Source organism: Lissotriton vulgaris, chromosome 11 (genome assembly GCF_964263255.1).
Source record: "Lissotriton vulgaris chromosome 11, aLisVul1.2, whole genome shotgun sequence".
Taxonomy (NCBI): Eukaryota; Metazoa; Chordata; class Amphibia; order Caudata; family Salamandridae; genus Lissotriton; species Lissotriton vulgaris.
The window spans coordinates 1,065,285,221-1,065,357,309 of NC_141699.1; the positions used below are offsets into that span (position 1 = coordinate 1,065,285,221).

At 42.5% G+C, this 72,089-nt stretch overlaps 1 protein-coding gene across 1 annotated transcript; it reads left to right on the forward strand.

The window, feature by feature from the left end:
• Positions 1–3,658: 3,658 nt before the first annotated feature.
• Positions 3,659–51,982, forward strand: LOC147684085 (uncharacterized). Its single transcript, XM_086944948.1, has 4 exons — positions 3,659–4,129; positions 26,579–26,684; positions 37,979–38,272; positions 51,323–51,982. The coding sequence occupies exons 1-4, from the start codon at positions 3,683–3,685 to the stop codon at positions 51,856–51,858; spliced, it is 1,383 nt and encodes a 460-aa protein (XP_086801074.1). The 5' UTR covers positions 3,659–3,682; the 3' UTR covers positions 51,859–51,982.
• Positions 51,983–72,089: the final 20,107 nt, after the last annotated feature.

The window sequence follows — 72,089 nt, forward strand, 5'->3', positions numbered from 1 at the left end:
ATTAGGTCTGACACTTTGGAAATCTGGGGCGAGGGTAAAATATTATTGCAAGCATATGCCACAAAAATGAAAAAGAGAAGAAAGACAGAAAACATTAAACTTAATCTTCCAATTAAAAAACGCATAACCACCAAACATCATTTTAATGCAACAGTAAGGGTGTCTTTAGACCAGGCATAGAAACCTCTCTTAGTTTTAATAAAGGCGATATTTAACAAACACAAATATTATTAAACAATGTAAAAAATTAGAAAGGATAGAATGAAAAAGATTGGTAAAGTTTGACTTCTGTGCATTTTCAGTCGTCGTGGAATGTGGCCCGGAATCAAAGGTAGTGTTGATGGTGCGTTGAAGTTCGGGTGAAATGGCGGGGCGGCTCTGTGGAAGATGTGCGACGGTCAGGGGTCAATGGGGGCTCCTGGGTGAATGCGCTTTATGGTCATGGCGGTGTTTTTTGGTAGTGACTGGGGTCCAGGCGGAGATGGTAGGCTGGTTGGCGTTGCTGGAGGTAGGTGTGGTTTCGGTGTCTGGAGTCTGTTCATTGAAGTTATCTGACAGGGACTTGATCTTGAGATGGAAGTAGGAGCCAAGTTTGTTGCAGAGGTCCCGGGAAGGTGTGATGTCTGAGGCTTTGCTGAGGAGTTTGGTGAATTTCTGTATGATGCCAAAGAGTTCCTTCGAGTTGCTGGAGTTGGCGAGGATTTTGTCCTGGATGAAGGACCTTTTGGTGGATCTGATGCGTTGGTGGTATTCTGTCATGACGTTCCTGTAAGTGGCCCGAGCTTCCGAGGTTTTGTTGTTTCTCCATACTTTCTCGAGACGTCTGCAGGTGCATCGGGATTCTTGGAGGTCTATAGTGAACCAGGTGGCTCTCCTGGGGTGCCGTCTGTCAGAGTGACGGAGGGGGCGAGCTTGTCTGCGCAGTTGCGGATCCATCTGCGTAGTTCACTGGCAGCAGAGTTGACATTGGTCGTGGTGGGCGGGGGATTGTAGTTTAGGGTGGAGTTGTGGTGCTACTCAGAGACCTTGTTCCAATTCCTTCGCAGAGTGCATGGTGTAGGTTTGTGACACTGATCAGGAAACATTTTTATCACTCACAGAGAAAGAGTGGGTTTAACTACTGCTCTATGACATGTGCTGTGGTGGGCAGAAGCAAAATGTGAATGACAGGCGAAAAGTCCACTGGATGAAGAGAGCTGTCCCAAAGTGATTTTGATTGAATAAGGTGACAAACATCTAAAGCTGTCTTTAGGCCAGACCCAAAATTCTCTTCCAAACCCTACCTTGTTTGAGTGCGTGTGAGATGGAGAATTTGAGAGTGTTAAACTGCAGATGCTAGATGGGTGACAACAAAATGAGGTTGGATCAGTGGGATAAGAGTGTGTGTGAGAGAAGGGCTAGTAAGTGGAAGGAAGGGAGGCTGTGGTAGGTGAGTATGTGTGAGACGGAGGGATTTAGTAAGAGGAAGGTGTTGAGAGTGTGGGTAAATGGAGGGTGTTAGAGGGGGTAGGTTTATCAGAAGGTTGGCACCTAGCTTGGCAAAGATGTTGCTCTTGAAAACGTTAAGTTGCATAAGGCAATCGAACACTTGATGCTCATGTACTTACAGATATAAGACTTTGCTAGCAGCCCAGGTGATGTCACAGAGCCTTTCACCCACCTGGTGAGCATCAATTGAAGCCTCACTTTATAGGTCTCACCTGCCACAGTGCATGCGCTGTTGCTGCAAACTCTATTTTTCATTAACTTTTTTAAAGGGATTAAAGCCCACCCATTATTTACCATGGTTAACTTTCTCATCACTCTCACTTTTGTTTTCATTGGTCAACAAAGGCGGCTGGTTTCATTTTGCCGGTCGCTCCAGCTGGCTCAGATGGCTTTGGGAGGATTTTTATTTTCACCTCGGTTTAGATTTTACACACATACGCTTGTGCCCTCTCATTTCATGACTTTAAAGTCAATAGTTCAGTTGAAGAGCCAACTAAATTATTTGACGCACTGGTATGTCATCAGAGAATCTTGATCTGTTCCTTACTTGGGCCCACCCTTAACCCCATAAATCACTTTTACCTCCCTTTACTCATACCCACCACTGAACCCTAAACTCACCCTTACCACACATAATCCTAAAATTACCCTTAGCATCCTTCACCTTTACCCACCTACAAACCATAAAATCAACCTTACCTCCCTTTACCAATAATTATAATATTGTTTGTAGAACTGTTAATAAGATTTTTAAATATAGTTTGCAATTGTAAATGATTTATAATTGAATTTCTAAAAGTAATTTATAGTGTAATAGCAGGTTGCTAGGTTTATAGGGTAGGAAGTTAATTAACTAGAATAAATGAACACTTATTTATTTTAAATTATTAATGTATGAATTTTTTTAAATTAATTATTAATATGCAAATTGTGTAATAGTGATATTTTACAAGATACATATTAGGTGCAGGCTGCTAGATTTCGTGGGATATAGGGTGGAAAGTTATGTAATAATCAATTCACTAATTAACAATGAATGCATTATTAATTATTTAATTGATTATTAATTATTCAAATTGTGTATTATTTATATATTTCGTTATATATAGGTGCAGGTTGTTGGTTTATAGGGGTATAAGGTGCAAAGTTAATTACGTTAAAATTAATTAACAATTGATTAACAGTTTATTATTAATTAAGATTCAGGATGAATGTAATGTTATGTGCATGGTGTTCACACAATGAGATGTGGGTCCTCAGCTCGGTGTGCCACATGCTACACATCACTAATGAGGCCCAACTAAGATGAAAGTGATCTTCAGTTGCTTGTACTGCCGTTCAGAGTGGACGTGGCCTATCCATTTAGACTGGAGTGGCCCTTGAGAGGCAGGGCCATGACTAATTTGCATATGGTTGGTCTCTATCTGTAATGGCTCTCACAAGCTAATGCAAGATGGCAAGGAATGCGTACAGAGTATGTGTATAGAGTAATGAATAGTAGTTCAGATTAATACAAGAATTACCATCACTCACTTTTTTGCTGTTATAATGTTAACCCCTTAAGCGCGTCGTGGAATCTGCCACGGTGCAGGCATTTCCGTGTGTGGGCAGGCCGCATGGCCAACGGACGTGCGCAGCACTACGGAGGTAGTGCTCGCGACGACCATCGGCTGACGCATGCAGCGAATAGGTTAATATAATATAAGATCTCATACCATCTCTGGCCCATCACGACTCTGTAGTCGGTTAGCTTTGTTATTGGTTAGAAGCCAATTGTGAGTTAGCAGAACATATACTACATTTGTCCTGCAGGTGGTGCTCATTAATTCACACCTCCAAAACTGCACCTCAGACTGCCCATTCGTAAGTATAACTTCATAAGACCAGAAAGTGCTCCATCAAGAGCGGAAGTGAACCACAGTCTCTTGCTATTCTTAACTCAACGCAATACCTACTTTTCTCTACCTCTTTCCTGTTGTGATATCCTTCATCCACTTGTTACATCTGTTTGAATGCTTTTAGTATGCTATGATGATGTTAGTTGTGGTAGAGGCGAAAAGGTGTCACCTTAAAAACAGTATGCTGCCAATGAGAATGATGGCAATTTCCCTCCATTGATCAAACTTGCACTTAATCAGAAATTCTGTTGTTTCTTTCTCTTTAGCCCTGGAAATGTAGACTTAAGAGCTCAAACATGGCTAGAGGGCTTGGAAGAATGTTCCAGGAAGATCTTATCTGCCCCTCTTGCCAGAAGCCTTACGACCTTCCACTACTTCTACCCTGCTCTGACAGCCTCTGTAGGACCTGTGTCCTCCAAGAGAAGAACTTGGTTTCCTCTAGGAGCATCTCCGAACATTCGCAGACCTCTAAAGCTCCTGGAGAGAGCTGCAGTATTTACTGCCCTGGCTGCCGGTGCAAGGTGGAACTACCCAGCCCTTCCTGGGAAGCAGTCATGACTTATCTCCCTGTGAACTGGACTCTGAAGCAGCTTTTGGAGAAGAGTGCATTGTCCGCAGGTGACTGTGTGCTGCGAAGCGTGGATCAAAATGGGGAGGACGGCTTGAACCAAGATTCCCAGGAACAGACACTCTTACCAAGAGGTCGCAGGAGGCTGGTTGACACACAGGTTACATCTGGAGAAGTAAGTTATCTCTTTACATCAACAAAGTAGGCTAAAAGCATGAAATAAGTAATGAAAAACGGAAAGACTTCCGTGTATGGTCTGATTGGCACTAGTTGTCATCATATCTTAAGTGAGAGCCTCGAACAGAGATGTTGGAATATGTTTTAGCTCAACAACATCAGGCTCACTCTCCTTCTACCTTCTTTCTGATGATCTGATAGTAGGCACCATGTCTATTCTCTTGATACTACGAGTTTTTGTTCATGGCGAATAGAGTGATACTCTATGCCTTGAACTAAACGTATTCAAAATTAGTCTATCTATCTATCTATCTATCTATCTATCTATCTATCTATCTATCTATCTATCTATCTATCTATCTATCTATCTATCTATCTATCTATCTATCTATCTATCTATCTATCTATCTATCTATCTATCTATCTATCTATCTATCTATCTATCTATCTATCTATCTATCTATCTATCTATCTATCTATCTGTCTGTCTGTCTGTCTGTCTGTCTGTCTATCTATCTATCTATCTATCTATCTATCTATCTATCTATCTATCTATCTATCTATCTATCTATCTATCTATCGATCTGTCTGTCTGTCTGTCTGTCTGTCTGTCTGTCTGTCTGTCTATCTATCTAGAATAAAAAAAACTTAGAAGTTCACTGAATAAACCAAAGGTTACAGGAATGCTATACTTAGGAAATAGAATTAAAACAACTTTAGAAATTCACTGAAAAAACAAAGGTTACAGGGGGGTTATTGTTAGGCTCAGATTTCACACACACTAACCATTAAAAATCAGCAGTTTTAGTTACCTGAGCTAACTATAACTTCTGTCCCTGCCATGCACTGCTTATAACCTCACATATTATATCACTCATGACATGGTTAATGACATCACTGATGACATCATCCACATAACCACTCACAATTCCATACAGCCACTCACACATCCATACAACCACTCACACACACTCACAGATCCATGCAGCCATGCACACATCCAGGCACACATCCATACAACCATTCACACACCCAATTATAGACCCATGCATCCACTCATGCACCTACTCGCACAGCCACACACCTACTCATACACCTACTCACATACCCACAAAACCACTCACACACCCACTCACTGAACCATGTAACCACTCACACACCCACTTACACATCCATACCCATTCACCCACCCACACACCACTCACACACCAATGCAACCACTCACACACCCTTACAACCACTCACACACCCATTCACATACCCTCACAGCTATTCCAACAGCTGTTCATTCATCCATTCAACCACTCACACAGCCATGATGCCACCTTCACCCACTCAAACACCCATACAATCACTCATACAGCCATAGAACCATACAACTACTCACACACCCAAACAACCGACCACACACCCATACAGCCACTCACATAGCCATTCACACACCCAGAAAACCACCCACAAACCTATTCACAGACCCATGCAACCACTCACATGCTTACTGACAGACGTATACAGCCACTCACACACCCTCTGACAGTTGCATACAGCTACTCACACACCCATAGAGCCACTCAGACACCCACTCACACACTGATGCAGTCATACAGCCACTCAGATGACATATGTTAGAAATAGTATCACTCATTAATAGTACAGAAAGATCAGTAATTTAACTTTTGCAGTTGCTTAGTATATATCTTTAAGTCTCAGAAAGGTTTACATCACACTTACACACACTGGATGATGTCATAAGTGATGTTATCAGTGATGTTGTTTGAGATGTCATCAGTGATACTACTGATCATGTCATGACTGATGTAACATGTGAGGTCATGAGCAGTTATATATTGGTCAGCTGTACCATAGAACAAGTGTTTATTGTGTTGTTCTTATGTTTAGCACCGGTTGATGAATCTCCACAAAACTGCTTAAAAAGGTGCTACTTTTTGACTAGTTTTTACATGGCTAGTTTTGTGTTGATCTGTCAAGCGGGGGCCAAGAAAAAAAGGGGAGACCCAAAATGCAAAATCCCCATGCATTTTCCATATACTTCTTTAGACAAGGCTACGGCAAAAACTTCTGAACAGAATTACACCAAATTTTGCCTCAGATTATGCTTTCTGTGATATGGTGTAAATCCATTAAGTAGTGTTTGAGAAATTAAGGTAAACATATAATTGTTTATCTGGACCGTTGCATCTGCTAGAGTCTCATGATTCTTGCAGGAGCACCAATTGAAAAATAGAGCATTCTGTTTGTCCCAGGTAGCTTCATTTCCCTTAAGCCATCTCACTCCCATGGGAGTCATACTCTTGCGAGAGTGAGTGCTCTGAATGGTTGCCAGAAACATGAGAAATATGTTGATGGCCACCCTTACAGGACTCTGGGACTTAGTCCCCAGTCCTGTACATACTTTAATGCTTTAAAAAATATAAATAACGGGGCAGGGTAGGGATACCCTGACCCCCTAAGTCCCATGGGGGGACCGAGAGGGACCCATACACTGGCAAAAACCAACAAAACTGCAAAAATTGCTAAAGGGGACATTGCGGTCAACTGGCTGGACATGGCTGCTCCCACTATGGCACGTTGGTGCAGGGGGCGGATTGGTGCACTGCACAGGAACGCCCCCTGTATGAGGCCAGAGGATGCCCGAAGAAGTTTTGCAGAATGTGGGGCAAATGGGTCGGAGTGATAGAGGACTGATACTTTCACTGAACAATCGAGAACTGGGTGGGTGTAATGATGTCCTCTCCTTGCTTGTCGACTCCTGTATGCTGGTGTACTATTATCTCATTTTGCTTTGCACCTCTAACTGTATTCACTGCTGGTGTTGTTCTCTCTTGTTGATCTCTCACAAAATCAATAAAATTGGTTATAAAAAAAAACCTGCAAAAATTGGATTAAAAAAATGTAGGCCGGGGCAGCTTACTTTTAATAATGGGAAGCCCACCCAACCAAAATTAATATATATTTTGGGAGGGGGGTTAGGTGGCCCCTCTCCCCGAGAAATCAAAGAGTCGGAAGCCCACTCCATATGCCAAAAACATTGTGTATGGGAAGGGGGGATGTGCAGCGCCCCTACACGAGCCAAGACAGGCCTTGGGAAGACAACCCTGGGGTTTCAATTTTGAAAAATTGGGGGGTATTCTGCCTCTAAAGACCCCCTCCCCCTCACTTTTTAGAAATGGCCTTGGGGTATGGGGTTCCCAGGGCCTAAAAAAGCCACGGAGAGAAAAACGGGCCCTGGGGGATGTGGACCCTAGGGTTTAATAAGGCTCTGGGAGGGTGGCCACATGACCCCTTTCATAAAAAAGGGCCCTTGAGGATGGGGTTCCCAGGGCCTAATAAGACTCAGGTAGCAGGTCCACGCAGCCCCCCACCTTTTAATTTGGAAAGCGGTGGGGCGCAGCGGCCACAGCGACTGACTCCGGAACCCGGGGGCTCACAGTTCGATCCCCGGTGACAGCGGCAGATCAGCCCAGCACCATGTGACTCTGGGCAATAGTTCGCTTAATCTTCCCGACGGCTCCCAGGACCTTGACACCCTCGGGTAATTGTTCACACTTTACAAATAATGGACATTTTACAATTAAAGAAAACGGCCCTAAGGATAGGGTTTTCAAGGCCTAATAATGCTCTGAAAAGGAGGGGGCATAAGCCGTACATGGCGGAGGCGTAAGTTATAGTTAGCTTTGCTAAGTATAACTGGTTAATTTCTGTGTTTTTTTAGTTCAAATCATTAATATTGTCACTTACAAATTCACCTAACTATAATGTTCATTAAAACTTTTTTTACATCAAATTTATACGTTTTTTTAATGACAAAAACAGATCTTTTTATCACGCCTAACTATAACATTAATTAAACCTTTGTTTTTTTCAGTGAATATATATATATATATGTATTTTATTATCCAGTGGTGGTGGTTGCCATAGTCAAGGCGTTTTATGATTTGCTAATAACTTTGGCGACATTTGACAAATCTTCCCAAAACTTCCCAAAATAAAAGCAAATTCACCTCAACTCTCTCCTAGAATGATTCATGGTGATCTGTCAAGTGGAGGCTGAGAAAACAGGGGGATCTTAACAGAAAATTTCCCAATGCATTTGCTATAGATTTGTTTGGGCAGCGGCAGCGCAAAAACTGCTGAACAGAATCACACCAAATTTGGCAGGAAGCTTGATCTTGGCCCACAGATTCTGCTTTTTGTGATTTGATGTAAAGCTGTTCAGCAGTTTTTGAGACATTGAGGTCTAAAAATAATTGTATACTTGGACATTTGGGCCCGAGAGACTCTCACAAGAGTCCCTTGAAGCCAATAAAAAAAATAGAACATTCAGATTGACCCAGGGAGCATTTTCCCTTGGAGCAATTTGCTCCCATGTGAGCCAGACTCCTCTGGGAGCGAGTGCTTTCAGTAGCTGTCAGCCGCATGAGAAAGATGTGGCTGGCAGCCTTTACAAGGCTCGGGGACTTAGTCCCCGTCCTGAAATTTAATTTAAAAAAATAATGTAAGGGATCAGGGTAGGTATACACTGCCCCTTTAGACCCTCCAGGGTACCCAGAGGGGCCACCCCATCCAAATAAAAAATAAATCTTACATTTTTGCTGCAATCCTGCAGGACTCCTTGTGCGGCTTGGGATTGTTAGTCTTCTGGGGGTTTGGCCCACATGGTATAGTTGCAGGCCTTGTCCTGTGGCTAGTCCCCCACACTGGGCATGGCTAAAGCCACTCGTAGATTGGGATTGTCTGCCTGCAGGTGTAGGACGCATGACCAGGCTGCAAACCAGGCCCGCAGCAAACCCCACGCCCGACCTCAGCCAAAGGCTGTGCTCTGCGGGGTTTGGCTTTACATTGAAAAAAACCTTGAAGTTCACAGGAAAAAACTAAGTATTGTTATAGTTCGGTAAAATGTTCAAGAACAAGGTAACATTTTAAGCTCTAAAATCCACTGAAATTCACCAGTTTCCTTTTTTTTGTAGACATGCTAGTTCATCTACATGCTTTGCTTTCATACTTAAGGGGACTCTGTCAACAGAAATGATTTATGAGGGGAAAATGTATAAAATACAAATATACTTTTTTGGGGCACAATTATGTGGCCTAAAAAAATCCTGTTTGTCAAATGTAAACTAAAGAATACAAGCTTTACCTTACATGATTATTATTTGCCTAATTGGAGACTTGACAAATCAGTCTGCTTCAACTTCTGTCGATATCCTGTTCATGCTTGTGAAAGTTGTGTTGCTGTTTACCAAGTGCTTCTCCCAAATTCTTTTGAATTGCTGTATTTGGAAAGTGGGTTTTCATTGGAACGGGACCCAGCATCCATGCTGTAGCTCAGTATGTATCTTTCAGTGTCATAAATGTTTATGAAAGTCTCACATTCACTGGATGATGTCATCAGTGGTGTCATCAGTGATGTTTTTTGAAATATCACTGACCATGCAATGGGTGGTGTAATATGTGTGGTCATAAGAAGGGCTTTGCGGGGGACTTAAGTTATAGTTAGCTCATGTAACTATAACTGTTGAATTTCTATGGTTTTGTGTGTGTTAAATATGAACCTAACTATAACGTCCCTGTAACCTTTGTTTTTTTCAGGGAATTTCTAAGATTTTTAAATTCTATGTCCTAACTAGAACGCCCCTTCAACATTTTAATTTTTTCTGTGAATTTCGAAGGTTTTTTAATGCTATTTCCTAATGATAATGGGCCTGATTCACAGAACTAACTTAAGCCAAAATCCTAAACTTACTACGTTTGGTATTCACAGAAGTTAGGATTGTGTCTTAAGTTTGTCTTAAGACAAACTTAAGACAGGCGTAAGACAGACTTAAGTTAGGATTTTGTCTTAAGTCTGTCTTAAGTCTGTCTTAAGTTTGTCTTAAGACAAACTTAAGACAAAATCCTAATTTCTGATTTTGTCTTAAATTAGTTCTGTGAATCGGCCCCAATGTCCCTGTAACCTGGTTTTTAGTAAATTTCCCCTTTTTAAAATATACATTTTACTACAATTCGACCCCTGAGTTCAATTTACTATTATACATTTTCACAAGTTTATAAATATATGCTATTCACAAATTAATTCTTATTATGTATTTTATAAATAAAAAAATTAAAAAAATTAAGGCAAGGTAACTTATATAGTCTTTCTATAAATGCAATGCACTGGGGACCAGATGTAAGCCCCGTTTTTGCATGTTCAAATGGGTTGAACCTTTTGCGCATGCAAAAACACATTGGGCCATGTACATAGCCCCTTTAGTGAGTTGCAATTTTTTTGCGACTTACTAAATATGTTTTGCCACCCGCTATTTGGAAGGGGCGTTCCCTTCCAAATTGTGAGTCTCAAAACAATGTACTGATGTTTTACGACCGATATTTCGGTTGCAAGGTGGTAAAGCACTTGCAAAGGGGAAGAGTTCCTCAAGGCACCCCTTCCCGTTTGCAAATACATGCAAAGAACTTTTTCAAGGGCAGGCAGTGGTCCCAGGGACCACTGCCTGCCCTTAAAAAAATGAAATGAAAACGTTGCATTTTTTTCTTTTTATGCATCCCGTTTTCCTTTAAGGAAAACTGACTGCATTAAAAAAAATTCTGCTTTATTAAAAAGCAGTCTCAGACTTAGTGGTCTGCTGAGCCCACCGGGCCACCATCCCTGGGAGGGCTGGCATTCAAAATGGGGATTACAGTAAGAGGGTCAACCCGGTAGTCAAGGGACCTGGGTAGTTATGTGTTATAGAAAGAGTGGTCCCAGACCTATTGGGATTAATTTAGATTAAATAAAATTCTTTAACCAAATTACTTATGGAACACTATTGTTTATTCAAATAGTGTAAATACGTTTTTCACTGTATTTTTTCATTTTTAGGGTGTATACACATATAAATAATTAATACACATCTTAGCAGTGCCCACTGTACAGGGGAAGGGGGTAGTGCAGTGTTGGGAAGGTGTGGGTAGGTCAAGTGACAATCCAATCGTAAATTGCTTTCAACAATTGAAAATGGCTTCCCAGGGGAGCCTTGCCGGAATTAATCAAAAATCATATATAACATTAGTATGGCATCATAAATGACAGGTGTACAAAGTCACACTCCGATCAAGTGCTGCGGCTGGTAGTCGACGTTTCGACCCTCATTGTAGGGATACTACCCCTTACATGGCGGGTCTTCTTCAGGACAGTGGGGGGGTTGTGGGTGGTTCCTATAGGAGAAAGATATTTACAAGGGATTACTTAGTGATCACTTAATGATGACTATTTACACAGGGGCACATTAGATTACATCATACATTGGTAGATCCAATGAATGGTCCAGCAGGACCATAGGATGGAGTGACAGGCTAATTTCTGTCCGTACGGGATCACTGATAAACGATTTGTCACAGTAATACATATATCCACATAGGGCTAGTGCGAGTAGTGTCACGACAAGGATTATTCAAAATTTGCGGCATGTGACTGGGAAGAGTCTAGAACATAAGCCCCAGGTGACATAGCTTATAATTCCATTGGAATTAAAAAAGTCACGGCATTATAGTTGGAGACGTGGGGTGTTTGAATCTAAACATCAAGCTGTTGTTACATGAACAGAAAATGTAGAATTACCTTGTGTTCAGATCATTTTATGGTCTGTCGTAAGCATGGGCGAATTTTGCGAATCTGGCGTTCGCGAATTTGCGTATTTGCGAACTCGCAATCCGCAAAATCCGCGAATTCTCACAAATTTGCGGATTTTTTTGTTTTTATAGTGTTCGCAAGGGTTTCTGCCAGTTCGCGAGGATTTTGTACCAGTTCGCAATTGCGAACTTACTTGTTGGCACGCAACGGTCGCGACTATGTTGTTTCTACGTCTGGTTCATCATCACAGGTTCACAGCACCCTCTGTTTCAACACTGCCACCCTCTGTTTCACCCATGCCACCCTCTGGTACATCAATGCCACCCTCTGGTTCATCATCATCACTGTAGATTATGGGGGGGAAAAGCAAGCACACCTGCCCTGCTTCAACTGACATGAATTAATTTGGGGTTGATTTATTAATGTGTCACTGTTTTAAAATTCCAGTCTGGCACCTGCTTCCTTATCTGTAATTTGCTTTCTGTTGCAGTGCAGTTTTTTTTCCAGGACCTTTGTGGCCTACTTGTAGCTATTCTATGATCCGGCTGTGAGGGTCAGAGCAGGGTCATACAATTGTTGCAACTAGAAACTGAACTCTGGAGGGGCCCCAGTCAGGAAGCACTACAGGGAATGGTTACTAATGATGAATTTGAACTTTTGCACCTGCTGAGTGCTTTCAGTTTAGCAAAACTCGTTTTGCTGCAGAACAGCAAATGTAATGCCCCAAACAAACTTACTTGTGAAAGTTGATTTCTAATCCAAAAGTGATCCAAAGAAAGTCAAAAGAACTCAAATCCAAAAAAGGGCAGGCAAATGTCAACCTGAGGAGGGATTCTGATAAAAATCATCATTTTCAGAAGGTCTATGCTGCTTGCTAGTGGATTTCTTGTGCAGAATTGCAAATTTTGTAATTTCGTGAGTGCGAGATTGTTGCTGTCCGCCGCACCTACATGTTCGCAATTGCGAACTTACGCCGCACGCCGCAAAATTGTATCACCAAGAAAAAAAAATCCGCTGGGTGCGAATTTGCGGATTTTCGGTAAATTCGCGAGCGTTCGCGGATCGCGAATTTACCGAATATCCGCAAAATCCGCGAGCGGAACGGATTTTCCGCCCATGCTTAGTCTGTCGTTAGGTGAGATACTTGATTGACAAAATCATTCCTACAAGGGTGGATAGACAATTACAATTGCTTGAGATAGATAGTTATGCAGATAATTCCGCTAGAAGGGCTAAGGCACCTTATTAGTACAATTACCTGATAGATAGGCAGGGTGTCTACAGTTGATAGATTCTTTTGTGGTGCGGACTGGTATAAGCACTCTGGGATTTATCCTATAGCGGAGGCTTCTCATTGTGTAGACAATCTAGAAAAGGGTAGAATATAATGTGCCTCATAAGATAAAATAATTGGATATTCACATTTGAAGGAACGGAAAATTTAGAAGCCACAGCCGTTACCTGTATATTAGCGTACCGATCAAGACACGGGTCCTAGTCCATTCCTGACTCGGTCGCTGTAAACGAAAAGGAGGAGCTTGTCAGGCCGCGACAGGCACAATGTATACTAGTGGGCTTGATAGAATTAGTTAAAATTGAAAGGGGGCATCTCTTACCTAAAGGAGCGGGTCAGGCTACTTCGTTCCCGGACAGTTTCTATGGAACTAGAACGCCGTACAAACGCGTCCCGGTAACCACGACAACCAGCGTAGGCTTTCTTCCATTGCCCTCGCGGTCGCGTGGTGCGGAAGCGCTTTCATTACAATCCCCGTCGAACTCGAACGCCACTCTTCCAATTCTTACGGGAGTTGCAGGATGCCGGGAACGAAGTAGCCTGACCTGCTCCTTTAGGTAAGAGATGCCCCCTTTCAATTTGAACTAATTCTATCGAGCCCACTAGTATACTTTGTGCCTGACGCGGCCTGACAAGCTCCTCCTTTTCGTTTACAGCGACCGAGTCAGGAATGGACTAGGACCCGTGTCTTGATTGGTACGCTAATATACAGGTAACAGCTGTGGCTTCTAAATTTTCCGTTCCTTCAAATGTGAATATCCAATTAGTTTATCTTATGAGGCACATTATATCCTACCCTTTTCTAGATTGTCTACCCAATGAGGAGCCTCCACTATAGGATAAATCCCAGAGTGCTTATACCAATCCGCACCACAAAAAAATCTATCAACTGTAGACACCCTGCCTATCTATCAGGTAATTGTACTAATAAGGTGCCTTAGCCCTTCTAGCGGAATTACCCGCATAACTATCTATCTCAAGCAATTGTAATTGTCTATCCACCCTTGTAGGAATGATTTTGTCAATCAAGTACCTCGCCTAACGACAGACCATAAAATGATCTGAACACAAGGTAATTCTACATTTTCTGTTCATGTAAAAACAGCTTGATGTTTAGATTCAAACACCATACGTCTCCAACTATAATGCCGTGACTTTTTTAATTCCAATGGAATTATAAGCTATGTCACCTGTGGCTTATGTCCTAGACTCTTCCCAGTCACATGGCGCAAATTTTGAATAATCCTTGTCGTGACACTACTCGCACTAGCCCTATGTGGATATATATATTACTGTGACGAATCGTTTATCAGTGATCCCGTACGGACAGAAATTAGCCTGTCACTCCATCCTATGGTCCTCCTGGACCATTCATTGGATCTACCAATGTATGATGTAATCTAATATACCCCTGTGTAAATAGTCATCATTAAGTGATCACTAAGTAATCCCTTGTAAATATCTTTCTCCTATAGGAACCACCCACAACCCCCCCCCACTGTCCTGAAGAAGACCCGCCATGTAAGGGGTAGTATCCCTACAATGAGGGTCGAAACGTCGACTACCAGCCGCAGCACTTGATCGGAGTGTGACTTTGTACACCTGTCATTTATGATGCCATACTAATGTTATATATGATTTTTGATTAATTCTGGCAAGGCTCCCCTGGGAAGCCATTTTCAATTGTTGAAAGCAATTTACGATTGGATTGTCACTTGACCTACCCACACCTTCCCAACACTGCACTACCCCCTTCCCCTTTCCCTGTACAGTGGGCACTGCTAAGATGTGTATTAATTATTTATATGTATATACACCCTAAAAATGATAAAAAACGTATTTACACTATTGGAATAAACAATAGTGTTCCATAAGTAATTTGGTTAAAGAATTTTATTTAATCTAAATTAATCCCAATAGGTCTGGGACCACTCTTTCTATAACACCGCATTCACAATGGGCTCGCAAGTAGCGAGAGGCTTATTACTATTAATGAGCCTCGCAATTTGTGACCTCATTGGGAATCGCAAAACAGTGTAAACAAACTGTTGTACATTTCATTTAGCGCCTCGCAATTCGCGACTCCCAATGTGTCGCAAATTGCGAAGCGCTAAATGAAAGGGTCGTACATCTGGCCCCAAGTCTTTCTTTTTAAAACATTTTTTTTTATGGATCAGCGGATACGTTACCAACCAAAAGCACACATTCATGGCTAAAACAACAACACATTTAATATAAACATATGCTATTGCATTTCTATAAGTGTATCACTACCTGTGTGTTGGTGTGTGAGTGGCTGTGTGGGTGTATAAATGTATGAGGGTGGCTGTGTGGGTGTGTGAGAGGTGGTGAGGATGTGTGAGTGGTTTGAGAGTCTGTGAGTGAGTGTGTGAGTGGCTGTATGCGTGTGTGAGTGATTGTGTGGGTGTGTACATGGTTGTGTGTGAGAGTGAGTGAGTGTGAGTGGCTTTGTGGGTCTGTGAGTGGGTGTGTGAGTATTTTTGTGGGTCAGTGAGAGGATGTGTGAGTGCCTGTATGGGTTTGTGAGTGACTGTGTGGGTGTGTAACTGGGTTTGTGAGGATATGAATGGATGTGTGAGTGGGCGTGTGAGTGGTTGTGTAGGTCTGTGAAGGGTTTTGTGGGACTATCAGTATATGTGAGTTGCTGTAAGGGTGTGAGAGATCGTGCGGGTATGTAAATGGGTGCATGTGTGTGTGAGTGGGTTGTGGGTTTGTAATTGGGTGTGTGAGGGCTTTTGTGGGTCTGTGAGTGGGTGTGTAAGTAGCTTTATGGGTGTGTGAGTTGGTGTGTGAGTGGTTGTGTGGATGTGTACATGGGTGTGTAAATGTGTGAGTGAGTGGGTGTGTGACTGGCTGTGTTGGTCTGTGAGTGGATGTGTGAGCAGTTGTGTGGGTATGTAAGTTGATTTCTGAGAGTGTGTGAGTAGGTGTGTGGGTCTGTGAGTGGGTGTATGTGTTTGTTTAATTCTGTTCTGGATCCATGGATCTGCCACGGAGTACAGAGGGGTGGAGATGATTGCTGTAGTGGATCTGTCAATCCCCGCATGCACCAAAAACTTTTTGGGACAGTTTCTTGCCCACAAGGAGTCCCTCACCGACCCTTCCATCAGTCCCATGAAGTCAGGGTACCTCTACCATGGCCCTCTCCATCACTTAAAAATGTTATCCCCCCCAGGAACCTAGTCCCAATGCACAAAATGGTGGCTGCAACTTCCCTCTCAGATCGTGGCCAGCCAATCATGGCATTGCTGTTCGCATGTGGCTCCGTGTATCCACCATGGTGGATCCTCAGTGGATCCGCGTATGTAGAGATACATAAATCATTTACTTTAATAACTCCAAAACTACTGAACAGATTTAATCCAAATTCCAAAAGGCACTCTTTCTAAACCAAGATCAAGCTTTCTACCAAATTTGGTGGCATTCCGTGCAGCAGTTTTGGCTGTAGTTGTGTCTAAAATCCATATTGAAAATTGCATGGGGAAAATGCATTTTGGAACCCCCCACTTTTTCTCAGCCCCTGCTTGATAGATCACCTTGAAACTACCCAGGCAGCAGCGGAAGTGAGTTGCATATTAGTTTTGCCAATTTTGTGAAGATTTGTCATATGACGCCAAAGTTATTCGCCAAACAAAAAATGCTATTCCTATGGAAATTAGGTCCTAACTATAACTTCCTACTGGTGTGAGTTTTTTAATCCCAAGAGTCTTTCTATGAAGATGTCCCACTCTAGACTCTAACTGCTTACAGATGCTTTAGCACAGCAGGAACATCCATTACCTATAAAAGATTCAAGCATTCAAATGATCGGACACTTAATTTGACAATCTGTGACCAAGGCGATGGACATAGTTGTTAGAATGGAACATATTGCTTTAATGGGCGTTTTAGTGCCCGTGGGCTTTGGTTTACATTGGTGCCAGGACTGCACGAGTTTACAACCTGTATGTAAATTGTTTTAGGGAGGATAGAATGGGCAAGTCTGTATTAAACTATACATTCGTAAAATATAAAGGGAAGAAAATCCTCAGGTTTGCGCAAGGTATGTAACTAATCATGGTACGAGCAGTCGTTTAGATAAGAACATTTCACACCCCCCTCTGTTTTACAGTCCACATTTACCCAAACATGTTAAACAGTCATTGTGAGCAGTGTATCCGTTTCACAGCTTAGGGCCTCATTACGATGTCTGGTGGAAACTTTCTACCCGACTCTGTCTCGGAACCAACTGACTTGCGGTCGTCGGTTCTGCCCGACTGATTATGATGCAACTGATTACTGTTGGGTCGGATTCCCATAGACTTCTATGGGAGCCCGTGTTAAGCCTGACAACTCAGGCTCCTATGGGGAAATTGGGTGTGGGAGGAAAATCCAGCATCCTGTGGCGGACACTTCATTGTGCCAGCCAAACAGCGCAGGGTTTTACAGGGGGTCCCTTAGGTACCCCCTCGGCCCCAAACCAGAGGCCGCAGGATGAAGGGGGCCTGCCAGGGTCCCCAAAGTCGTTTCGGACAACCTTTTTATGTCAAACTGGCTGTTGGAAACCGGCATTGTAATCGCTCAGTCAGAAACGCTGTCCATAGAGCTGTACGATGCAGTTCCAACCAACACGAATTCTCAGAGAGCTGGTTGGAACCGATTCAGGAAGACCGTGTGGATTACAATCCGACCATAAACATCGTAAGCGTTCGGGAAGATTGTAAACCGACCAAGGGTTCCGACAAGGTCTAGGGGAATCTGACTGTCGGGAGGAGGCTTTATGCCCGACATCGTAATGAGGCCCTTAGTGTTGATGGTTAAACCTCTTCCCACTATTGATCTTTTTAAGCCCCCCCCACATTAACCTGAAACAGCAGGGAGATGGGAGGGTAGGGCAGAGGAATAGCTCAGACCCTTAGTGTGGAAAGGGGATACCCATGCAATGCATGCAACAAAGCTGTTGTGTACAAGGGGTAATAGGAAGTTTGTGTATGCATAAAAGGCTTAGCGTGCAAGGGGCAGCACCCAAGTCACAAATGCACTAAAGAGTAGTATGCAAGGAGGAGCCTCCCTGTGCTGGTGTGCTGCTTGTACGGAACACAGGCTCTTACTTCTGCATGCTTTTCAGCAGTATCCTGCTGAAGCTCCGCTGCCCCCACAGGAAGCTCACCACCAGTGCCTCATTCATGACTTGTTGCAGCAGCACACATAATCAGGAGCGACGTGGAGGCACCACACTGCCTCCTCATCCTATACGTCGCCATGGTCTGCCCCAAGACTGCAAGTGGCAGCAACAGGCCACTCTGGAGCCTGCCTCTGCCTGCCCCACTTCCTCTTGGTTCTGTGTTCCTGGGGCCTCGCCAACTCTCTGGCACACTCCTGCCGGGCGGGACAGTGATGTCTCAGAGGCGAGGTCACCTCTAAGAGGAAGACCTGGTGTGAGAGTGACGTCACTCTGGGAGCTACTCTGGGTGGTTGCAGCAGGCTATGATATGGTGCAGGGACCTAAGCAAAATACATGGTTGCAAGTTTACAGAGCTTAGGTTGCCTTGCTTTATTTGTTTCAGTTCATCTTGTCCTTTCCAAAAGTATTGTTTTCATTTACAGAAGTGTTCCCACCTCCAGTCAAGGTTGGCATAATGCTATAGCCCAGAAGCGTGCAGGTCACAGCAGCCAAAAGGGCGTGGAGTGGGTCTGATGATGGAATATGCATGGGCACCTGATTAATCTAACACTTAGCTGCGCAAAGCACACTGCTCTTGGGAAACATTTGAACTCATTAACATTCTGGCAGTGATAGGGAACAGTCACCGATGACTTCTCTAAAGACCAGGCACACAGCCCACTGTTTAACAAGCACAGTCTTCCAGTGCAGGAACATTAGGGCATATTACCAACGTTTAGCGATATTTATCGCTAACGATGCTTAGCGACACATTTTTTAACGCTAAGCATCGCCGGAAATTATCGCAGAGATAACTTGCTATTAGCAATGTTTATCTCAGAAGTGATTAAAATCCTCGCGCTAACTGCCAATTGAGAGATTATCGCTGGAAAACCAACGATAATCTCTCGAAGTTTGGCGTTAGCTTGATAATAGGGGCTCACAAACTTAGCCATGATATCCACCTTCCATAGGATATCATGGCTAAGTCAGGAAAATACCAGGTGTAAAAAAAGCAGTGGTTAGCGCTGCTTTTTTTTATCACTAACAGGGTTAGCGAAATCCTTGATAATAGGAGAAATGTCGCTTAACAACATTTCTCCTATTATTTTTATCTGGAACGCCCCCCTTTGCATCTCATTAGAGATGCAAGGGGAAGCATAGAGAAAAAGGGTGCTAACATGCAAATTTGCGTGTTAGCACCCTGTTGCTGATAGGGAGATAATTTTATCTCCGCTTTCTTGGCTTTTAAAGACAAAAAGCGGAGATAAATCCCTTGATAATATGCCCCATTGTGTGTTCGATGCTTGGCAACTTTTACGAACACATGTCTTATGTACTCACATATATTTGCACTTCTGTATAATCTTACCAGGAGCTTTGTTATTTTAAACATAGCTATGTGCAATGTTAATGCATTTTTATTTTATTTGCTTCCAAGGGGTCCCTGGTTTTGTTAATTTCCAAGCTGTGGCATATTTTATGAAAGTATCTAGTGACATCTATTGGAGGAAATAGAAATAGCGCGTCAGTGTTTTCCATGTGCAATGATAGTGTTGAGGAAATGAGTTTTTCCGATTTGCCCGTGCCGCGGATATTAGTTTCCTTTCAGCTTTTAATTAGGTGAGCACCGGTAAACTCCCCCGTTTGGCGGTTGGCGGAGTTTTCGTGGCAAAAACTCCGCAAACTTCATCGACGGAGCATAGTTTACTGCCCACCCCTAAAAATGACTCATGAGGGAAATATATAGTTCACACTCTCTAAGAAAAGGTTGCATGGGAAATATTGATGGCCTGAGATAGAGAGAGACCTATAAGGAAAGTACGCCACATGCATCAACCTATTTAGGAAGTGCAAACGGTGCGAATCAGTAAATTCGTCCGTTTTCGATTTCTAAATAAGTTTTTGGGATGCATCATACATTTTTGTGAAATTCGCTATTTTTCGCGATTTCCAAAAATGCGATTGCTTCTAAGGAATCGCAAATTTGCGATTCCTTAAAAGCAATGCGTGATTGTTTTTCAAATTGTGAATTAGCAATTAGGGGGTGCAAATTACCACGAGGTTGAACCTCGTGCTAATTTGCGAAAAGTTATGAAAATACTCAAAAATGCATTTTTTAAACTTTCATGTTACAGACACACATGTCCTTAGGACATGTGTGTGTGAAACATGCACTTTAAAATACATTTCAGGGGTGCAGGGGAGGTCCTTTAGACCCCCCTCTGCACCCTTGGAATGCATTAACAAATTGAGAATCGCATTTTCAAATTCGCAATTTGTAAATGCCTTCCCCTTGACTCCTATGGGCCTTTTGGCCCACAGGAATCAATGGGATTTGCGAAATCGCAATTAGGAATTCGCATAATATTTGCGATTCGGTAAAAATTGCTATTTTTACCGAATCGCAAATATTATGCGAATAAAATCATGCATCCCCTTTTGCGATTCCTTATTTGCGATTCCCTAAAAATCGCAAATAAGGAATCGCAAAACCTTACAATGATGCATGTGGCCGGTAGAGAATTATTGTCAGAATCGCAATCCTCCTATAATAGAAGTAGACAAATACTAAACTCCAATTTAACCCACTAATCATCCACAACCAGAAACTGAGGCTGTGGGTGAGACATCATGTCAATCTGGAGTGGAACACGGAAAAACTGTAATAAATATTCAAACAGACACATAAAGTGGAACAAGCAGTGATCTTAACATTACTACTTTATTAGTGGAAACTACACATATTGCCACAACAGCTGAAAATGAGAATCAACGCATGCCATCAGGACCTGTAGTCCATGGAGGAAGAAGGCCTGTAATACAGGCCTGAAGGAGTTATGCGGAATATCGGTAACTCATTACCTAGTCCTACACACTTTACATGTACTGGAGCAACCCATGCTCATAGTACAACACAGTCAGCGCAGAGCAACATCAGAATTCAGTAGAAGGGTAGAAAGATTAGAGAGAGTGATTTTTAGAAGGCAATGAGGTTGCGTAAACAGGCTTTAGGGACTTATGGCTATAAAGATCTGGCAACTCAAATGGCTGAAGGTTCATCTTCACACAGGCGCCAACAAAGACCCAAGAACACTCGACTGCAAACGTTTGGACGTTCTGCAGGAATTTTGGGTACAGTGATATCAACTAGGTGTAGAAGAACAGCCAACATGCAGGTTGAGTTAGGACACCACAATGGTGATGTAGCAAATACCCTTGTACAACTAATAAATATACTTGAGGAAATTTAAACTACGAATGCATTAAAAAGGCCATCAAGGTCTGTTGGAGAAACTGAGGAGGGCTCAGCTGTGAGTAGTATGTGTGTTGTGTTTGTAAGCCAGCTGTGTCTAGGAGCAATAGAACCCAAAATGAGGAAGTAGAAGGAAGGACCACTCTGCGTCCTCATCTACTACCAGGTACTGGATGCCAAAGGCACAAACAGAGAATAAAGCTATGACAAAGTGTATTGCAATGTCAAAAGGATATGTTTTATTGACTTTGTGTAAAGGACCAGCTGAAGCGTCAATATTAGCTATGGGTAGAAAAGACCACCACTTCGAGGATTCTCCATGGTTGCTTAACTGATGTTTTTTTAGATATAAAATCCTCTAAATACCTTGAGAAATATCTTGATATCATCAAAGTGCCTGGGGACAGGAAATTGTATACCCAGTTTAGGTTTGGCTGCTTACCCATCAATGCCTTTACTAACCTTTGGTACAAAAGGGGGTGGTGATGGACGGCCCAGCTTGCTTGAATCCAGTGGCAAAGTGAGCAAGGGACTCACGTCTGAGCATACCCTGCCACACTTATGGCGGCCAAAAGCGGTACAAAAGGGGGTGGTGATGGACGGAGCATCAGAATCAATCAAACACTCACACCCAGTCAAAAGATCTGGGTTAAATCCATCACCGTTCTTTAGCCCACTCTGCCACCCCAGTTCAGACATGGCTATATGCAAATCAGTCTGACCCTGTGCCTCATGGGAACAGTCCAGCCCGAACTGCCAAGCCAAGTCTTCCCTGGCCCGGAAACAAGCTTCCGAGGACCGATTTCTGGCATTCCAGCCGTCTTCAGCCCGGCTTGCTTTATATCCTGCCACACTTATGGTGGCCAAAAGCGGTACAAAAGGGGATGGTGATGGACGGAGCATCTGAATCAATCAAACACTCACACCCAGTCAAAAGATCTGGGTTTAATCCATCACCATTCTTTAGCCCACTCTGCCACCCCAGTTCAGACATGCAAATCAGTCTGACCCTGTGCCTCATGGGAACAGTCCAGCCCGAACTGCCAAGCCATGTCTTCCCTGGACCGGAAACAAGCTTCCGAAGACCGGTTTCTGGCATTCCAGCCGTCTTCAGCCCGGCTTGCGTGAATCCAGTGGCAAAGTGAGCAAGGGACTCACGTCTGAGCATACCCTGCCACACTTATGGCGGCCAAAAGCGGTACAAAAGGGGGTGGTGATGGACGGAGCATATGAATCAATCAAACACTCACACCCAGTCAAAGGATCTGGGTTTAATCCATCACTGTTCTTTATCCCACTCTGCCACCCCAGTTCAGACATGGCTATATGCAAATCAGTCTGACCCTGTGCCTCATGGGAACAGTCCAGCCCGAACTGCCAAGCCATGTCTTCCTTGGACCGGAAACAAGCTTCCGAGGACCGATTTCTGGCATTCCAGCCGTCTTCAGCCCGGCTTGCTTGAATCCAGTGGCAAAGTGAGCAAGGGACTCACGCCTGAGCATACCCTGCCACACTTATTACCACCCCCTTTTGTACCGTTTACAAACCTTTGGCTAAACAACTTCAGCCAGCCCAAGGGATGCCCATCCTGTCCCGACCCAAATTAAACTGTGGCCCATGTTTTCTTTGCATGCCAAGCCTACGACAGACCAAGAAGGAATTGATTGGTTCCACTGTGCAGACAGTTGGGGACCCATAGCCATCTTGACGCACTACGGATTTTAAGATCAGATACGAGACCATCCTTTGTATGTGCCATTGCAAAATTTCTTGGCTGGTTCCGGGCCATTAGGCAAAGGCTCCTGTCCACTTTTCCTTGTGCCAAGGACCAGCTGTAGTAAAAATCTTACGAATCGAGGGTGCTTTAATCCCTAGGATCCTGTTTTTAACTTTCTTCTCAAAGTTTTTATCAAAATCTTTTCAAATTGAGGATATTGTTAGTCATTATTGCATTCACACTTTATTCCTGTTTTATCCTTTTTACATGATTTTTCATTGAGTGCACACATAGAAATGCTTCATCTTAGCGATTTCCTCAGTGTTTACAATTCTCATTACATGATACTTGACCATTTGAACCTGGTGTACTCAATATCTACTTTTACTTGTGTTAACTGTATCATGAGCTCCACTGCTAAGGCAGAATATGTGTGTGTATCTTTTTTGGTTTTACAACCGAAATAAAGATTATGATGATGACTTTGTGTAAATGTAAATAATATGTTGTGTTAAAAAAAAAACAATTGCACTGTTGTAAAACATAATTTGTGAATCAACAGAAAAAATAATGATTACTACATTGAACATTTGGTGTAATATTTTTCTCTAAAATACGAAATATGCAAGTACTTTAAAAATGGTTGTTTGTCACACACCTCAGCCTGCTCCTCCTTCAGCAGCTCTAGCAACATCAGGTCTTGGACGTGGAAGGCGAGGGAGAATATAATCATTCTCCTCTTCAGAATCATCACTTGCTGCTTCAGTGGGTAGACACCTAAGCACAACTAGGTTGTGCGGCATAGCAAATGTGGCTATAATCTCATAACACATTGCAGGGGCAAACTCCAGGGCACCCCCACTTTTAGAGAAGCATCAAATCTACCTTCACGGAGTCAGATTGTTCTCTTTATGGGCCAGATTCACAGATCTAATTTAAGGCAAAATCCTAATCTTACTACCATTTTGGTATTCACAGAAGGCACTTACTCATTTTGGTATTCACAGAAGGCACTAACTAATTTTGGTATTCACAGAAGGCACTTACTTATTGATAAGTAAGTGCCTTCTGTGAATACCAAAGTGAGTAAGTGCACTTAATCATTTTGGTATTCACAGAAGGATCTTACTCATTGATGAGTAAGTGAATTCCGTGAATACCAAAATGAGTAAGTGCCTTCTGTGAATACCAAAATGGTAGTAAGTTTAGGATTTTGTCTTAAGTTAGTTCTGTGAATCGGGCCCTATAATGCCCCCTGTTTGTTTGTGGGTAGCATTGCATCTCCTTTGTCTAAGCGGTTCTAGGATGGAAGTATAAGGTCATAATTCAAGTCTTTGAGAAATATGCACTGTCACAATACAGCTGGTTTGGTGTTTCCCCCTATTAAATTTAACAACATAAGTAGACATGTGAATACTGATTGCCTGACACCCAGCCGTCTTCAAAATGTCCTGTGCTTAGCCACTCATTCAGACCACAGTGTCCAAATGTGTAGTGAATCATGAGTTCTCCCAGGGTATTGGGCATCTAGGTCTGTGATCACACATTTTGCCATTACATACTGCTTATGATTAAAGGATTTTGGCCTTTATAGTTACGATACACATACTCTATGTCAGATGGCGGGCAATTTAAAATTTGTGTGTACCGTCTACAAAACCAGCAACTTGCGGGAAATGTGCTTCTGCTAGGAAATGAAATGCTGGAATTTTTTCTAAACAACATCTCCTCTGTAGCACTACAGAAAACTCTACATGATGCACGTTGTCCAATTCCAGATACTACAGCCACAGTGCATTGATGGCTACCAGTAGCTATCAGTATAAACAGCACACAACCCGAATACGTGTAGGTATTGCTACACTGCAATGTGTAGGCCTGCTTAATACAGGGCCTGGGTCATTATTTAAACTCAAAATAACTTGTTTGGTAAACATGTATATGGCATAAACCTCTGCATCACTTTTGTTCAAAATAAGGTTTCCTCTGCCTGAATCTCTTCTCCTCCCTCCCAGAATCTGCATCCTGATAACGGAATAGTGTGCAACAATTGTGAAAGACCGCAAAGGATTTTGGGACCCCTTTGATTCTTTTCACCAAGTTAATTTCTGTTTCAAATCAGCGAAATTTTACACTTGCGAAACATGTTATTTTACCTAATTTCAACTGCTTATCCAATGTGGTGTGCAATTTCAACAAACACCAATTTAGAGGGTCTTTGTACAGACTCACAAAATATTCATATATTAGAGCAAAGATTTCCAGTTAGTGATTCTAAACTAGAAGTGAACTACCACAAGAGTGAAAAATCTTTAAGAGGAATCCAATACCACAAAGAACAATTGCTTACATTTCTTTTTTCTGTGGTGGAGGTTGGAGAGTGAAGATTTGACCCTTGCCTACCACTAGGGCATTTCAAGCTGAGAAGTGACACCTGACTTCCCGGGTCACTAAAAAGTGGATCCGATAATGACATTTTAGGTGACCTCTTTCTTTATGGCGTTGTATTTTTCTTTTCTTTTTATGCAATTCTTGGCTTTTTATTGAAAGCAGAAGTTAATTGTTTAAGGTCCTGATGAATGCCTCAACACCTCAGCCGAGGGTCCTAGTGAGGGCAGAAACGTGTTGACACATGAAATAAATTGAAAGGGTTAATAGACAACTGCCCAACTTATTCTCTTATTTTAATCCTGGCTCAGACAGAAAACAATAATGCTTATCATCTGTTTTGGAGTTAGTTTTAATCATGTCACTTAGATCATTTTTTTTGCACCACAACTCTCTTTATACTCTGCTAGCCACACACCTGACTGACTCCATAGGCAATATTATTACATACCAAAACATCCAAAGAGCCCCTCCCAATTAGAGAGGGAGTTGATGTCCGCTCCGTGATTCGCTCTCATGGCGTGAGGAGAATCCCTATGATGCAGCATGCCACCTCGGGTGGGTGAGGGATTTCTTCCCATTAAAGAATACTTCTTTGACATTCTAGATTCCATTCCTTGTTATAGACCCGGATATTCCATTGTGTGCTATGAGCCTTGATAGCGCACCAACGCAGGGCATGGCAGCAGCAACAGGCCAATCTTAGCAGATATGGCTCTGCAAGATTTGTCCCCCCATGCACTACATAGCACAACAAAATTGGTTGCAGCTCTACATTTCATGAAAGATAATAAATCTGGTCATCAATATGAAGGAAAAATATAGCAGTATGGCTAGCAGCAGGTCTCCTTTAACAAAACAAGACACAACGGAGGGCCTTACCATCAATAACAGAAGGATTATCTCACGAGGTTGCCAGTACGTTCACTCCCATCTACCTGCAAATGAAACATATTACTCTTCTGCTATTGGCCACAGGTGTTGTTTTATGTTTTCAGGGTGAAGAGTGTTCCCTACTACTACCCTCTGATGGAAGCTCCAGAAACGGGTGCTGGGAGATGGATGTGGATATTGCTGAGGATGAGATAGAGCAGTCTCTAATGGGTAAGTGATGTCACCTCACCAGATGTGGTTGATGCTTGAGTCTTCTATAAAGGTTAGTGTATTAAGTAAATGTATGCACTCACTCATTCAGCTACTCAAATGTTCTGGTAATTGCTTTTTTGTAAAGCTCTCTTAAACACCAGATGATTTCTTGACCTTGTAGTATATTGTCAGAGCGTTACAAGATACCCACTCGGCAAGTCCATGCACAAATATGGCTCTTCAATGACTGATGTAATCCCACGATAGGTGAGTCAACTCTCAAAGGGCAAAGGCAGAACAATCCAGAGAGTCGAGGTCAACACGTGAAACCATTGGCCATCCTTTCGTACTTCATGACATTTGGGAATGTGAAGCAGTGCTGCAGAAGAAGATCTGATCTTGCGAACAAAGTAAAGCAGGCACAGTATCCGAGATCATTCACGGGGTCTCATACAGGACCTTCAAAATATAAGGGTCCTTCATAGTGAGCTACTTAAGACAATGTGTGATCTAGGTGTCAGCCAATCATCATTGAGATGGCTGTACTTTTGCCATCATGGAGGTGAAAAAAGCATCCAGGCACAGAAGCAGAAACTTGGCCTGAGAGGGATAGAGAAGCATCATTCTTGATGTTCAATTTTCTGACCGGTAACGGGTTAGAGCCCAATTCTGGGGCCAAAATTGGTCAATGCAGGGCTTTAATGGATTACTAATGTGAAGAAGCTCAATTTTTTCCTCATTTAGCTTGAACCAATGGTCACCAACCTACTCCTTGAGCTGACGGGGCCAGGGACTCATATGGTGCGCATGATGCCCAGCCATGAAGCCTTATGCAAATTGGTTGTCATCCACATAAAAATAAAAAATATAAAAATCAAATGAGGGAGTCATGGCTACTAGAAAATTAACATAAACTTTAAATATCCATGGAGATCAGGCTAAAGCCTATACAACCCCACATGTAACCTGATGTGGATCTATAATATAAGTTGGCAATCTTAAAGATTTAGCAATGATCGAGAATTACCAGGCCAGAGGTGAGCCGGTCACCCTGCTGCTTCCAGCTGAGTTAGAAGAAGCTAATGGTTGGGATGGTCAAACACAGCTGATAGATCTGCAAAACTGCAAAAGCCAGAGTCAACCATACCTCCCGGGTCACCTACGGTAGCCAGGAGGACCATCTCTGTGATGTGAAGTAGTAAAAAACCAGCTTGGTGGAGCTGGAAAATGTCTGACGTTTCCCTGAAAAGACTCAGCTGCTTGGATTCAAATCCCCCCAGAAGTTATAGCTCTTGCATTGAGATGGGAGAGGGGATGATAGTTAACTCTAAAGGGGCGACTTGAACATTTGTTTACTATGGGAATCAATTGAGTGTATATTTATTAGTTGCAGTAGTTGTTTTAGTATAAGTATTATAATTTGTTCGAGGCATATGGGCTGCAGATGGTACATTATGAATAGATCGCCATCTGGTGTTGGGCTCGGATGATTGCACTTTGTTTTTCTCTTGGAGAGTCTTTTGTGTCTTGGTGACTCCTCCCTTAGTTGGTAGTGCGCATGGGCATCGGCTCCATCCTTAGATTGTTTTTTTCCGCCATCGGGTTCGGATGAAGATCGAGACGCTCCAGATCAACTTCTGAAGATAGTGATTTTTCGGCGCGTATTCCCTTTCCAATTCGACGGTATTGTTAGCGAACGCGTTCTTTCCATTCCGACGCGTTACAAATTCAAAATAGAAGAGAAAAACTTGGATCTACGTCGAGGAACAAGAGACCTTTCTCGGCGCAGTCAAGCCCGGAGTCCATGGAAAGGACTCCATTCAAAAAATGTCCATCGTGTGGTGCTAAGTTCCCACACAAGGACCTACACGAGGTGTGCAACCTCTGTCTATCGCCTGAACACGAATCCAGGGACTGCGAAGCCTGCGCGGCATTCTCCTCCAAGCTAACGATCAGAAATCGTCGAGCTCGAAGGCACGAGGCTTCCAGAAAGCAGGCGGAGGCGATCCCGGAGCTGTTCGGAGACGAACAAATCGAGGAAGAAGAGGACCAGTCGGGGTCGGAAGGGGACCAGTCGGAGGTTGAAGAACTCTTCGAGCAACAAACCGTGAGTGACGACGTCCCCTTACCGAAAAACCGACCCCGTGCGGTAACGACCCCGCCCTCGGGCCCGGTCAAATCGCTGAAAAAAGTTTCCGACGCCCCGCCTTCGGGCCCGGCAACGAAACCGAAACTGAAACCGAAACACTCGGAATCCCACCACGTCGGATCCGAGAAAAGGGCGTCATCAACTTCGACACCGAGGCGGCATATAAAGGAGAGCTCGGTATCGAAACATTCCATGTCGAAAAAGAAATATGATGTATCGCCCAAAAGACACTCGATACCCAAAAAGTCGGAATCGAGCAGACATTCGGTGTCGAAACCAGAAAGATCTGAGGATCGAAAACAAAAACAGCTCTCGGAACCAGGACCCTCGGTACCGATTCAAGAGCAACAAACAGATCCCAAGCAAAAGATCTTGTTTATTGACCCACAAACTGGGAAAGTGGTCACAAAGAAGAGAAAGAGTGAACAGTCAGAAGATAAACCTCTTCCTCCAAAAAAGAGAACAATGGGGACGAACATAACTCCTCCTGCTTCTCCTCGTCCTAAAGACACACCCTCCTCTCCTATTCCTCACAATAGGCCACATATTCCTACACCCGCCACACCAAGACCAGCTACACCTCAGTCAGATGTAGACAGTGATATAGGGGAGGGAGAACCTCAAGGGGATGACGAATCTATCCAGGATGAGGAAGATCCATGGGAAAATTACGATGTAGGGTCAGATGAGGACAACGACCCAGAGCTATACCCCTCAAAGCCTTCACCACCTGATGATAACACAGGTTTTGTGCAGCTCATTAATAGGGCAGCAAAATATCACAAACTAGATATGCACACAGAACCTCAGATAGAGGATTTCTTGTTAGAGACTCTACCTAGTGCACAGAGAACATCAGGTACTCTTCCTATGCTAAAGGGTCTTCTCACTCACACAGAAGAAATATTCGAAAACCCAGTGAGAGCCAGGGTGTTAAACCCAAGAATCGATAAAAAATATAAAGCGGCTCCAAAGGACCCAATATTTATTAGAGGGCATGTACCTCTAGACTCGCTGGTGGTCTCAACCGCTCGTAAGAGAGCAAACTCATTATCTACAGGAGAGGCTCCTCCACCAGATAAAGAGTCGAAGTTAATAGATGCATCAGGCAAGAGAGTAGCATCACAGGCAGCAAATAGCTGGCGTATAGCTAATACACAAGCTCTACTCGCACGTTACGACAGGGCACATTACGATGAGTTAGAAAAACTTCTCACACATCTTCCAAAAGAACATCAAAAGAAGGCAGACCAATTAATTCAGGAAGGTAAAATAATAACTAATACTTCCATTAAGTGTGCGTTAGACGCAGCAGACACTGCAGCAAGGTCTATTAACACTAGTGTCATGCTAAGAAGGCACGCATGGCTCAGAATCTCAGGATTCAAACAAGAAGTTCAAACAGCCCTACTAAATAGACCATTTGATCAGAAGACATTGTTCGGTTCAAGTACAGACGAGACATTAGAAAAGATGAAAAAGGATACAGAAACGGCTAAGTCAATGGGAGCATTGCAACAGCCAACGCACAGAGGTTCCTTTCGTAGATCCACCTATAGAGGGGGCTCAAAAAACACAGGAACAAATCAGCAATCCACATCTTTCACACCAACATCACCCAGAGGTAATTCAAGAGGTAATTACAGAGGTAACAACAATAAGGGTAGAGGCCGCGGAAATAATAACAACCGCAACGCTTCAACACCAAAACAGTGACTTCATAGATCTCCCCCCAGACCACATAACACCGGTCGGGGGACGTCTATCACAGTTCCTACCTGTCTGGGAAGACATCACGTCAGACAAGTGGGTGAGACAAATTATCCAACATGGTTATTGCCTAGAACTCACAGCTACCCCGCCAAACATCCCCCCCAAACAGCGCCCAATGAGTCAGGATCATTTGACATTGTTAAGAGAAGAAGTGCTAGCACTTCTACAAAAGCATGCAATAGAGAAGGTCCCAAAGGATCAACAAGGAACAGGAGTATACTCTCTATACTTCCTGATCCCCAAAAAGGACGGGTCCCTACGACCAATATTAGACCTCAGACCTCTCAATGCTTACATAAATTCGGAGCACTTCCACATGGTCACGCTCCAACAAGTACTACCTTTACTGAAGCAAGGGGACTTTCTTTCTACACTGGATCTAAAAGACGCTTACTTTCATATCCCAATTCACAAAGCCCACAGAAAATACCTAAGGTTTGTGTTAGAAGGACAACACTACCAGTTCAAGGTCCTTCCGTTCGGTGTCACAACAGCACCGAGAGTTTTCACAAAATGCCTAGCTGTGGTGGCAGCACACCTAAGAAGACAACAAATACATGTCTTCCCATACTTGGACGATTGGCTAATAAAGGCCAAATCCAAGGAAGAATGTCTTCACAACACACAGAAGACAATTCAACTGCTGCACCACCTAGGGTTTACGGTGAACTACAAAAAATCACACCTGCAACCAAACCAGATCCAGCAATACCTGGGGGCTACAGTAGACACAGAAAAGGCAATAGCATACCCCAACCCAATCAGAGTACAGACAATGGTCGGGTTAATACAAAAATTTCAACCACAACACTCACTACCAGCACGAGTGTTTATGCAACTATTAGGCATGATGTCCTCTTGCATACTGCTAATACCACATGCCAGACTACAAATGCGCCCACTACAAGAGTGTCTAGCGACACAGTGGAATCAGGCTCAAGGTCAGATTACAGATCTGGTGTTGGTAAACGACCGGACGTATCGCTCTCTGAAGTGGTGGAACACAGAAAACATTTCCAAAGGACGGTCGTTCCTAGAGCCAGTTCCACAAGTAATAATAACAGCGGACGCATCGCTCTCCGGATGGGGAGCGCATATGGACAAATACACAGTACAGGGGAAGTGGAGTGCGCAGCAAAAGAAGCTGCACATCAACTACCTGGAACTGTTAGCAATATTTCTAGCACTAAAAGCTTTCCAAATGCAAATAACAAACAAGGCAGTCCTGATCAGAACAGACAACATGACTGCAATGTATTATATTCAAAAACAGGGGGGGACACACTCTCTCCAACTGTCCAAACTAGCACAGGACATATGGAGATGGGCCATTCCTCAAAAAATCTACCTGTTAGCGGAACACCTACCAGGAATTCAAAATCAAATAGCAGACATCCTAAGCAGACAGTCAGAACAAGTTCACGAATGGGAACTGCACGACCAAATACTACAGCCATTCTTCCAAAAATGGGGGCAACCAGAGATAGATCTGTTTGCAAATCATCAAAACGCAAAATGCAAACAATTCGCATCCAGGTACCCACACCAAAGGTCCCAGGGCAATGCACTGTGGATAAATTGGTCCAACAAATTTGCTTACGCGTTCCCTCCTCTACCACTAATTCCACTACTGGTGAGGAAACTGCAGCAGCACTCAATGACAATGATACTAGTGGCACCCACGTGGGCAAGACAGCCGTGGTTCACCACGCTGCTACAACTCTCACAAGTACCACATCAAAAGCTAAGATTATTACCCATGCATCTTACACAGAACCATGGAGAAATAATGCACCCAGATCCCAAACAACTGAACCTAGCGATCTGGCTCCTGAGGTCATAGAGTTTGGGTATTTAGATTTACCACCAGAATGCATGGAAATCATTAAACAGGCAAGACGTCCTACCACCAGAGCATGCTATGCAGCAAAATGGAAGAGGTTTGCTATACACTGTAACAGTAAGCACATCAACCCTCTGGACGCATCCACTAAACAAATCATTTGCTACTTATTACACTTACAACAATGTAATCTAGCATATACATCTATTAGGGTTCATCTAGCAGCCATAGCGGCGTACCTACAAAACAGACAACACCTGTCATTGTTTAAAGTACCAGCAATTAAAGCTTTCATGGAAGGACTCAAAAGAGTCATTCCACCAAGAAGACCACCTTCCCCAGTCTGGAATCTCAACATAGTGCTTACCAGACTAATGGGGCCACCCTTTGAACCTATGCATAGGTGTGAAATACAATTCCTCACATGGAAGGTGGCCTTCCTCATAGCTATCACATCACTTAGAAGAGTAAGTGAACTGCAGGCTTTTACGATTCAGGAACCATTTATGCAGCTACACCAAAATAAAGTGGTTCTTAGAACAAACCCAAAATTCTTACCAAAGGTTATTTCAGCATTCCACATCAATCAGTCAGTGGAATTACCGGTTTTCTTTCCAAAACCACAAACAGTAGCGGAAAGAGCCCTACATACACTGGATGTTAGGAGGGCCATATTGTACTATATAGAGAGAACACAAACTTTCAGAAAGACAAAACAGCTATTTGTTGCGTTTTCTCCCACACATAAAGGCAATCCCATCTCCAAAGCGGGCATTGCCAGGTGGATTGTAAAATGCATTCAAATATGCTACTTAAAAGCAAAGAGAACATTAACTGTTCCTCCTAGAGCTCACTCTACACGTAAACTAGGAGCATCTATGGCATTTCTGGGAAACATTCCACTAGATGACATATGCAAAGCGGCTACCTGGGTTACACCGCACACTTTCACAAAACACTATTGTGTAGATGTGCACACAACACAACAAGCTAGAGTGGGACAAGCAGTATTAAAAACATTGTTTCAGACAGTTGCAACAGACACGGGCGACCACCGCTAGGGAGAGAACTGCTGTATAGTCTATTCATAATGTACCATCTGCAGCCCATATGCCTCGAACGGAATATGCTACTTACCAGTATGCATCTGTTCTTGGCATAGAGGGCTGCAGAGTGGTACATGCCCTCCCAGCCTCCCCGGAAACCTGTGTCTGTTCCAACACTATCTTATTTAGATACACTTACATGGGCACTCTTATCTGTATTCTACTATACTACTCCATCTAACACTACTATGGCAAAACAATCTAAGGATGGAGCCGATGCCCATGCGCACTACCAACTAAGGGAGGAGTCACCAAGACACAAAAGACTCTCCAAGAGAAAAACAAAGTGCAATCATCCGAGCCCAACACCAGATGGCGATCTATTCATAATGTACCACTCTGCAGCCCTCTATGCCAAGAACAGATGCATACTGGTAAGTAGCATATTCCTTTTGCTTCGCTGTTGTTATTTTTGGAATTATCATTATTAGTGTTATTTGTATTACTATTATTAACCCCTTCGCAGCTTCGCCGTTGGCCGAGGCGGCCCCGCCCACTTAATGGAACGCCCCACACCACGGCGGAACTGCTGCCGCGGTTAAGGTGTTAATATTATATTTCTTCTTCTTTTTATTTTTTCCTCCTTTTTGTTATTATAATTATTATTATTATTTACATTATTATTATTATTATTATTAATATTATAATTAATAAACCGTATTATTATTACTAATAATGACAATAATAAATAAATAAATAAATAATAATAATAATCACAATAATAATACTAATACTAATAATACAAATAGTACGTTACTATTCCTACAGTTATTTCTATCACAGGCAACAATAATATTAGGAATACTGCTATTACTACTACTACTACTAATAATAATAATAATAATAATATTACAATCAGTAATATAAGTATTGTGAATGGGAGACTGTTACCCCCTAAAACCCCTACACAACTGTAATAGGGTCACTGGCCATTTACAATAAGGTATGTGATACAGTGACGTCACAGTCCCTTAGGTGCTGGGCAGATGAGCGATTACGGGCTGACCTGCGATTAGTGAGCTTTGTTTACCAATGACGCCCTGCTCCTTGAGGACTGTAGCACTGTCACTAGATGCCAAGGATTACTATTTAACTCTTGTCCCTCTAAAGGGTAATGTCGTTAGCATGAATTACCAGATTCTGGACCTGGTAATTTACTGCTAGGATGCACAAGAGAGGGTAACAGAAGCTGTTTTCCTCTGCTGTTATATTTTTAAGGAATTCCAGGCAGCTATCAGAGAGTCAGTCATTGTAGCGCTGCATAGCAGAGAGCAAACCTTCAGCTGAGGAGGGAGAGGGACAGCACAGTGGGTCCAATTTGCTTTCGTAAACTGAGACGAAAGTCTAACTTTACGACTTTTGGTATTCACAAAGGGCTTTTACGAGTAGCAAAGTCAGATTTTTGTTTCAGTTAAACTTAAATTCTGGTCTTAAGTTTAACTGAGACCAAAAGTTAGACTTTTGGTCTCCGTCATGAAGATAGACTTTCGTCTAACTTTACCTTTGTGAATCGAGCCCAGAGTGTGGTTGTGTGTGTGTGGGAGGGGGGGGGGGGCAGGAGAGCAGGTTGATTATTTTTTATCTTTTGGGGGGAGAACCAATGTAATGTATGACCCATTACTCCTCCACAAATGTTGAAAGCAGGGGCAGATGATTTTGGGGACCGTACATATCCTACAATTATAGATTAGGAAAAAGTGCCTAAGGGGGATTTTTCCACTAAGGGTCAGACTCATTTGCTCTTGTAGTTTAATTGACATCTCACTATATGTTCAGTCAGTGCTGTGATCTTTAAAAAGTATTCCCTCTTCGTTTACAATAGCATACGGTTGAATGGTAAAATCTCAGATGTCTATACAAGAACAAACTTTTCAAGCTTCAATTTTTATACAAGACCCATACACAGTCCCTAGTATTTACATGCATTGGTAACATAGTGAAGTTTATCTTAGTCTCTGTAGGTGTGCCAAGGATTAATGAGGTAGGAGTCCATGGCACCAAATAGTGTGAACACCATATCACAGGACAAGGTATTGAAAGTTAAGTAACTATTGATTTTCTATACCTAATTCCTCATACATGTACCTTGAAAATATATAATCTTCAAGGTGCATAGAAGCGGAGTTCAGAATAATAAATCCATACTTCCTCTATATGCACTTAATTTTGATATTTTGTTCCTCTATATTCCGTCCACGTTATTACGGTATTTCGATATCCCAAGCCTCGAAATTCCGTTGCACAATCGTGTTTATGGGATCGTTTTGCTAAGGGAGGGTATTGAAAATACTCTGGAGATCTTGGATCCATCTGAAATTTTTTGACAGTAAATTATCTCTGGCTCCCGTGCTCTAGGCACTAAAACTATGGTACTATCGACAACCCAGAGTCAATGGCTTCCACCTTTAGCATGGGTACCCAACGCTCAGAAAACTCAGGGCCATAATATCAAGAACGGTGATAACATTATCGCCGCTTTAGCGGCAGGAAACTGCCGCTAAATTGGCGATAATGGGCTTGATAATATGCCATGGGGAATTCCAATAGAAGCCCAGCTTCTGGTGGGAAGGACATCCAACCTGGGCTAAAGAGGCGATAATGTTACGCCCGTTCTTGATAATATGGCCCTCACTCTCACAGAGGACCTGCCTGAAGAGCTAACCAATAGCACAAGAGAGACAGAAGTGGATGACTGTGAGGGTGATGAGGTACATAAGATCTCCTGAGCTGAACAATGAGGTGGTAAAGTGAGGACACCTCTGATGGGCTCTGAGTGGGTTGGAGGAAGGCCGTCAGGTCTTTATGGACGATGAAACTTCGGCCAAGTAATGGACCTAAACGGTTCTTGTCCCTCAGACAAGACCAGTCCTCGGGCCCACCTAAACTAGCATATATCCAAACGGGGGCAGCAAACCACTTCTGCTGGCAGGAGTCATAGAACAGGAAGTGACTAAGGAAGTACCACCAAGCATGTATGCTTCCACATCACAAAGGAAGGACCGGGCACCCGCTGGGGTGCCATACAGACGTCGAAAACCTGTTGAAGGACATTGCCCAACTCTTCGAGGGCCCAGGACATCTAAAAAAAAAAGGGTTTTGCTGAAATACTGGGGTTGAGCACCTATAGGTGAGAATTTGCCAAAACAGTAAAGCAATGTCAGATACTGTGCCAACCTCCCTTTCTTCTGTTTACTGTGGTCGTGAATAACGTTGACAGTGAGGTCATTTTGGTTTTAATCGTTAGCTTGTAAAATAATACGTGTCGTGTCCAAAATGTTTCCTAGGAGACCTCAGCGGGACTGCCTAATTCTGGGGTTGCTGAATACCAAGGCTGTCTAATCTTGATTCCACCTCACGCCTCATTCTTCCACCACCCTAGACTTGCTGTCTCCCTATCTTGCTCTTGCAGATTCTTATTCATCTCTGCTTTTCATGTCTGTCAGTTTCCCTATCTTTCTCTGCCCCACTTCCTTCTAAATTTTCTGCTTTTCTCTTTCTCGATCTTGGTCAAATAAACCCTGCTACCCAAAAATGACTGCTGGTGCCCAAACCCTAAAACCACTGAAACAAAAATAAGCAGTGGGTTCACTTGCCATTAAAAGCGTGACTGTGAGCTGGGGTTTAACTTCCACCCCAGTGCATACAGAAGTTTGTGGAGGGATTGGCATTCAGAGCTGTGCAATAAATAGCTGTGATCAGGCTGTTTTCTCCTGACTGATTTTGTAAGGTCAAGTTGAATGGATCTTCTGTTTGATTAAAAATTACTTTACGTGCCTAGCGTGTTTCTCAGAGCAACCTGTTTTTCCGAAGAGCAAAACCAGCCAAAGTTAAGAGAGCCCTAGAAAAAATATGCGAATAAATAACTCACAGGGAGAAAACTATTTACAGAGTAAATAGCAAAATGCCGCACACATAGAAAAAGCAAAAACAAGAAGAAATAAAAGTATTTCTCCTTGTTTCACCATTCTAACGCCTGCTCATTCACGATGTTAGTTTTTGGCGTTGTCTCAGATTCAGACCTTCTTGTAAATCTGGGACAGCGGCAAAAGCAATGGCTGTTATGCCCACACCTTGTAAATATGGAGTTGGACGTTGCACCACAGGAACGTTGTTAAAACCTGTGGCACAATGGCCCTATAAATATGCCCCGGTGTATTTAAGGTATAAAGCGATGCACTTGATGGGTCATGTGTTTGTTCCAGCAGCTGAATTGCAGTGTGTGCTACACATCACGATTGATGGGCATTGACTCAGTAGGAGCAATCTGTGTATCCTTCCACTTTGAGGAAGGGAGTTAAATGTCTGTCATGCAGGTGGGAAGAGGACACTAAAGCTGGTGAGGCAAAGAAAAATGGAGTATTAAAAGCAGCAGTGAAAGATTTTGGAACTGAAAATGTAAGACAGTGGGTGATCATGTCCATATTCTGCCTTATTTCTGTAGGACTGAGCTTCAGACTGGATTCTTCCACTGCCCATCCACTGCTGACCATCTCGCCCTCCGGTCTCCAGGTCATCTATACTGGACAAGCTCTGTCGACCTGCAGCCTGCGGAGAAAATCCAGAGATGGAGTGACATTCAGCCGCTCAGTGTCCGCATCACTGCCATCTCTCTTGGAAGGTGAAGTGGTTGCTCAGAAGCTACCTCCAAAGCCACATGTGATGGCGGATGTGAGCATCAAGGGAGGCCTTTTCTACTGGGAGGTGGATGTGTGTAACAGCCAGTCTTATCAACTTGGTGAGTGGCGGAGCAGTGCCTTGTTGCACAGTCGACAATGTCCTTATTGCATAGTCTACAGCGTCATTGCTCATTGCACCTAGATCAGGTGCCTAGCTCAATTTTTCCAGAGAGATAGGGCTCGATTCACAGAACTAACTTAAGACAAAATCCTAAACTTACTACTTTTGGTATTCACAGAAGTTAGGATTATGTCTTACATTTGTTTTAAGACAGACTTAAGTTAGGATTTTGTCTTAAAACAAACTTAAGACAAAATCCTAACTTCTGTGAATACCAAAAGTAGTAAGTTTAGGATTTTGTCTTAAATTAGTTCTGTGAATCGGGCCCAAACAATTGATCCCTGGAGCAGTGCTGCATTCCAAGGCTTCTGAAACAATAACATATCTGTTGCAGTACCTGGATCAAAGAATCCAGTAGCAACAACTTTCCAATAAATCTTTCCAGAAAGCTGAGGCAGCTCCTCCACCATGGCGGAGAAGCACCCCCCCCCTCGCCTTAAAGCGTAAAGAAAGAAAAAATAAATCAACAGGAAACATGTTATTATCGTATTATTTTTCCTTTCCTGCCGAGTCCTGGGGGTGGGGCCTGGGGTGACAGGCACTGAGGGGAGTGGTAGGTACACTGCCTTCACTGCTCATGGCGGTTTGACAAGGCATCTCAGGCCGGTCAAAGCATCATGCCATGCGCAGTGAAGCTCTGTCCAACCCCAGCTGAATTGCTGGGTGGGAGAGAGCAAGCACAGGCTCCCAGTCTCCCTGCAAACGCAAATGTGGAGTGTTCAGGCCAATCCTGTGGCTTCTCTCATGGCATGAGAGCAGCTTCAGGATTGGCTGCAGTGGAGTCTGGGAGCCTGGGCTTGTGAGGAGGAGAGGAGCAGAAGAACTCGATGTGTCAGCTGCAAGTAAGTTTTTTTAAATTACGTATTTTTTACATTTTGTCCCATGACTCCATCCCCTAGAGCCCACCCGCCCCATCACTCCTCCACAACACCGGCTGCTTCTGCTAGAAAGTCCTATTTCTTAATGATCGAGTAATATCCATTCCCAGGCCTGTGCAGTAGTGGAGCGGGGCAGGGGATATTAACAGATAACGGACTAAGGCAAATTAAATACATAAATATCTTGTATTCTGTCATTTGTCGACATCCCCCCTCCAGTGCACCACCCTGCCCCACCTCACCGCACTTAGCTGCACCTGCCGCTGCTGCCTCACAGTTTCCCCATATGCATTCTGGTAGGTTAAATCAGAATCAATTTATCAGGGGAAAAGGCCCAGAAAAATGGCGAAATGTGGAATTCTGTGTGTTTAAAACCGATTCCAATTCATGCTCCATTTTCCTTTCAAAAACTCTTAATAGGAAGTATTTACCATGTTAAAGACCACTCTTTTGGGTAATGGTATCAATACCCCATTGTATTCCAGCAAATTCATAAAGAGGGCTAAATATTTATTTTAGATTACACACAATAGCAGACCCTCAGGCTCCCTTGAAGTCATTCTGATGCCTGAACTCTATGAAGTCCTAATGCAAAATATGGGCTCTGATGCAATTTATATATATATATATATATATCATGCGAATGTCTGACATAATATCGACAGACAAAATATCTACATACAAAAATATTGACACAAAAATATCGAAATCAAAAATATCGGAGTTATATCTTTATAAAGGTAAGTACAAAAATATCGGAAAAAAATATCGTAGTACAAAAATATCGAAATTAAAAATATCATTTTTTTTAATGTATTAATAATAATGTAAAAATAATTTAAAAATACATATAATTTTACAAATATTAAATAAAAACATTAAAACATATTTAAACAATAATAAGTAATACATATACATTTAAAATAAATTAAAAAGTCTACATACAAATTAATATATATACTTTCTCCACATATTGCAACAGTAGGAAAAGCGTTGGATAGCGTAGGGGTTTAAATTACTATTCCCACTACAAAGGTTGCAACAGTAGGGAAAGCGTTGGATAGCGTAGGGGTTAAAATTACTATTCCTACTCCAGGGGGTGCAACAGTAGGGAAAGCGTTGGATAGCATAGGGGTTTAAATTACTATTCCCACTCCAGAGGGTGCAACAGTAAGGAAAGCGTTGGATAGCGTAGGGGTTTAAATTACTATTCCCACTCCAAAGGGTGCAACAGTAAGGAAAGCGTTGGATAGCGTAGGGGTTTAAATTACTATTCCCACTCCAGAGGGTGCAACAGTAGGGAAAGCGTTGGATAGCGTAGGGGTAAACATTACTATTCCCACTCCAGAGGGTGCAACAGTAGGGAAAGCAGAGGATAGCGTAGGGGTTAAAATTACTATTTCCACTCCACAGGGTGCAACAGTAGGGAAAGCAGAGGATAGCGTAGGGGTTTAAATTACTATTCCCACTACAAAGGGTGCAACAGTAGGGAAAGCGTTGGATAGCGTGGGGGTTAAAATTACTATTCCTACTCCAGGGGGTGCAACAGTAGGGAAAGCTTTGGATAGCATAGGGGTTTAAATTACTATTCCCACTCCAGAGGGTGCAACAGTAAGGAAAGCGTTGGATAGCGTAGGGGTTTAAATGACTATTCCCACTCCAAAGGGTGCAACAGTAAGGAAAGCGTTGGATAGCGTAGTGGTTTAAATTACTATTCCCACTCCAGAGGGTGCAACAGTAGGGAAAGCGTTGGATAGCGTAGGGGTAAACATTACTATTCCCACTCCAGAGGGTGCAACAGTAGGGAAAGCGTTGGATAGCGTAGGGGTAAAAATTACTATTCCTACTCCAGAGGGTGCAACAGTAGGGAAAATGTTGGATAGCGTAGGGTTAAAAATTACTATTCCCACTCCAGAGGGTGCAACAGTAGGGAAAGCGTTGGATAGCGTAGGGATAAAAATTACTATTCCCACTCCAGAGGGTGCAACAGTAGGGAAAGGGTTGGATAGCGTAGGGGTAAACATTTCTATTCCCACTCCAGAGAGTGCAACAGTAGGGAAAGCGTTGGAGAGCGTAGGGGTTTAAATTACTATTCCCACTCCAGAGGGTGCAACAGTAGGGAAGCGTTGGATAGCTTAGGGGTAAAAATTACTATTCCCACTCCAGAGAGTGCAACAGTAGGGAAAGCGTTGGATAGCGTAGGGGTTTAAATTACTATTCCCACTCCAGAGGGTGCAACAGTAGGGAAAGCGTTGGATAGCTTAGGGGTAAAAATTACTATTCCCACTCCAGAGAGTGCAACAGTAGGGAAAGCGTTGGATAGCGTAGGGGTTTAAATTACTATTCCCACTCCAGAGGGTGCAACAGTAGGGAAGGCGTTGGATAGCGTAGGGGTAAAAATGACTATTCCCACTCCAGAAGGTGCAACAGTAGGGAAAACGCTGGATAGCGTAGGGGTAAAAATTACTATTCCCACTCCAGAGGGTGCAACAGTAGGGAAAACGTTGGATAGCGTAGGGGTTAAAATTACTATTCCCACTCCAGAGGGTGCAACAGTAGGGAAAGCGTTGGATAGCGTAGGGGTTTAAATTACTATTCCCACTCGAGAGGGTGCAACAGTAGGGAAAGCGTTGGATAGCGTAGGGGTTAAAATTACTATTTCCACTCCACAGGGTGCAACAGTAGGGAAAGCGTTGGATAGCGTAGAGGTTTAATTTACTATTCCCACTCCAGAGGGTGCAACAGTAGGGAAAGCGTTGGATAGCGTAGGGGTTAAAATTACTATTCCCACTCCAGAGGGTGCAACAGTAGGGAAAGCATTGGATAGCATGGGGGTAAAAATTACTTCACACACTACTCCCCCTTTAACACACAACACAGTACACATACAAAAAACACAACTAATATAAATATCAATTTATCAGTTAATAACAATTAATATTATTAAATTGATGTAATTTTAATTGAACTAATTAACACATATTAATTGCCAATTAATTAACAATAAATGCCAATAAAGAAATACAATCTCTTTAATTATTTACATTTAATTATATGACACCCTATTACCCTATAAACACACAACCCACTACACATAAAAAAATCATATCGTTTAATCACTTAATAATTATTAATGACCAATTATGTTTTAATTAGCAATAACAAAAAATTAAATATATTAGCACATCAACTCTAACTAATTTAATTAAATAATGAATAATCTTTTATTACTAATTATTTATTAATTAACAATAACAAAAAATTACTTTTATTAGCACATTAACTCTAATTATTGTAATTAACTAATTATTATTAATTAATTACCAATTAATTACTAATTACCAATAACAAAATATTCAATATATTTGCACAATAACTCTAATTAATGTAAATAACTAATTATTATTAATTAATTACCAATTAAATATTCATTAACAATAACAATAAATTAAACATATTACCACATTAACTCTAATTAATTTAATTAACTAAGTAATATTAATTATTTACCAATTAATTATTATTTAAAAATATTTACATAAATATATAAATTAATAATTTATTATTAAATTACTTCCCACCCTATTCCCCTATAAACCCACAACCCGCTCTGATACTAAAAACGCAAAATGTAAACTAAATTACTACATTTCAAACATACATTTAATAACATATTTAACAAACATATAAACAACATAATAAAATACATAACACTAAACATAACTTCGATATTAGTAAATTTCGATATTAGTAACATAAAAACGATATTCTGTCTGTCGATATTTTAGACATCGATATTCTATACCATCGAAATTTAAACTTCGATATTATTGTATATCGATATTTAAATTTCGATATTTTGTCTGCCTACCATATCATGCGGTATACTCTGCGATAATTAAATGATATGCACCTAATTGGTCCGTGTTCTGGTGATTTTTGGCGTCCTACCTGGCGTTGAACTGGATGTTCGGAATATATATATCTATACTACTATTATAAAGGAAGAGCTTTGAGGCTTTGAGGAGGGTAAAATCGGGAACCACAGCGCTAATCCACACACCTGATACATTGTTGTAATCCTCAGGGTGTGCAGATGGACATAGGCTATGTAAAGTTAAAAAATACGTTATATTAAAAAAATTTACATTATAAAAAAAGTAGTCCCCTCGAAGTTGCGCCGGCCGCGACCTGCGTGCTGACGTCAGGAGCGCAGGGAGAGGCGGCGTCCAGGAGCGCGAGGAGGAGCGGCAGACATGGCGCGGGGGAGGAGTGGTGACGAGCGGCGGACATGGCGTGGGGGAGGAGGTGAGGAGCAGCGTACCGGCGGGAGGAGCAGTGACCAGTGGCGAGGAGCGGTGAACTGAGAAGCGGTGGCTGAGGTAAGGCTCCGGGGGACAATGCCGGGCAGGCGGGGGTCGGGGCAGGCGGGGGACGGGGACTTACACCAAAACAGAAGGATCGAATTTAGATCGGCTGAGGTAAGGCTTCGGGGGACAATGTCGGGCAGGCGGGGGTCGGGGCAGGCGGGGGACGGGCACTTACACCAAAACAGAAGGAGGAGCGGTGAACTGAGGAGCGACGGCTGAGGTAAGGCTCCGGGGGAAAATGTCGGGCAGGCGGGGGTCGGGGCATGCGGGGGATGGAGACTTACACCAAAATAGAAGGATAGAATTTAGATCGGCTGAGGTAAGGCTTCGAGGGACAATGTCGGGCAGGCGGGGGTCGGGGCAGGCGGAGGGGAGAGGGAGTTACAACAAAACAGAAGTGTACAATTTACATCGGCTGAGGAAAGGCTCCGGGGGACAATGTCGGGGCAGGCGGGGGTCGGGGCAGGCGGGGGACGGGGACTTACAGCATCTGCATTGGAGATTTATGCAGAGCGCCTCAACACTGGGCCTTTGTGACATCCGGAGGACAATGTCGGGGCAGGCGGGGGTCGGGGCAGGCGGGGGACTGAGCGGCTGGGGGCCCGGGTTGCTGGGCAATGTCGGGGCAGGCGGGGGTCGGGGAAGCCTGATTGCTCCCGGACAAGGTTGGGACGGGCTGCTAGTATATAAATAACTCCTTACTCACAATTGGGATGTCCTGCTACAATTAAAATCAACATTTTTGGTCACCTTATTGAAGAAATCTACATTGAATGCAGATCTTCTTTGTAATCTCCTACCTACCTTAAGCATTTAAACTGGTGAGATCAGTGTTAAACCAGCACTGTCTGCTTGTAGAGAAAACAACATTCTACACCCAACCAATGCCGACAGGATTTCCCCCAGGATGCAGTACTGATACGGTGATGTTTGATGATGTTGATGATGGATGAGTGCCAAGCGACTGATTGATACTTTTGAACCACTCTGCTGTATCTCACACCATGGATCAAACCGTTCTACTTTCTGGACTCAGTAATCTCAACATCCAGGGTACTGCTGTTGGCTGGTTTCAGGACATATTAAGTTTAAGAACTCAGGGGCATATTACCAACAAGTAGCGATATTTATTGCTAAATAGGCTTAGCGATGATTTATTTATCGCTGAGCATCGCTGGAATTTATCGCTTAGATAACGTGCTATTAGCAACGTTTATCTCCAAATCGATAATTTTAAGGCGATATCGGCAAAATGCGTGAATATCGCTGAGAATACAGCGATATTCACGCATTAGCGACGAAATGCTCTTAGCCATGTTATCCACCTCCCATTGGATAACATGGCTAAGAACTGGTCTGAGCAGGTGTTAGTATTTGGAGATATTCGTGCTTAGCGCGAATATTTCCATCACTACGCCTACCTTGCTAATAGGCGATAGCGATGTTAGCGACTGTTTTCAGTCGCTAACAGTTTGGGTACGCCCCCTTTGCATGTCATTAGCGATAAATATCGCTAACATGCAAAGTGGGCCCCAAACCGCTCGCTATCACCTAAAAGCTGTCGCTAACTGCTGTTAGCGACAGCTTGCTAACAAGGTGATAGAATTATCGCCGCTTAGAGGCCGAAAACGGCTGCTAAAGCAGCGAAAATTCCCTATTGACACCCTTGATAATATGCCCCTCAATATGTAACATTACCCGTCTAGACTTCATAAATCTATCATCTGGCTTGCCGTGTGCCTCCGGGTTCAATTTGGTTACTGCTCATTTTCACCCATCCTGTTGCCCCTCTACCGCATATTATCCACTCTTTTTGATAAATCTTTTATGCATGAGAGTAAAACACAATTATGTTTAGAATCTGTAAAGGTCTCAGCTTCTGAATTAACAACTTTCACTACTCTACAGCAGTGAGTGACATTTGGTTGTAGCACTATCTGCTAGCATCCAATGGTGATAACACTGAGATATGGCTTTCCTTCATCCACGCCTCACTGTGGCCCTATCCGCTTGGCCTCATTTTCATACCACTCGCCCACCAGTGTCACTTGTGTAAAAAATCTTGGCATCAAAATTGATTTGAACCTACATATGTTTTCTCAATTGGGCACAGCCAGAAACTCCTGATTTTTCCAATTCGTCTAGAAAGGGTCCCATTTCTCCAGGTTTGGCTTCACTGCACTAGTTACTCATTAAACAGAGAAATGTCTTCAAATCTTTGTGCCTAGAACACACATTGATTAACAGAGATATCCTGTATTAAAGTATTAAATGGCACTACTAGGAACGTTCCTGCATTAGTGGCCCAAAAATAAGTGAATTGCAACTGGAGGTATGTTCAATTGCTGAAGTGAATGAGATGTGCTGCCTGCCTCTGATATATCTCTCTGGAATGATAGGTGTGCATTGTAGGGTGTGGGGAGGGGCAGGGCTCTCTGGTGAGACCTCTCTCTGTAATGATGGGTGTGCTTAGGATGGTGTGGAGAAAGACTGGCCTTTCCTTTCAGACCTCTCTCTCAGCTGACCGGTGTGAATCCAAGGGTGTGAGGAGGGACTGCCCTCTCCTTTCAGACCTCTCTTTCAGATGACGGGTGTGCGCAGTAGGGTGTGTGGAGGGACATGCCTCTCTGCTGACACCTCTCTCTGTATTGATGGGTGTGCATAGTAGGTTGTGGGGAGGGGCAGGGCTCTTGTTTCAGACCTCTTTCTCAGATGGCAGTGTGCATAGTAGGGTGTGGGTAGGGACTGGGCTCTTCTTTCAGACCACTATCTCAGATGATGGGTGGCATAGTAGGGTTTTCAGACGAGCCTTAACTCTACTCACAACTCTTCTCAAATCAATGAGCATAAATAATAGAGTCTGATAAACACCATATCCAGTAAGATTCCTTCATACAGTAACAAGTGTGCATAGAAGAGTGTATGCAAACATCACCTACTACTACCTACGTTTTATTAATTACTGCGATACTTATCTCTTACACACTTCCTCTCGAAAACAAGGACCACAATATGCATTCCTACTAAGAGTGTATTGAGAACTCATCTACTCTTTTTACCATAAATGATACCGCAAGAGTCCCACAAGATTGTAAAAATTAGTTAAAGACAATATGCATTTATTTTCTTCACAGTAGTTATTCCTTAGACACCGCCTCTCTAAATATAGGGGGCAGCCTGCCTTTCTAGTGCCCCCTTTTATAGCTTTTTTGCCAGAGCAGATGGGGACTCCGCTAAAGGAACTTCCTGAACCTTAATATGGCTTTACAGGAGAGGATGTGGCATAACAGCCTCAGCTGCCGACTTCAGCGTCATTGGGAGCCAGGTTCGAGTCTCAGCGTCACCATGCTGTGATTTTAGACAAGTCACTTAATCTCCTCCTGCCTACAATTCAGCACCTTTAGACCTTCACAGGTGATTAGCCGTGCTTTACAAATCCTGGATTTATTTATTTATACCCAAATCTGGGTAACAATGATTTAGCCTTTCCTTCCAGGTACCTTCCTGTAGCCTTCGCTACGACCAACCACCTGGCTACTTCGTGGCACACTTGCATGTACTGAGAGAGCGAAATGTGTGTATCTCTTTCCTTCAGTGCAGCAGCCTACCAACTGCACATTTTAGGTTTACTCACAAGTGTGTGCCACTAAGCCCACAGCGGATCACACAGGGTCAGATTCATAGTAGATCCAAATGGAACAGTTTGCAGACAAATAGCAGTATTAAAGTGTAATGTATAAGATTAAGTAAAATGATTGTGATATATTTTCAACAAGCATTTGAATATTTTTCACATGAACACCTTATATCACACATCCTAAAATATCCGCAGAACTAAGACAAGTCATTTGTAGACCAAGTTTCTCAGTGATTTATAAATGTTAATATTTTGGGAGTATGGCTTATTTGTTATACTCTACAGGAACAAATATTTCTATGTGTGTGTTTCTGCTGTACTCTGGTCCATAAGATATTTTTCCCAGGTGGACAGACAAAGTGTGAGTATTTCATATTGTAATTAGTAATCTTCCTGTGGGGCAGGTAGTGTGATAATGTAACACATAAAAGTTGAAGGGAGCATGCTTGCAATAAGGCTAACCACTGGAAATCGCTCGGGGTAGCTTTCTGGCCTATCATTCTTTTGCTCACTGTGCCACCTCAGATTAGACCCAGCCATATGCAAATCAGGCTTGGCCCTGGTCCAATTGGAAAAGTTCATCCTGAACTGACAAGCCAAGTCCTCTCCAAACCAGAACTCAGGCAACCCAAGGCTGGTTTCGCTCTTATTGGGGCTCTCTAGATGGGTGTAGCTTTATTCCAGTGACACAGTGAGCAACGGCCCACATCTGGGCATTCCTTGGCTACTTAGGGTGTTATCAAACACACAAAAGGTGATGGGAGAAGGCTTGCAATAAGTCTTTTTACTGGCAATCGCTCGGGATAAAACTCCAACCCATTGTTCTTTTGTGCATCATGCACCTCTAATTAGACCCAGCCATATGCAAATTAGTCTTGTCCCTGCTCCAATGGGAACAGTCCAGCCTGAACTGCCAGGCCAGGTCCTCTCTGAATCCGTACACAAGCAACCTGGGACCGGTTTCACCAGATTGGGGTTCTGATAAACACCATATCCAGTAAGATTCCTTCATACAGTAACACGTGTGCATAGAAGAGTGTACGCAAACATCACCTACTACTTCCTACGTTTCACTAATTACTGCGGTACTTATCTCTTACACACTTCCTCTCGAAAACAAGGACCACAATATGCATTCCTACTAAGAGTGTATTGAGAACTCATCTACTCTTTTTACCATAAATGATACCGCAAGAGTCCCACAAGATTGTAAAAATTAGTTAAAGACAATATGCATTTATTTTCTTCACCGTAGTTATCCCTTAGACACCGCCTCTCTAAATATAGGGGGGCAGCCTGCCTTTCTGGTGCCCCCTTTTATAGCTTTTTTTGCCAGGGCAAATGGGGACTCCGCTGAAGGAACTTCATGCACCTTAATATGGCTTTACAGGTGAGGATGTGGCATAACAGCCTCAGCTGCCGACTTCGGCGTCATTGGGAGCCAGGTCTGAGTCTCAGCGCCACCATGCTGTGATTTTGAACAAGTCACTTAATCTCCCCGTGCCTACAATTCAGCACCTTTAGAGCTTCACAGGTGATTAGCCGTGCTTTACAAATCCTGGATTTATTTATTTATACCCAAATCTGGGTAACAATGATTTAGCCTTTCCTTCCAGGTACCTTCCTGTAGCCTTCGCTATGACCAACCACCTGGCTACTTCGTGGCACACTTGCATGTACCGAGAGAGAGAGTGTGTGTCTCTCGTTCCTTCAGTGCAGCAACCTACAAACTGCACATTTTGGGTTTACTCACAAGTGTGTGCCACTAGGCCCACAGCGGATCCCACAGGGTCAGATTCATAGTGGATCCAAATGGAACAGTTTGTCGACAAATAGTAGTATTAAAGTGTAATGTATAAGATTAAGTAACATGATAGTGATATATTTTCAACAAGCATTTGAATATTTTTCACATGAACAACTTATATTACACATCCAAAAATAACAGCAGAACTAAGACAAGTCATTTGTAGACCAAGTTTCTCAGTGATTTATAAATGTTAATATTTTGGGAGTACGGCTTATTTGTTATACTCTACAGGAACAGATATTTCTATGTGGGTGTTTCTGCTGTACTCACAGGTGGACAGACACAGTTTGAGTATTTCATATTGTAATTAGTAATCTTACTGTGGGGCAGGTGGTGTGATAATGTAACACATAAAAGTTGAAGGGAGCATGCTTGCAATAAGGCTAACCACTGGAAATCGCTCGGGGTAGCTTTCTGACCTATGATTCTTTCGCTCACTGTGCCACCTCAGATTAGACCCAGCCATATGCAAATCAGGTTTGACCCTGGTCCAATAGGAAAAGTTCATCCTGAATTGACAAGCCAAGTCCTCTCCAAACCAGAACTCAGGCAACCCAAGGCTGGTTTCGCTCTTATTGGGGCTCTCTAGATGGGTGTAGCTTTATTCCAGCGACTCAGTGAGCAAAGGCCCGTTTCTGGACATACCTTGGCTACTTAGGGTGTTATCAAACACACAAAAAGTGATGGGAGAAGGCTTGCAATAAGTCTTTTCACTGGCAATCGCTCGGGATAACACTCCAACCCATTGTTCTTTTGTGCATCATGCACCTCAAATTAGACCCAGCCATATGCAAATTAGTCTTGTCCCTGCTCCAATGGGAACAGTCCAGCCTGAACTGCCAGGCCAGGTCCTCTCTGAATCAGAACACAAGCAACCTGGGACCGGTTTCACCAGATTGGGGTTCTTCAGTCATGAGGCTTGATTCTAGTGACACAGTGCGCAAAGGACTGACCACGAGTGATTGCCAGTGGTTAGACAAATTGCAAGCATTTCTCCCATCACCTTTTGTGTGTTTGAGTGAGATGATGTGGCCAATGCATCACTAGTATAATGTAACTTTCTTTTACTTCTTATCTTGAACTCTTTAAGCTTCAAGTTTGATTGTGACATGTTACATATCACCTTTGTGGTTATTTTCGATTATTTACTCAATCCCTTTTGCCTACACTATAGCAAATTGTGTATTCCTCAGCTTTAACACCTTGGGCGGGGCCAGGATTCTGCGCCTGGGCGGTACATTCCGATCGCGGGTGTGGTCGTGACGGCCAGGAGCCGTCATCAGCACGCGAGCACTGTGTGCCATGATGGCTCCCGGCCGTCATCAGCATGGAAGGGGTTAATATACGTGATATATTTTATTAAGATGAATGTTCTTATCTTTTTTGTTAAAAATGAATCTGTTGTCATTGTCACTAGTAAACAATTATGCAACCCCACATTAGCTACATGACTCTACATGGCAGACCTCCTTAGAAGAAATGTCCTATTACAGTCATGCTGTTAGGCAAGATGATTCTTATAGGATACAGGTTGGCACAAACCAAATGGACTTTATGGAGGGGCTAAAGATGGTCAGCATTTTACCATCTGTCCCCGGCACCTATGCATCTTCCAAGATACTATCATCCCCATGAACATTGCTTCATACATTCTCAAATCAAGAGCAAACCTTGTTTGCACACAATATAAGATTCCAAGTCAAGTACAAATTGTGCTTGGTCTTAAGAGGAATTTGTACAGCTAACACTATAAAAACCTGAGTATTATCTAACAATACTGGGTGTGAACGATAGCTAACATATTTTACTTCCCATTCCAACTGGGAAAACTCAGAAAGAGGTGTAAGTATTGCCCAGGTAACACTGAGACCAAATGTTTATGGTATATCTCTTCCATGATTTTTGTGTCCAATATTATCTCCATTGGGTGAACAATGGAATGTAAATAACACTCTAAAAGTAAAGGTGAAGTGTGATGGAGAGTGAGTGAACTATTGAGAAAATGTGCATACTAAGTGGAATACATGAGGGCATATGTGGGTAGCAAACTGTAACTCAAGAGAGAGTTCTGTCAGGGTGGGAACCACCTTCACACATTTCCACTTCTATACTCTGCCTTTTGAGTGTGAATGTGTGATGGACAGGCATTCATCAATCATGATGCCTATTTGCAAATGGAAAGCTCTAAAGATGGACCTTATATGCACTTTGATTCCAGCTGTTTGTAGAATGCCAGAGGCTCTGACTGTTTCAAAGGTTCACTAACACTGTATCCTTCTTTTGGTCACTACAGGTGTTTGTGCAGACACTGCTATCCTCTCCGACGCTTCTTGTGACTCCTGGTGTTTGGAGCGTCAGCCTCCAGGTAATTTTAGAGTCCTTTATGGCAACGAGGCTGAAGGTCTGGACTCGGTGCCACCTCTGGCGCAGAGAATTGGCATCTGCTTGAACTTCACTGGAGGCACCCTCTCCTTCTATAGCACCATCACCGAGGAGCACCTCGTCACCCTGCCCATCATCTTCCCAGGCCCCGTTAGACCCTTCTTTGCCCTCACCCAGGGTAAGCTTGCCATCTCGTCTGGACTACCGCTCCCAGACTTCGTCTTCAGCACCAAGTCCTCCGCCTACCGAGCAGGAAGGGGCAGGAGATGCAGTTGGCTTCACGACATGGCTTTCCGACCAATCTCTCCATTTATCCAAAGATTTGAGAGCCTCACGCTGGACACGAGGACATCATATGATGACATGAACATGTTTTATAAAGCTGAGTCCCTATGCACGCGGAATTTGAAATCTGAATATGAGGCAGCGAAAATGAGGCCAAAATAAGGAAGAGATTTGCATCGAAACATAGATAACAAACTATGTCACTTTTGATACTTTCAGCCCCCCCTTTCATCTGATAATCCTCAGAGTGCCTAGTCTCATATTAACCTAGTCCTCTTGGTGGAAGACAAGAAATGAAATGAATTTGTACTTGTAAGAAAGAACTCAAAGTGCACAGAGACATCCTACTCAAAACTGCGACGGAAAGGTGTTTAATACGATTGTGCAGATGTTTACATTATTAAGGAAACCACAGATGAGAATACAAATGTAGTTGAAATAATTCATCCTAAAAATGCAAATATCAAACTTTAAAATCTAGAAAATGTTTGTGTAATTATCAATAAGATGTTTGTGTCAGAGTTATGCGGATTTTAAGTATGCCTGGGAGAAATTATTACGCAATTGTAATCTGATGAATTTCAGTAATTACTCATTCGCCTTATGATGCAACATTACTGAAATTACACGATTATGCCTGCTTGAGTAATTAAGAATAAGATGGGGCATAAAATCCTATCCCAGAAGCACAGGAACAATGAACTAAGGGGCATTTGTACAAGGATATGGTGCAGCTTGGCGCTGCTGCAATTTTTGCAACACAGCACTGCGTCATTTTCAAAACGCAGGGATGCAGTTTATGTACAAGAATATGACAGACCCCTGTGTCTTCCCTAGCACTGGTGCTAAAAATAGCTGCCTGGCACCGACACAGACACCCTTGCGCCATAGTGTAAGGGTGCCTGCAACGCACGGATGACTGTTTATGTGCAGGAAGGTGTCCCTTCCTGCACACAAACAGTCAATAAGGGCGTTTTGCTCTTTCTATGTGTGCTGCAGTATGCAGGAGAAATAAAAGTATTTCTCCTCATTGCGCCATTCTAATGCCTGCTTTTGCACGGAGTTAGTTTTTGGCACTACCTCAGATTTACACATCCTTGTAAATCTGGGGCAGCGTCAAAAAGCAATTGGTGTTGTGGTGGAACGTCCATAGCAAAATCCATGGCACGCCCCTTTCACACAGATACCTGCGTGAAAGGGTACCATATTTACAAAGCGGCATTAAGCCATGCAAAGTAGCTTAGCGCCGCTTTGTAAATATGGTGCAGGGCATTGCGCCACCAGAACTTAGAAAAAAGTGATGTTCCGGTGATGCAATGCTCTCGTAAATATGCCCCTCAGAGAGAGCGAACTGCTGCTCGCTACTGCTGTTCATGTCCTGTATCATTAAGTGCTATTTTCTTAGCATGAATTGCATCCTCTGGCCTATTTCGAACGTGAATATGCATCTTGAACAAAGAAAGTAGCACTAAATGTAGGATTACACTTTAGGCATAATTACAAGTAATTTTGCATTAATTACAAGTAATTACACTAGAGAAAACTATGCCAGTTTCGTCCACCCCTAATTTTAAGCCAATCAAATACAATGTCTCAAGTGAGGGGGGTCTGCCATGGTCTGATATTAATTTGCATTCACAATTACAGAGAAATGAATTTTTAGTAAATCAATTAAACCAGTTTAAATTGAGTTACTATAGTATTAAATCTAAGTGTGTTTGCCTCAGACAGCTACTGAGAAAATATTCTCACCACCCATTATGCCCTTTTAGATAAACCAATCACATAGATATTCCCGAATACTGTAACAAAGCAAACCTTCTACTAAACATAACTGAAGGCAACTGTCTTCAAGGAGTACAAGGCAAGAAATTAGAATACTTCTTCTTGACTAAGAGCAATAGGTAAAGTCTATGCCCTGTGAAAGATTTCACATTTTGTACATTTGTACCAACTCTATTCTTGTGTAACTAGAAAATCCTGTTGTTTGTTATACATGTACTAAGAACAATTGATGGATGGAATGCTGAACAATACCAAATATTCACCCTCCCCTCTCCCCCCCCCTTCCCCAAGTACAGATATCTTGGCCTACATCCATTGTTTCTTTTTTTTGCTCCCCATGCCACTCCAGTTTGTTCCCAGCCATATGCAAATCAGTCTTGACCCTGCCAAGGGAATGCCCAGACGCAACTCCCTTGCACTCTGTGTCCCCGGATTCAGTCTAGCCTGGCTGATGAGGGGTGAAACCCCGAAACCGGTCCAAGGATGTTTGTTCTGGTCCAGGGAGGACCTGGCCTGGCAGTCAGGCTGGACTGTTCCCATGAGGAGCAGGGTCAAGACTGATTTGCATATGGCTTGGTCCAAACTGGGGTGGCATAATGAGCAAAAGAATGATGGATTAAACCCAGATCTTTTGACTGTGGGTGAGCAGTTGAAAAGTTTCAGCACTCCGCCCATCATCTTATTGTATTTGCTATGATATAAATGTATGCCATATCATTGCCTTTGCGCTTGCTCCTAGAAGGAAAATATAATTAATATATGAATAAATGCACACATGAATGCAGTCTAGAGGGCACCCATGGCTAACATGCTACAAACTTATTTCTGGGTAGCTACATGTGACTCATATAAACCAGCTGTAGCACCTCTCCATTGATCAATCACTGGAACTTTTACCACTATGGCAAGATCTGGAACTACTTACAAATCCTGGTATATACTGTTTGCAGTCCAGAGCTGTACCTGCGCATTTCTCCTGTGGCTAGTGCGTCATTGCTGGTTGCAATCTGTGTCATTGCCAGCATTCTGGAGCTTCAGCCAAACCTGAGTTGAGGAAGAAAGTTATATGTAGAAAATAAAAGATGGCTTACTTCTAAATAGTACTGTAGCACAATAAGTTAACCTTTTAATACCTTGAAGTTCAGATTTTCTATACTTGGAGCTTTTTGGAACTAGCTAGAACAGACAACCAAATTTATGAGATGGGCAATCAGTACTGATGCATTAAGAGCCTGATTTTCTCACGAACATGGTGTAGTAGTGATGTCACCAAACTGAGACATCCAGTGAATGATGCTCAGCAAAGGCCATACAGTGTCACCTAGTTGGCAGTGTTACATTGCTCTTTACTCAGACATGACTCATTCACTCCAGGGCCCATATTTATGAAGCATTTGCTTTTTGTCACAAGGACAACACAAAGACGTCAGTAATATTTACACAGCCACGCAAGGATTGATTTCTGAGGCCTTGCACTGCTCTATAAAGAAATGAAACGCAAGTCAGCTGCTTGCCTTGCATTATGTTACATTTCAGCTTGGGAGGCGCTCCATGGGTGAGCACAGGTGTAAACATGCATCCAAACATGGATGGCACATCCCAGATTTACAAAGACTTGTTCATTTCATTTCAAAAATCTTTATTTCGATCACAGATCATAAAAGATACATAACAATATATATACACAGTTAAAAACTTATTAAACATGAGTGATCCGATAGTTAAAATGTATAAAAAGCGAGGGATACGATGGATGCGCTATAAATTTTCAGAGGATCTTTTATACAAGTCTTTTCATCACTCGGCTTCGAATAAACCACATGGAGGTTAAGAATTTCGATAGGGCAAAGACTACAGTGGGAGAGAGGTCTGACTTTAGAACTCTATAAGCAGGTTGAAAGGATCTGAAGCCCAAGTTCCTGAGTAACGGGACCAGCCAGTATTTCCTGCTCCTCTCATAGCCCCTGCAGAAGAAAACACCGTGGACATCATCCTCCTTTGGATGGGCACACACTGGGCAAGTTGCTACGGTGCAGCGGGATGACCAAGACGCTGTAAATGATGCTAAAGGGAGGCATCCGTATCTCCATTGTAATAGTAATTTCCTCGTTAACACAGGGGAGATCGCATCTAGAGTCCTTTCAGGGCAGTAAGAGTCTTTCACTTTCAGGAATAGGTGTGTCAGAGATCCTTCTCGACTATCATTGATAGCTCTTGTGAGCATTAGTTCATAGTATGCTCTCACGAGTACCTTTTTTGGAATCTTTATACAAGAGTTTGAAGGGTCCGTCCATAATTCCGGGTAGCCCAGTTCCTCGAACCTTTCCTTGATGTAGGTCAACCACGGGATCTTTTTAGCATTCCGTAACTGCAGGAATTCCTGCAGTTCCTCTCTGTAGATTTTGAGATCAGGGCTGCACCACAAACGCCTCCAAAAGGTTAAGGGTTTAAGTCCTAGCTCCTCTGTTATTGATCTAATTCCCAGATCTAATCTGACGGGGAGTAGGGGAGTGCTCTGAGGGAGGGAAGTGACCTGTCTTAGGAATTTGTTTTCGGTGGACTGTAACTTTGAAAGTGGAGAGTAACCCCACAGCTCACCCCCGTATGTGACGCCCGCCCGTGCTTGGGTTTTGTATATGTGAATAATTGGGGTTAGAGGGCGATAAAAGGATTTGTTCGCCAGGCGCATAGTGCCACCCGCCAACTGAGCCAGTTTGATGGTCACTTTAGCCTGATGCGACGTCCACGTTAAATGTTCATTTATAGTGATCCCCAAGTATTCAATATTGTGCACTCGTTCTAGTTGTACTGTGCCTAGCCTTGGTGGTGCTCGGTTCTGGGGGTTGGGATTCAGAATCATAAATTTAGTTTTTTGGGGGTTGATTTCCAATCCCCGATCAGAGCAGAAATCTAAAAAGCCATCCAGGATGCGTTGAATCCCCATGGGGGATTTGGACACCTGGGAATGTGTCAAAATGCTATGCCTCCCCAAGTGAGGCACAACAAGGAGAAATATCTTTATCTCTCCTAATTATTTCCTCTTTCCAAGTGTTCTGCATTCTGCAGTACACATAGAAATAGGAACATGCCTCTAAGGAGTATTTTTACTGCAGGAAGGTGTCTCTTCAGCTACAAAAAGGTTCCTGCTTCTAGCATTGGCACCCTTGCGCAATAATGCAAGGGTGCCTGCACTGGTGCTAGGCTGCACACCGTGCACCAGAGCAAAGAGAGAGCAGAAGAATAGGACACGTTACAACGCAAACATTTACAATGCTTGCTTTTACAATGTGGTTTTTAAATCGCAACATCCATTACAACACATGATTTTACAATGCATGCCATCACAAAGCATTTTTAGAAACTACATTTAGAATGCATTCTATTACACGCCCGGGACAAGGGCGGGGCCCTCTAAGGCCGAAAGAGACCGGGCCAGGCTACCCCTCTTGGTTCCTGCACATTAAAGTATAAGTGGCAAAACTGTTCTCATTTTTTTATATTCTCGTTCCTTTTTTTTCTTCTTTTTTTCTTGCTCCCAGTATTGACTAAGTTAAAACTGCTCTAATTCTACATCCTTGTTTGACTGTTTCCACTGATTCTATTGATCCTATTTTAGGGTGGCTCCTCGAGACTTTTTCTTCCTGCTGTAACTGGGGACAAGACGCCAAGCCTGTAGCACGTTCCACGGACCAAAATTTTGGGTGATCATTCGCTGAGCAAAGGTGGTTTAACCCGGACACAAGTACCGAGTGACTGGAATTTTGAAACAGTTGAAGGCTCAGCTTATATTCTTATCTTTATTGGCACCGGATTGTATTGTTATTGAACGTGATTGGGGGAACTCTCAACCATGAGCAAACGGAAGGGTTCTGCTGGCACATTAGATGATTTTATTATAAGAGCTGAGTCTGTACTATGTCACGAAATCGAACTCGCACAAAAAAGGCTATCAATAGACCCTTCAAAACTTCCAACGTATAGCCTATTTGGCACGCAGTTGCCAACAAATGCATTACACTTAGACTTAGATAAGCACACTGATACTACCCAACTTGTTTCAAACAACCCCACTATAGAATTAATGGGGCCCTTTATTGCAAATGAACATGCAAGCCCCGGGATTTCAACCAGACTACGAGTACAGAAAACAGAGAAAACAGTGGGAACGTCTAAAGAAAGAAGTAAAAATTCAAAGGGGGGAAAAGAATAGGCGAAAAAAAAGGGAAAGTAGGTGGAGCAGGGAGAATGTGTAATGGGGATACTAATGTATCAGAAAGTGAGGAGATTTGGTGCAGAACAATAGGGGTGCAAACTGATGATGACAATTTTGTCCAGGGTAAAGGGAGTGAAGTTGTTGGAGCAGTAGAACAAACAGTGGTGGATATTTTTAAAACTGACCTAAACTCTGTTCAGACTCAGATAAATGAATGTATGGATAGTAATTTGAAGGCCATGGATGATACAATTGCCAAGTTAAACAATAACATAGCACAACTAGGTATCACGATTGGGGATGGAAATAAAGTAATAGAAGAAGGGGCAAAACTAATAGTAGAACTCAGGACAACTCTAAGGGACAGTAAGGAAACCGGTGGTGATAAACATACCTTGAATGAATCTAGAATGGAACAAATAAACACCGCTGGGATAGGTAATAGAATAGATGACACAGGGGAAAGCGAGCTACAGAGGAAGGATGGTATTCGACCAGACACTAGAACAAACAATTCAGTGAGAGATAGTTATAGGGCAGCAATGTATAGCCCGAAGGGGACTGATTTGACCCCCATCGCTGACATTCTGAAGTTACCCCCTGCCACATGCCCCTATGTTTTAGTTTTAGTTGGTGTCCGTGCCCTGAAAAGGGAACAGAAAGAATCCTGGTATAATCTTAGGAATAAAGCAGTTGACTGGCTTACTAAGTATATAAAGTATAACCCCAATACAATAAATGAAATCCTGATGGTGCGTAGGGTAGGGTGGGTGGGTGATTCCTCTAAGGACATACAAGGAGACTGTATTGTCATAAATTTTAAACACCCTCACGTTGTCCGCACCCTGCTGAAACCACACGAGGAGATGTCATCACAGAGTACCAACATCCATGCCCTACCCCTAGGATATTTTTATAAACCAGTGGATATAACAATTAACAACAAGTACGGCAATTCCCTATTCCCAGAAACTTTTAATAGCTTCCAAGTGTTATCATCGTTGGAAGTGGTAGATTGACTGCAACTGGCAGATGTTTTTGTAAACGAATCTTATGTAGAAGAGAGGGAATCAGAGGGGACAAATTAGGTACTAATCAGGAACCACTGTGAGGAAGTGGAAGTAAGCGGGGCATGTAGTGTAAGCGAGAATGTGCTACCATTTCCAATAGTTTGCAAGCGATGTCAATCGCACAGATAATATATTTAGTGATGGCCACATGAGAGTTGTAAGTCCTAGGGACCATGTTGATCTGAAAGTGATTTCATGGAACATAGCGGGCCTAAAAAGGAATGCCAGGGATCCTGAATGGAATGACTACATTGAAACAAGTGACATTTGTATCCTACAGAAGACCCGGGTAATAAAAATGCCACTTAAGGTAGGATATAAAACTTTTCATATACCGGCTGTCCCATCGGCAAGAGGAAGGCCCTCGGGTGGCTTAGTGATATGAGTAAAAGTAACCCTTGACATCAGAGTCACTCAATTATGCACGGATTCCCTAGATATACTTGGAATAAAAATAGTAACCAAGGATAGAAGGGTCCTGAATATATATAATAGTTACAATAGACCAGGGCAGGCATCTAAGGAATCACCGATAATAGAACAAATGGATTTTACTTTAAACTTAGTAGACACAAGTACAAGTATAATAATAGGTGGTGATCTCAATTGTAATTATGAACCCATCTCAGGGTTAGGAAGCATCCAAGAAGAGGAAGATAGTGCGAACAAGGGGCCTGATTCACAGAACTAACTTAGGACAAAATTCTAAACTGAGTACCATTTTGGTATTCACAGAAGGCACTTACTCATTTTGGTGTTCATAGAAGACACTTACTCATTTTGGTATTCACAAAAGGCACTTACTCATTTTGGTATTCACAGAAAGCCCTTACTCATTTCGGTATTCACAGAAGTTAGAAGTCCTAACTTTAGGACTCCTAAATGCCTTCTGTGAATACCGAAAGTCCTATAGCTAGGATTTTTCTCAATTTAGTAGTAGTAAAGTTTGGACTCCTAACTTTAGGACCCCTAAATGCCTTCTGTGAATACCGAAAGTCTTAAAATTAGGATTTTCCTCAGTTTAGTAGTAGTAAAGTTAGGACTCCTAACTTTAGGACTCCTAAACGCCTTCTGTGAATACCAAAAGTCTTCAAATTAGGATTTTTCTCAGTTTAGTAGTAGTAAAGTTGAGAAATATCCTAATTTTAAGACTTTCGGGACCCTTGATGTTTTGAGGTAGACTTTGGACCACACCAGAGCTGTCTGACTATAAGGTCGGCCTAACAGAAATAATGGATCTGGATAACAACAATTGCATGGCTTAAACATGTTTGTAATTGGATAAAAAAGATTGGTCTATCACATTTCTGGAATATCCCATCCATATTAACATCAAACTCGAAAAAGACATTAAAGATATATTTTTGGGCATTTATGAACGAAAGCAGATTAAGTGACATAGGTAATGGATCTCTAACAAGCAAGTTTCTTATGAATAAAGATAGTGCTTGCTTTGAATCATTTTTAGATGAGGTACATCCACCACTTGCTAAAACACTATATATGAAATACAGATATAGAATATTGATGATAAATACAAGTGTAGCAAGGTGGACAAACGATAGTAATGATTCATGTATGTTATGCTCAGATAAAGCCAAAGAAGATGTCTCGCATATTCTGTTTTTTGTTCGGCTTATGCAGTCGCTAGAAAAAGATGTATGAGACCACTTTGTTTAAACATAGGTGTGAGATCGTATAAAGAGGCAGAGTGGATTTTAATGACTAATACCAGTCAGGTTACTGTTTTTGGTATTAGCAGGTTCCTGCTGGCAGTACATTTTATAAGAATAAAAGTAGGCCAGAAATTATGGATAATTGTTTTAGTGGTGTGCGATTCGTAAATGAAATAATACGGCCCAACTCCATCACTAATGAAAACTAATAGAACAATTATGCTCTCAATTCTGAAATTTTTGGATTTTAGCTTTTGTTATTTTATTCAAATGCCTTTTTATATAATTAGATATTTATATAAGGTTTTGAATGGAATGATTGACACCCCTTCAATTGTTCCCTGTATTAATTTTTGGACTGGACTCAACTTGGAAGTTTTGTAATGACGTCATCCTACTTCTTTTTATGTACTTGTACTGTATTTTATCTATCTTCTATGATACTGATGTATCGAAATAAAGATTAATGAATGAATTCTATTACAATGCATACCAGTACAACGCATACCATTAAAATGCATAATACTTTTATGGCAACAGTAGGGTAAGTGTTGGATAGTGTAGGGTGCAAAAAATACTATTCCCACTCCAGTGAGTGCAACAGTAGGGTAAGTGTTGGATAGGGTAGGGTTAAACATTACTATTCTCAATGTACCCCACAAGCCATATCCACCCTAAAACTTAAAAAAGCCCCATTACTTACCTTATAATGTGTTGTAATGGCATACGTTGTAGTGACATGCGTTGTAATGGCATGCATTGTAGTGACATGCGTTGTAATGGCTGTGTTGTAATAGCATGCAATATAATGGCTGCTGTGTTGTAATAGCCGCGTTGTAAATGTAGTGCGTTGTGATGACTGCGTTGTAATGGATGTTTCCCGAACAGAAATGCTCCATATCTTTTAAAATATATAGCATTTCTGATCTCTCTCTCTTTCACGTAATACAGCGCACCAACTTTGCTTGCTGTCCTGCTTTGCGTGAAAGTTTTGTAAATGTGCCCCATAGGATCTAGGGAAAGACAGTAAGCACTCCTTACCCGTGCTTTGTTTGTAAGAAATACGTTTTCTTAGAAGCCTGGTTCAGTGCTGCTGCAAGGTTGATGAATTTCTAGGATTCCTTTTCTTGATTCCACTTCATGCCTCTTTCTTCCTCAACCTTTCATTTCTTATCTCTGTTTGTCATTTTTCCAATTCTTTTTTCATCTCTGTTTTATCGAGTTGTCCCTGTTTTCCTATCTTTCACTTCCTCCTGTTATCTTTTCTGTCTTTTTCTCTCTTGCTCTTGGCCTAAGACTGATGATGACAAGTAATTACCAGTGCTGAAAAAGGAGTGCTGGTTCCCACAATCTGCAACCATCGGTACAAATTGAACACCGCATTTTACATCAAAATTGCGATGAGAACCCAGAAAGAACGCAAAAATATTTTTTAAGTCTCATCTTGCATTTTAACAAACTTTGATATGTGTATGGTCTTGTCTGGATAACATTTAGTGACCGTAATAATGTGAGCATGGAAACACCCTTAGGAATATGTATGTGTGTGGAGTTCAGATTTGCACCTCCTTGTCGGCGAATGACTATGTTCCTGGTGCAAGAATAGTGAGACATGCCCTATAAATGAATATTTTGAATATCTGTTACTTATTTAAGTGAGAGCATGCAGTATCTAATACAGAGGCCTCAGATAACTGAAATTCATAGAAGTGAGTGAGAAAAAGAGAGCATTCAGTGGTCCAGGAGAGAGAGAGAGCTAGTGAGGTACATCATGCTAAAGCATTTTGCCAAGGGCCCTCTTGGCACGAAGGCCACTCCTGAATAGTGTCCAAGATGAAGACAGTTGTTGTCTGGGTGGAAGTTAAGCCCCCTGAAAGCCAGCAAGATCTTCAAGGCGCAATATCAGCGAGGGTAACGCTATGTTTCGCTGATGCTGATAAGGCCAAACAGGATGTATGTTCTAGTTATTATTGGAGTGATCACACCACCTATGAGGTGTGCTAAATATAGTGTTTGAAATATCATTTACAAAACATATCAACCCCCTAGAGCCAATAATAGAAAATCTACACCCTATAGGATGGTATTTTTGTAAGCAATATTTAGGACATGATATTTATGTTGTGCGTTATATTTCTGTTTACAGTATTTATTCTGACATACAATCAACTACTGATTTTAGATGGTGATTTTCAGGTACATTATGGCACCCAGTTACTTCCACCTCTCTGAGACATTTCACCACAAAGAAGTGTCACACTTAGACACCACATACAACTCATAGGGTTTTCCATAGCGGTGGACCAGGTGGGCATCAAAATCTTTAGCTTGTATAATAAATTTGGTTTAGTGCATTGGTACAATATTTTACAGGAATATAACTGTTATGTGAAGTGTGTATACCTCTTTGCAAAATAAGGGAGTTGTAATATTGAAAGGAGATGCACATGTAGCCTACCATGGATGAAAAGTTTTGAATAGCATGCAGACCTTGAAGAAACCAGCTTCCTGGTCCAAAATATATTCTACATGGTCCTGGTTGTCAAGGGTGGATTGTCCTGCTCTCTTCAACAGGACAACAGAGCTGAGACAAAACAAAAATGAAAAATCATCAAGAGTACCTAGAAACAAATCATTGATATGGGTTGCGGGTGCAGTGATACCACAACTAGTTGAAAAAAGCTCAGAACCTCAGTGGTCTGGCATGACATTTTCAGTATATGCTCTTGTGGTGCCAAATGTTTTTCAAAAAGCCTTTTTGTAAAAGTTCTGGCACATGATTAGTACTTTGTGGTACGGTACACTCACGAAACAGCTACACATGTAACGAAGTCTACAAGGGATAAATCACAAGAAAAAACACCTCTTTAACATTCCTGATCGTTAATTCTAATGTCTTCTTTTGCACCTCACCACCGTTATTAGTTTCAAAATACTAATCTGCATGCTAAGTACCTGACTACTCTTGGTGGTTACTGAAAATGCTTATGTTTTCTGATGGAATTATTAAATACAGAGGAAATTTCACTGGTGGTATCTCCTCCCTACCTTGCAATTCCACCACTGGATTATACTCCAGATTTAAGTCTTCCTACAAAAATCTGATGAATTTACTTTACCCCAAGATTTATTAAGCTTTAAAGCAACCTGTTCCTAATAGCTCCCCGTGGCTCTCTTAAGATGGTGTCCACTCCACTGGGCAATATTTTTTAGACTTCTTCATTCTGGGTACATGTCCATTATATCATCAGAAATCAATTCTAGAAATTCTCAACTTTTTAGTCCTATTGAGTCAGACTCTCTATGCTCCTCTGGAGTTTAAATAGTAAAAAGACTACTCCGCTTTCAAGACTAATACATCCAAGATGTACATGTTGGTTCAGTTGAAAACCTTCAAGAACTTTGGGAATGCATAAAGAGTAAGTGTGAGAGGCGCCATATCTTATCAAGCATCACGTACAGTCTGTAAGGTAAACAACCTTTACAACGCAACTTTTACAACGCACTACCATTACAATGAAACTTTTACAACGCAACATCCATTACAACGCATGCATTTACAACGCAACCATTACAACCCATGACACTACAACGCACACCACTACAACGCATGCCATTACAACGCAGTCATTACAACGCATACCATTACAACGCATAGCATTACAACACATAGTACCCTTACACTATCCAACACTTACACTACTGTTGCACCCCCTGGCGTTAGAATAGTAATTTTTACCCCTACTTTATCCAACACTTACCCTACTGTTGCACCCCCTGGAGTTAGAATAGTAATTTTAACCCCTACACTATCCAACACTTACCCTACTGTTGCACCCCCTGGAGTTAGAATAGTAATTTTTATCCCTACACTATCCAACACTTACCCTAATGTTGCACCCCCTTGAGTTAGAATAGTAATTTTAACCCCTACACTATCCAACACTTACCCTACTGTTCCACCCCCTGGAGTTAGAATAGTAATTTTTACCCCTACACTATCCAATACTTACATGTAAATGTAATGTTTTGCGTTGTAATGGTATGCGTTGTAAATGTAGTATGCTTTGTAGTGGAATGCGTTGTAAAGGTAGTTTCAAAGAATTCGTTGTAATGGCATGCGTTGTAAAGGTATGCGTTGTAATGGATGTTGCGGTGTAAAAGATGCGTTGTAAAGGTAGGCGTTGTAAAAGTATGCGTTGTAACGTCATACATCCGTCTGTAAATATGGAGAGATTCACACTTGTTATCATATTTATGAATAGAACGGTTCTGTTTTTCAAATGAGGTTTCATGTCCCAGAGAGCCACTGGAAAGTTTATTTGTCTACATGGTCAAACCCAGATTGAAGTTTCTTTGTGCTACTGGTTCCAGTAACAGAGGGCATATAATTAAGCTACTGGCATCACTTGTGAAAATGCCTGCTTCATTGCGGTACTCAAACATTTACACTGACATTCAATGTACATGCCGAGTGCATGTGTATTTTATGTGTAAGAAATTGGTTTCCTGGTTGCGGGAGGTGAAACCTTATTCAGGCAGGAACCACAACCCTTGGCTTGGTGAAGTCACAAGCAAACTCTAAATTAGCCCGTGCTCAAACCTCTGGTAGTTTGTGACAGAGCTGTCAGGTTTAAGTTAGCAGCCATGTGTAAAGTAATTGTGCAATACCTCAAAAAGCAACAAAATGGAAATACAACACAAAAAGGATCTCAGATTAGAAAAATAGATCACATTTAAATAAATAAAGCCAGATAAAAATGACAAAAATCCAATTCGTAGAATTGGAGATATGCAGTTTTAAAATAAAATGGTGACAATAGTGCCAAAAAGCACAAAGTGCCAACTGTGGATATCTGGTCACGCCAGACGGGACAAAGTCACAAGTGCCGGATGACTGCGATGGAGCATGGTCCGACTACAGGAACCCAGTTAGATCTGCTGAACAAGAGTACCTTAAATCCTGGCTGTGGAGAATTGGAGGTCACGTGTCAAGGATGTGTCATGCTGCTGAGGCGATGTGAGGTCCAGGTCTGAAGTTCGTCACTTAGCAATGGTTCTGAGGAGCTACAATGCTGTAAAAGTGAGGTCCTACGTTGTCGTTGAGGAGGCTGTCGACATGGGGAGCTTTTCATGCAAAGACCTGCATTAAGGATGCATTGCACACCGGTTGGGTTCGAGAACACTGCAAGGTTTGATATGTAAAGTTCTGGGCCGTCGTTGACACTGCCATTGACGAGTGCTGCAATACGAGAACCTTCATCTGGAATGCGCAGTGCAGTAGCGATTTCAGTGTGACTGTAGACTGCAAGGTCGTTGCAAAGTCCTTGCACTGGAAGACTCATTGCAGAGGAGGCAATGCGTTGGTTCTGCTCAGGGTTGCACCGAGCAGCAGAGGAGATGAGTTGGTTCTGCTGGGTCCACAGGTGGGCTGGCAAAGCATCTTCTGATGCACTTCCAAGGATCCAGAAAGGGGTGGCACCACTTGGCCTGGTAGATCTCAAAGTTGCAGAGTTCAGGGGCTGTTACAAGAGACTAGCCCTTGAAGTCACTCTGGTGGTACTGAGTATAGATTGCAGGGCCAGTCCTGGTCACCCAGACAAGAGGGCAGCAGGCACCAAGTCAGCACGACAGACTGCAGTCCTTCAGGGCAACAGTCCTGCAAAGTGGCAGTCCTTTCAGAAGCACAGCAGTCATTCTTCCTAGCAGACTCTTCTACAGGTCCAGAATTGTACTGAAAAGTTGGTTCCTCAGGTCCAATATTTATACCAGGGGCCTTCTTTGAAGTGGTAGAAACTTTTAGAGAATTCCATTTGAAGTGCTCCAGTTTCCTGCCTCCACTGTCCTGGTTCCAGACTAAATGCAGGAGGTATGTAAATCTTTGTGTGTAAGTAGGGCTGTGCCTAGATCCACTCCCCTATCTTGCCAGTGAGGGCCCATCCAGGCACGCCTAAGCACTCTATTGTGTGTAGCTGTCTAGGAGGAATACACAGAGACCAACTGCCAACTACATCCAGTCATGGGACCCAGACGGGCTGCAAGCACTAAATGGCTAAGGCAGGAAAATACTAACTTTCTAAAATTGGCATTTTAGTAATTGTAATTCTAAAGCTGACTTTACCTTTAAAGAGAATTATTTATTACAATTCTTAAGACTCCAAACAGCAACTGTTTATCTGCTCCTATTTGGAAAATATCTTTATTAGATGTAATAAGTTAACTCCAATGTTATTTTACTGAAGAGGTATGCCTTGCAATAGTGGAAACCACATTTAAGAGTTTACTCACTATCAGGACACGTAAAACTTAAACGTTTATGCCCTAATTAATAAATATATTGCCTCTTGCCCCTGTTGGCTGTTTATGGCCTTCCCCAGGGGTGACTTATATGCATTGAAAAGGAAGGTTTGGGCCTGGCAAAAGTTACATTTGCCAGATCGAAATGGCAGTTTAAAACTCCACAGACAGGCTGCAATGGCAAACCTCAGTCATAATTAAAGGACTACTTAAGTGGGTGGCACAATCAGTACTGAAGGCCCACGAGTGGTATTTAATTTACAGGCCCTGGTTACAAATAGCACCACTTTACTAGGGTCTTATATGTAAATTAAATAAGCCAGTTGGGGATAATCCAGTGTTATCATGTTTTAATGTGTGAGCTCATGCACTTTAGCCTTGGTTAGTGCACAGAACCGTAAGGCCAATAAAAATGAGATCAGAAAAATATGGAGGATTAAAACATAAAGTTTGAAAGGGAAAACCACCCTAAGGCTGACAATTCAAAAATTGTGCCTCTGCGACAATTTGTGTGCAATATAAATATGATTGCTGGCATCAGCTGTACCCATTTTTGGATGGCCCCTGGTTTAGTATGGCACACAATGGATCAGAGGTACAGCTCTCCCGGATAGAAAGTGTATTGCTTTCATTCCTGTGGCTGGAGTGAGAGGACTGGGATATCAAAGTAAGGGGAGATCAAGACAGGGCTACTCATGGAACATCTATGCATTTCTTTTAGCAAGGAATTGCTGATTGGATTTCCTGAGCACTGGATTGTTTATAGCAGAGATAGGGTGATCCAGCAGATTTGAAAGGTGTGGAATGTTCTTGGCAGGGCCTGCCCTTTTGTCTATCCTTCACTTCTACTCCAAGAAGCTGCTGACAGCTAGGTGCAGAGTCTTCACACTTCATTGGCCCATATTTTTGATACTCCTGATGGGAGTCAGCATCACCACTACCTGCTGTGAGAGCCATCACAGTGCACAAAAGATTTGTCTGCACTGCAGCCAGAAAACGACATTTGAAAGGGTGCCACTTCAAACTGGTTGGAGGACCTTAGACAGTGGATCCACATCCTGATCTGGAAAATGAATATAAAATAGGGACCCAAACCACCCCACTTTGTTCCAGTTACAAGTTCCTCTAGTTCAAGGAAGGGAGGGCTCTGCAGAGAAATCAAAGTGCTGCTGTGAGGCAAGTGCTGGTGTATGCATGGCAGACAGTTTCTCCAGACAGTAGGGTACATCTGTAAAACCTGCTGGTGAAGCTATGGGTCTGGTCATCACGTACACGCCTAGCTCAAGCAATAGGATGCTCTCCTTTCTAATGAAACACTTTGGATGAAGAATTGTTCACACAGACGAACAAGTTGCTGATTCGCTGACTGCTTAATATACTTGCATGTCGGCCTAACCCTGCCTAGACACCACATACCTTGTTAGACACCATAGACTGAGATAGAACGCATTGCAGAGGGTGCAGTGTTTTATTGGGAGTACATGGGAGAGATCATTTATCCTTGTAGTAGTATACCCATCTATTTGTGCAGTATTCAATTCTGCTGTGACTTTAAAGTACTGTCTTTTTTGCTAGAAGACAAGCATGGTTCTGGGCAGTGATGTATTGCATCTCTTGTTTGACTGTTTGTGTTCTGAGGGACTCTATGATTAGAATAGGCACCGAGGCGAGAATGATCAGGTCCGTGGAATTTTGAGCCCAAGACCCGCCGAGGCGGGGAATTGAACCCTGGTCTCGGGCTAGACCTCTGCATCAGGGTCTGCCGCTCTAACCATTGAGCCACACTTCTCCTTGAGAAGCCTCTCACTGCTCGCCCTCACTACCCTCAGAGTCAAGGGCAGAAAAGGTGTACGAGGCCCTATTTTCAGTGCCATTGGATGACTGACCACAAGACATCAGTGGCAAATGACCCCACCCACCACGTTTGTGGCCCATTTGTCCCAGTCTGCCTTGTGACCTATTTAAAGGTGTCTCACAAGGACCATATTAGACGGTTAAGTTACAATTGATATATAGAAAATAAATAACACCTAACTGTGTAACATGGTCCTATGTTGCAGTTGAGGGGTTCTGGTGACATCATAAACATGAGGCCGAAGGCTGAGTGGATTCTGAATGACACCAGAACCCCAAGTTAGCCCTAATAGAGAAAATTACACAAGTATCTGTTCTGTATTTTTTATATTACATGTATCTTTAAATACAATTATCTTGAAATCAATGCTTAAAAATAATAGATGAAATACTGAACTAAACTGATCCCTTGTCTGTGGTACACAGAAGAGAAAATTATTCAATTTTGTAGCTGAGAACAAAGGGTTTCAGATAAAACAGGCTTTACCTTCTTTAAAAACATTAAACATTGAGTTCTGCTAGAATGGTAGAGCAAACAACAGCACCAAGTGCTATGAGAATGTTCAGCTTTCTTGAATAAACTGTTGATTAAACAAAAGGAAGTGATTATGCCGGAGGACAGTTGAGCGTCTGCCAGTAAGGCACAGCAAACAGTTGGATGGGCGAGCAATCATAATGTTCAGAGTACATTCATAGCCTAGTAATTAAACAATAGGCAAAGTCTGTGCTAACAGATTGTAGAAGTGTCCGCCAGAACTGTCAAAGCCAACTGTGGGCCTGATTTAGAGATCTTGGCGGACGGGTAACTCTGCCATTCACCGAAATATAAATCCCATTATATCATATGGAATTTATATTTCCGTGGAAGGGCTATCCGTCACTGCAGTGCTTAATTTGTAAAATAATAAGTGCCAGGGCTTGCACCATCCATTGCCCCACCATCGCTGCCAATGAAGGGTACCAAAGCAACTACTAACTATCTGTCTTGCCTGCAAGTGCGACAGTTCAGAATATTCTGGGTCCCCAAAGCTAAAGGAATGGCTGGGGAGGTAGGTATTATTTATTTTTAATGTATATTGTATTCATAAACAACTGCTGTTCTGTTTATCTCTAAATTAGATAAACAGCACCACCATGTGGCAGACTGTCATAATTGTGGTGTTGACCATTAAGTGCTGGTACCAAGTACTGGAAACCACCGGCTCAAATTAAGCATTGCGTCACCGCTGTGATGGAGTAACCCATCTGCCAAGATCTAAATCAGGCCCTGAGTATGTTGATTACATTTAGAATATTATAATTGTATTTCACTCAGTGACGTGCCTTTGCCTGGTTAGGTGTAAGTCTGTTTACTAGTTTTCATAAATTAGCATAAAAAAATGTGTCAGATGAGTTTTAAATTGTTAAAAGCTGGAGATAGTTAGATTGTTTGTGTGTGGGTAATCCCCATACCAAGATTTGTGAACTGTCTACAGACCCATATATAAAAATAAAGGCCTACAGTGGGAACTTTGCAGGAGCCCCATGGTAGACTCAGATTACTGTGCCAATCTGAACCTTTGTCCAGTGTTGTCCTGGGTTTAACCTTAATATTGAGCCCAACACTGAGCACCTATTACTCCCTTATAACGCTTGACCCTCAGCATAGCAAGGCCGAGCAGTCCAAGGCGTACTCTAGAAGGTGGTTTGGGGTTAGAAACTCAAAACTCTGTAACCTAACCAGTGACTAACTCAATGTCCATCCAGTGCTCAGACTGAGAAAAAAATGAAAGTACTGTACTCCAGCCACACACAACATATAACTGTACCTAACATTTTTAAAGAAGAACTTTATGTCTGGCAATAATACTGTTTTTGCGACAGGGGAGGCGGTTTAGATTGCTTCTATGGGATAACCTTTTGAGGTACTCCTTGTGTCTCTATTCACAACTAGTTTCTGGGATTCCTTCTAACAAGGATGCAGGATTTGGAAAGTCTTTGTTGGCTGACTGACCTGGTTGAGGCTCTAGCTCTGGTGGAGTTGCACTCCCTGTTAGAGGGGGCTTCATTCTCCCCTATTTTGTTTCGATTCACTCAGTGGAGTAGTGCCTATGTTGTTTAGTTTGATCCTGTAGTAGGGCGGGCAGTGCCTGTGTGTTTTAACAGGATAGGGTGACTCTACGCGTTGTGTATAGCAAGGCCCAGGCATCACAGAGGCAGGGACCTTGCCCTGACCAAGCCAACTAGTGTTGAGTGATGTTTACCACATCAACCCCGTATTACAGGTAAGCTGAAGGAAACCCGGCACTACGAGAGGAGACTGGATTTGAGCTCCATCTCTCACGGATATTGTAAATTTGCGGCTCGGGATCTCCCTAATGCTGAAAATCCCCAATATTCAACCAAAAGCAAACCTTAAACCAGTCTTTCTGTGGTTATGTTCCAAGGATCTGGGATGCAGGGCCGGACTGGGAACCGAAACCAGGCCTGGCACAATGCTCGGCCGGCCCCCCTGGGGGGGGGAAGGTGGGTGAGGCTGAGCTGTTTGTGATGTTTTTGTTACAGGGGGTGCCCTGTAACAAAAACGCTCCCCCAGGGACCTAAAACCGGCCCCCAACCTGGCGGCCCACCGGGGAAATGCCCGGTGTCTGCTATGGCCAGTCCGGCCCTGCTGGGATGCCATTCCCCCTTCAATTCCTACCATCACCTCCTCAACTACTTTCAAATGAGAACAACTGAAAAGCTTTCTTGCTGGACCAGTATTCCCCTGCACCCTCCATCTAATTTCCAGTCTTTACCTGCCTGCCTATCTTTGTCTCTTTTAAGGATTTCATCTTCTGAACTGATTGCCCTCCTACTTATTATCCCTGTTTTGCTCAGTTAATACTGATTTGTAATTTTCTTCAGCAAGTAATAACTAGCATACCTTTATTTATTTGTGGTTGCTGCTGAGCAACTGCCCTACCATTAGCTTTTCTTAAATTCGATTCCACTTAGAAGTCTATTAGTGGCTTTGCAAGGCGTTGCCATGCTCAAAGGTCTTGCACACGCTTTACAAAAACATAAATAAATGAATTAAATAAATAACCATATGTGACACATTCTGCTGGATTTCCGGTTTTATCACAGCTGAATGGAAGACACATATTGGCACCCCTGCCTGCCTTCAAAGGGTTTTGGTGCTGTCGTAAACCGAGAGGCCGAAGGACGAGTGGTTTATAAATGACATCAGCAATATGGGGCCATATTACATGTTACCCAATATGTATTTTTTTATATCACATGTTTATTTATTTTTGCGGCGTTAGCTTGAGGAAGCCATTTTCTTTAAATAATAATGGCCACTGATTGCAATTATAATGTTTATTTTGTATTTACCTTTTCCAAAAGAAAATGTTGCTAACGCCATGGACAATTGTGAGGGCTACTGGATTTATGCAATGTTGTGGCTTCATCATTTACTGCATATTAAAGGATTTTCTGCTTTTAGCTCATAATTTGCAATAAAAGCACCAAAGC

Bases quoted from the DNA above. Each gene is read 5' to 3' on its own strand.
- LOC147684085 (XM_086944948.1), top strand. From the start codon at position 3,683: ATGGCTAGAGGGCTTGGAAGAATGTTCCAGGAAGATCTTATCTGCCCC. The intron at 4,130-26,578 runs GTAAGTTATCTC...TTATGTTTTCAG, and splicing joins CACAGGTTACATCTGGAGAA to GGTGAAGAGTGTTCCCTACT. The intron at 38,273-51,322 runs GTGAGTGGCGGA...TGGTCACTACAG, and splicing joins CAGCCAGTCTTATCAACTTG to GTGTTTGTGCAGACACTGCT.